This window comes from Myotis lucifugus, unplaced genomic scaffold, assembly GCF_000147115.1.
Source record: "Myotis lucifugus unplaced genomic scaffold, Myoluc2.0 scaffold_8, whole genome shotgun sequence".
In the NCBI taxonomy this organism is placed as follows: Eukaryota; Metazoa; Chordata; class Mammalia; order Chiroptera; family Vespertilionidae; genus Myotis; species Myotis lucifugus.
In genome coordinates, this window is record NW_005871056.1 from 5,030,612 (window position 1) to 5,102,700 (window position 72,089).

The 72,089-nt window shown below is 40.6% G+C and overlaps 1 protein-coding gene across 1 annotated transcript; it reads left to right on the top strand.

Moving 5' to 3' along the window:
- Positions 1-11,690: 11,690 nt before the first annotated feature.
- On the top strand, positions 11,691-55,504 carry ACPP (acid phosphatase, prostate). Its single transcript, XM_006083701.3, is given in 12 exon segments — positions 11,691-11,897; positions 21,034-21,129; positions 24,641-24,727; positions 25,468-25,540; positions 25,543-25,619; positions 30,403-30,501; positions 32,168-32,260; positions 33,884-34,016; positions 38,277-38,359; positions 40,877-40,980; positions 42,886-43,055; positions 52,002-55,504. Coding segments are annotated over 12 exon segments (1,248 nt in total). The 5' UTR covers positions 11,691-11,783; the 3' UTR covers positions 52,121-55,504.
- Positions 55,505-72,089: the final 16,585 nt, after the last annotated feature.

Below are 72,089 nucleotides of genomic sequence, written 5' to 3' on the forward strand. Positions count from 1 at the left end.
TACCTAACATTTAGAATGTGTTTTTACTTAATTGTCTGAGGATAGCCTCAGACAATTAGTCTTGTTGGAGGTCTGGTAAATAATTGGCTCACCAACATCTGAGCTTAAAAGGGTTGAAAGAAAAAAAATATAATAACTATGTAAGAATTGAATACTTTACCATGTCAAAAATATCATCAACAAAATGTAAACAAATAACAAACTAGGAAAAATATTTGCAATACATAAAATAAAAAGTTAATATTTAAAGAGATCAAACAATCAATATGAAAAATACTTAAACCCTATTAAAAAAAAGGTAAATAGTATTAACAAACAATTAATCAAAGGAGAAATTGAAATGGCTGAGAAACCAGAAATTTAAAATAAAGCTTTTATACTTGCCAATAATTAAAGGAATACCTAATAAAACAATAGAATACTAATTTTTGGTATATCAAATTAGAGAGAGAGAGAGGGAGAGAGGAAAGAAGGGAAGGGAAGGGAAGGGAGAAATACTAAGATGTGGAAATTATATGCTTTCAACTGGGATTTTAAACATGGTCAGTGGTGATAAAAATTGAAAAAAGTTTTTTAAAAACAATTTGGCAATATTATAAAGAGCATTTAAACAATTCACTCTTGATTTAGTAGTTGCTGTTCTAAAATCTATCCTAAGAAAATAATCCAAAATTATATAAGATTTATAACATTATTCATTTCAGTGTAATTCAAAATAGGAAAAAGCAAAAAATATATACATGTTAAATACTACTAGGTGGCATCCCTTGGCCTGGCCTGTGGGAACCAGGGCAAAACCAGCTCTCCGACATCCCCCAGGGGTTCCGGATTGTGACAGGGCGCAGGCCAGGTCAAGGGACCGCACTGGTGCAGATCAGGGCCAGGAAGGGACTGCAGGAGGGCTCCAGGCGTGTCCGACCCATCTTGCCCAGTCCCCATCGGCCAGACCCCAGCAGCAAGCTAACCTACTGGTTGAAGCATCTGCCCCCTGGTGGTCAGTGTGTGTCATAGTGGCTGGTCGAACAGTCAACCAATCAGTTGGACACTTAGCATATTAAGCTTTTATTATATAGGATAAGAAAAGCAGTTGTTAACATAATTTTTAAAATATAGGATGTCCCAAAAAATGTATACACATACATTTTTTGATAGCTCAAGTGATGTTGCTTTTCAAATTAAACCCATTGGAATGAATAATTATTCAAAGTGTGTATACATTTTGGGGGGGCACCCGGTATATATAATATCTTAAGCAAATATCCAGAAAAAGAAAGTAGAAATACAAAAAAATTGTATGATTTTTGGAATTTGGGACATTTTCATAGAACTTTGTGCTTCTAATCATGAACAAATGAATATGCATGTATATATTTCATTGATCCTAAGATATCCATTTCTACATTTTGAAATTTGGATCTACCTAAAATCAATGAGGACTTAAGGGAAATACTATTCATTTATGATATTGTTATCATATTATTTTCTTTATAGTTTATTGTTTTTATAAATCCATAATGAGTGGATTTTACTGTTCTAATTATATTTATTTTATTTTTTTATTAAAAATTTTTAATGTTAACATTATTGCAGGTGTCCCCCCACCTCCCCTCCCTTGGCCTTCACCAAACTATTGTCTGTGTCCATGGGGCATGCATATATATTTTTTATTTTATTTATTTTTTATTTTTTAGCTAATCCCTTCACTTTCTTTATTCAGTCACTCCCACCCTACCCTCCAAATCAGGATCTCTGGGACCAGTGTCCAGGATTCAGATTTTTGTTGTTGTGGCTAACCAGCATCACAGGTGATTCTTTCAGAACAACCCTAAGCCCTAACCTACCTGTCTTACAGAAAACCGGAGAAGAACCAAGCAACGCTTAGAGAGTTGGAGTTACACTTATTATTATTATTATTATTATTATTATTACGCGTGGGCCCAGAGGAAAATGTCTCTCAAATTCTGGGCGAAGTCACACAGGAAGTTTCCTGTATTTATACCATTTTACCCTCTTTGTCTCCCAAATATGGGGTTTTCCGGTCCCCTTTGCAAGTTCTTAAAGATCCCCGATGGGGCTTTGAGACCTCGACCAAAGGCTTGGCCTGGTGCCAGCACTGATAACTTCGTCTGGGAAGGTTTAATTGCCTCTTTGAAATGGGACTTGTCTTATTTTCCTTATTATTTAAGCAAGCAAGCATTTACAGAAGCCAGAAATAGCAGGGTTAAAATTTCAAACAGTAGGGGTTTTTGTTGTTGTTGTTGTTTTTAAAATATATTTTATTGATTTTTTTACAGAGAGGAGGGGAGAGGGATAGAGAGTTAGAAACATCGATCAGCTGCCTCCTGCACACTTCCTACTGGGGATGTGCCCTCAACTAAGGTACATACCCTTGACCAGAATCGAACCTGGGACCCTTCAGTCCACAGGCTGATGCTCCATCCACTGAGCCAAACCGGTTAGGGCTCAAACAGCAGTTTTTATATAAGAGGGATGCTTCATCTTCTGTTCCCTCGTTCCCCTGTTGTCCAAGTTATAAGTTGTATGTTTGGTTGGTTAGTTAGTTTTATGGGGAATACATTCTCTATAGTCTACATTTGTCTTGATGCTAAGAATGGGCCTAGAGACATCTGGAATTCTAACAATGTAACCATTGAAGCCATGGATCAAGTTGTAGAAGGTAGGAGTTCATCTGGCTGTTTTTTATAGGATGTGGGTTGTTTTGATGATGGACTGTCTCAAAATGAGAGTAAGTTCAGAATATACATTGTACTGTGAAGAAAAGGCTCAGTCATGTAATAATTGGGGAGACTATGCCACATCAATAAGAGAGAGGAACATCGAATTGTTGCCTCCTGTATGTGCCCAACTGGGGATTGAACCCACAACCTAGGCATGTGCCCTGACTGGGAATCATACCTGTGACCTTTGGGTGCATGGGACAATGTTCCAACCAACTGAGCCACATGGGCTAGGGCAAGTATGCCACTTTGATAGAGAAAAAATATATACATGAAAATGGTCACTATATGAAAATAATGGTACAGTTCACAATGAAGATCCAGTTATCATTCATTTTTATACGGCAAATATTATAGCATGTAAATACATAAGGCAACTTAAAAATGCCATGAGAAGTGGGCAGAAATAGAATTACAGTAGGAAACATTAGCTTGCCTTTCAAAATTAATAAAAAACAAAGTGCCCTATCACCAAAAAATTTTGAAACCCTCTCTCAATTTGGTCAAGAAAAAAATTCAAATAAATAGTAACTAACTTACAAAATAATAATATAATCACAATGCATAAGAAACTGAGTAATCTCTAAAGCCATGATGAAAACTCATAACTTTAAGCTTTTTTATTTTGACCAAGAAAGAAAGCAAAAGTGAACCAAATGACACAACATGAAAAAAAAAATAAGAATAAAGCAGAAAGCTATGAATTAGGAGGTGGGGGAGAAAAAACAGAGACAAAGCTATAAATACACCTGAGATTTGAACCTTGAACCAACAACAAATAAATGGTTCACTGGCTCATATAATTTTTAAACAAACTTACATGTGAGAAAAAACTACACTTACACATAAATATAAAGGGAACTTAAAATATTCTAAGAAAGCTGGATGAAATGGATTATTTTAATATAAATTTTCAAACTCATATAAAATATAAATTAAGTATTAATATAAATGACAAACACAGTAAAAGAAATGGAGTAAAAACAAGGAGACTAAAAACCACAGAGAAAATTGTCAAACAGCTCCCCTTTGAGAACTATACAATGCTGACAATTTCACAGGGATAGCAATCAACTTCTGTCAAACTTACAAGGAACAAGGTTTCACATGTTATTAAAATAGTTCCTGCCCTAACCGGTTTTGCTCAGTGGATAGAGCATCAGCCTGCGGACTCAAGGGTCCTGGGTTCGATTCTGGTCAAGGGCATGTACCTTGGTTGCGGGCACATCCCCAGTGGGGAGTGTGCAGGAGGCAGCTGATCGTTGTTTCTCTCTCATCAATGTTTCTAACTCTCTATCCCTCTCCCTTCCTCTCTGTAAAAAAAAAAAAAAATCAATAAAATATATTTTTTTAAAAAGGGAATTAATTAGCAGAGATTTTAAAAAAAAAAAAAAAAAAAGTTCCCAAGCATGAAAGCAAAAGAGGGCATTCAAACAGTATTTACAGAGCCAGGGTAACACTGACACCCAAATCTGAAAAAGATAACAGAAAAATACAGACCAATATTTTATGAATCCTATTTAAAAAGCAAAAATAAAATGATAGAAATGGAACACAGTTGCACATGGAAAGAAAAATGCAAAAGGAATGATTGCAGAAATTTAAAGGTCCACATACTAAAAGATCAAAGGAGTTAAAATAATTTTTCCACAGATGTTAAAAATCTGTAGAATTTTCAATATCTATTCAATATATTTTTCTTAATTTTTAGAGATTCTTAATAAAGCAGGATTTTTTAAATTCTATAAATGGAGATGGTGAAGAAATGTGTGTTTGAATATGTGTGTGTGTTAAGTAAAACATCCAGCTTCCTGCCTAACAGTAAAACATTAGAAGTAGTTCCTTTAAAGTCATAAATGGGCTATAAGTGCCCCTATATCACAACTATGATTTAAATTTATGTTTTAAGTACTCACAATTAAAATCAGAAAAGAGAAATAAGAAGGAAAAAAACCCCACACAACTGGAAATGTACTCTTAACAAACTTGTGCTGAATGAAAGATAAATGAGCAAACAATGAAAGTAAAGGAATGTGGAACTGTTATAGCCAAGACCTCAAGTGGGCCCTTGGCGCTGCCTGGTCATTGCACTATACGTCCATGGCGTATACTACCCAAGACATGTATTTCCCAACCCCTTGCTCCCGAAGCCTTTAAGACATTCTCCGCCTTCCTTGCTTTCACTCATCATATAAACTCAATACTTAACACTCACAAACACAGAGCGGGGAAAACCCACATCTTCTTCCTCAACTTCTCCATCTATTTCCCCATTTTCAGCTCCTTTTCATGCAAAATTGTTCCAAAGAGTCCTTGGTGGCTGTTAGTTCTGTGTCCTCATTTCTCATTCCCTTCTCAGTCAGTTCTGAGTGTACTTCCATCTTCCCCACTCCACGGGCACTGCTCCTATTAGAGTCAACGCCACCTCACCTTGCCCAATCCACTGGCCACTGCTTCTGTCCTCACCCTTCTTGTGCAAATACTCAGGGCTTTTGAAACAGTTGACTTCTTTCTCCATGAAATACTCTCTACCAGCTCCCATGACACTACTCTTCTGTTCCCTTTCAAGTCCTCATCAACACCCTTCCAGGTCCCTCCTGGTTGCACTCTAAAGGTTGGTATGCCACAGTGCTCTGTTCTTGGTCCTTTTCTGTTTACTTTTAAAAAACAACATTATTGAGGTACATATACTTACATATCATAACATTCATTTTAAGTGTACAATTCAATGATGTTTGGTAAATATACAGAGTTGTCCCAGCAAGATCCCTCTTGCTTATTTATAGCTCATTCTGGTATCCACACCCAGCCTAGGTAACTTCTGGTCAACTTTCTCTATGTATAGATTGGCTTTTCCTTTTCTCTTTTGATACATATTCTGTATGTGTTGTCATATAAGCCTGAGGCATTATATACTATCTCTATGTCCAGGATAACCACATTTATGTCAATAGTCTCAGTCTTTCTTCCAGACTCCAGATTCACATATCCACTAGCCATTCAACATCTCTACTTAGATTGAAATGTTGCTTGTTTACTCCCCTTGGTATAGAGACTAAGAGCATGATCTGCAGCAAGACATCCAGGATTTGAATCTTGGCTTGTCATTTATTGGCCATGTGACCTTACCTTAAGCAAGTAACTTACTCTTTCTGTGCTTTAATTTCCTCATCTATAAAACAAAGTTTAATTAGAATACCTATTGCATGGTATTATAGCTATATTATAGGTATTGCAGAATTCCTCTATACCTAAATAGTGACAGCCATTTTGAAACCATAAATAGGGCTAATCTAAATGAGAGAGATGGTGAAAGAAGTAACCAGGATCTTGGTGATGTCTTTGAGCCCCTAAATTAACCAAATCTGGAATATTCTACCACTGTTATATGAAAACACAGATGGTTCTTCTGCACCTCATGGCCAAAAGCATTCTGATAGTGACCTTGGTAACAGCACAACCATTCATCCAATTCTCAAGCCCAGCGCCTGGGAGTGCTCCTTGATTCCCACTCCCCCTCACATCTCCTATCCAAGACTGATCAGCTCTTCCATCCATCCTCTTTTTTCCACCTCCCCTTGGTCCACCTTGATCCAAGCTATTTGTGCCAATGCTATAACCCCCTGGCTGTTCTCCTTGCTCCCTCATTTGCTTCTCTGAAATTCTCTCTGGACAAGTAGCCATAGTGATTTTTAACACATACCCCTCCCTTGATTAAAATTCCTCATTTGTCTCCCCACTGCATTTAGAATAAATCCAGGCTCCTCACCAAGCAAACAAGACCCTGTGTGATTTGACAGCTTTTCACCCCTCTGACTACATCTCCTCTCACCATGTTCACAAATCTCCAGCAGAGGAAAAACAAGAAAATCACCTGCTGATTATGAGTTAAGTCAACCCACCAACCTCCACAGGGAGAGCTCAGCTCCATGGGCTGGGTTTTACACACACAACAGGAACATATTGTCCAGTGATGCAGGGCAGGGCCTCTGGGATCATACACCCTTGGTTCAAATCTTAGCTGTGTGACCATGGGAAAGTTGCTTAACCTCTTTGTGCCTCAATTCTTTTCATCTATAAAATAGGGATCATAATGTTTTTACAAAAATGTTGTAGAGTAGTTGCCAGATTTAGCAAATGAAAATACAAGATGCCCAAATATTGCATGGAACATACTTACACTAAGAAATTATTTGTGCCCTGGTTGGGTGGTTCAGTTGGTTGAAGTGCTATGCACCAAAAGGTTGCAGGTTTGATCCCTGGTCAGGGCACAAATGGGAGGCAACTAAACAATGTTGTGAGCTCTCTTTCTCTCTCTCACTCACACACATACACACACATCAATTAAAATAATTAATTAATGAATTAATGTAAAACAATGTCATTATTAAATATCAAAATTTTAAATAAAGACAGGATCAGTATTACTGTTTTTTCCTTTCACTTCATGCTCCATTAAGGCTTGGCAGGACACTGATCCTGATCTTATCTGAATCTCCTGAACTGGAATTTCTGGGAGTGAGGCCCAGGAATCTGTATTTCATTAAGCTTCCCAAGTGACTCTTACATGTGTTATAGTTAGAGAAATACTGGAAAGATCATCTCAGTTATAGCTTACTTTGATACTTTCCAATGACATAGTGATTGGTGATATGAGGGGATGTTTATTTAAATATTAAACAATAGTCATTTTATGCAAGGGCAGATAGAAGTACACACACACACACACACACACACACACACACAGTGATTGGTTTAGGGCAGTGGTCAGCAAACTGCGGCTCGAGAGCCACATGCAGCTCTTTGGCCCCTTGAGTGTGGCTCTTCCACAAAATACTATGTGCGGGTGTGCACATACAGTTCGATTGAAACTTCGTGGCCCATGCGCAGAAGTAGGTTTTCGGCCTGGGCGAGTCTATTTTGAAGAAGTGGCGTTAAAAGAAGTAGGGGGTGTCAGTCAGTTCAGTTGGTCAGTCGGGCGACAGGAGGGGCGGTGCAGGCGGGCTGCGGGATACGCAGCGCAGGGGAGGTACATTGTTTTGAGGTACGTTCGCTGTGGTCTACCCCTTCCAACTCTCCCATCCACACTCATCTATCTGAAACAAGTATACAAGATGAGTGTGAATGGGAGAGTTGGAAGGGGTCGACCTCAGCGAACGTACCTCAATCAGATTGAGGAAGTTTTTAGCAAAGGCCAGCTTAGGAGTACCCTAATTAAGTTAATAACAATGTACCTACCTATATAGTTTAAGTTTAAAAAATTTGGCTCTCAAGAGAAATTTCAATCGTTGTACTGTTGATATTTGGCTCTGTTGACTAATGAGTTTGCCAACCAATGGTTTTGGGGAAAAGAACTTTTACTCTAAACTTGCCTTATATTAAATTTGCCTCAAAGCAGCTAACATAGCAACAAGGTTCTGAAGCCATAATTCGCCTTTATATTGACTGTTAATCAATCAATATTATTGAGTGCCCAAAGTCCATATGGCACTGAAAGCCAAATAATACAATTGTGAAGATGTAGCAAGTCAGAGAGTTCAAACATAGGCTTTCTACCTGGTGAACAGCCAATATACCTGTTAATGGGTTTCAACTCCAACCCAGTCTCTTGCTATCAGAGGCATACTTAGTACTTTTATAGCCTTCCATCTACCAAAAATCATGAATTTTTTTCCTCATAAGTATTTGTTCATTGTCGTAATTCTGTGTTATACCACCCAGGTCTCCCTTTATGAGCTGAAGGAGTAATTCACCCCAGTTCTTGGGAACTTGTCTGATATCACTCAGCTGTCAACTCCTTTGAGAAGTGTCCTGGCAGAAGGGAGCCACCTTACACAGAGTCAAACTCCCTGCCAGGAGCAACCTGCACCCAATGACTGGCGAATGTCGGAGTAAAACGTCCTGTCCCTTCACCCCAATTCAGAACAACTCCACAGGCCGTCCCAGCTGTAGAACTCTAGCAGGATCAGCAGGATTTCCTTCTTCTCAACCCTGCTCATTTCTCCTCCCCTTACCTTTGCTGATCCTGAGAACACTCCCTAATAAATTTCGCACATGCAAATCTCCATCTGGGTGTTTGCTTTCCGAAGAACACAGCCTGTTCCACTTATGGGACTTCCTAACACATACTAATTAGAGGTTGAACATATGACGAAAGAAATATCACAAGGAACCTACAACCAAGATTACTTTATCCAGCAAAGCTATCATTCAGAATTGAAGGTCAGATAAAGAGCTTCACAAATAAGAAAAAGCTAAAGGAGTCCATCACCACCAAACCAGTATTATATGAAATGCTGAAAGGTATCCTTTAAGACGAGGAAGAAGAAGAAAAAGGTAAAGATACAAATTTTGAACAACAAATACACATCTATCAACAAGTGAATCTGAAAATCAAGTGAATAATCTGATGAACAGAATGAACTGGTGATTATAATAGAATCAGGGGCATAGAAAGGGAGTGGACTGACTATTCTTGGGGGGGAAAAGGGTGGGGGGGATGCGGGAAGAGACTGGACAAAAATCGTGCACCTATGGATGAGGACAGTGGGTGGGGTGGGAACTGGGGGGAGGGGAGTTATAGGGGGGAAAAAAGAGGAACAAATGTAATAATCTGAATAATAAATATTTAATAAAAAAAAATATATCACAAGGAAACTAAGGTGATTCAGCCAGTAAGTTCTGCTAATCCTTGACAATAAAATGATTGACAACCTTCATTGGGACGTCAAGGAAGAGATCTCAGTATTTTTTCAAGTTTCACTTTCAATGCTATCATATCCATATGTTTATTCCAGATGACTCTTTAAGTCTTTACAAAGGCCTTGTGCGTTCAAGATTCAAAAGACCAAAGGAGATTCTAAAACAGGTTTTCTCTGAGTTGAGGTTCTTCAAACCCTACTTCATGGTGTGCAGATCTGCATTTATAACCTTCTCCTCCCCTTACAATTTGATAATCAAAGTAGGAGTTTGGATGGGGACTGAGACAGAATTATAAACTACCCACTTATTCCAACTTGAATTAAGTTTGGATTGAGATGTGTTCAATTCAAGCAGCTTTTTGTTGTTCTTTCTATAAGAAGTTATTGCTGTTGTTGTTCTTACTTGAAGGGCTAAAAGGAGCCCAGAGGAGGTGACAGAGGTAGTAGGGTTTGGGTTAGAAGGAGGGCTTATCTAACTTAGCACAACCTAACACAGGTAGGTTACAGAACCAGTGTATCAGGAGGCACTAAAACTGTAGTCAGAACAGTATCAGGCATCAATTTAAGGGTGAGACAGGGCAGAAGACCAGAGAACAAGGAGCAGGGCTGATCCTTGAGAAAATAAGACATTGAGCAGAATTAGGTGTCCCGCACAATGTAAGGCCCGTGGTTCAGAACTAAGCCTGTGAACAGTAAGCAGATACTGGCGCTTCCTTTCCAAGGTTGCTTGGCCCACACAGCAGGATCAGTGTGGCAACTTCAGCTTTGCCCTGGACCACCTTTTTTCCCTGCGCCCATCTCCTCAAAATCTCACCCATTAGAAATGACAGTGGAGACTGGCAGGTGGAGAATGTGATGGCAAAGAGAGGCTCACAAGTCCCCTTAAATGTCTAACCCTAACCACACATGCTTTCACGTTTCACATACATTTCCTCGCACAGAAGAACAGCTCTCCCACACACTGCATTCTGGGGCATCCTTGATCACATCACTACAGCACCCTCCCCATCACAGGTAAGCACCGTGTGCTGGGGAACAGGTTGTGGGAAAAGCATTGCTCTCCTCTGTTAGTGGGGTGGAAGCATCAGGGACAAGAGCTCTGCTTGAAAATCCCATTTTAGCCTATGATTGGAGCTGACAGGATCAGAGAAATGGAAGCTAAGTTTCCTTAGTCCAGATTATCCTCTTCCATAGCTTCCCTGATGAGATCATGGCTGGAGAGGTCAGCGTATGACTCACCCAGAATGTCAGGCTCATGGCCAAAGTTGGTGATGGACAGTAAAGAGTCGTGAGTTAGTTTGTTGTTGTTGTTGGGCTGTGTCATGTTAGGAAATAAACTTTTAACCCTAATTTTGAAATATCACAGGTGAGCCCCATATATCTTACCGTGTAAGTATAAAATTGCTCTTGCTCTTCTGCAATTTAAGAATACCTCTACAGGCTACATGAGAGTTTTAGTAAAGGGAGTCACGTGTAGCCTGGGTAAGAGACCCAAAATATGCCAGTACCTGTGTTACCGGTGAGACGAGGAGATCTCGGTTCTTGTCTTTTTGAAAGAAAGATTCCAATCAAGAGACCAAGTATAGAAAAGCAAGCAAGAATGTATTGACCACAGCAAAAATATACTGAGGACAGTGAAACAAGAAAGGGCATAGAAGAAGCAACAGGAGAGCCCAGGCTGGGCTGCTTTGGCTCACTGGGAAGTCAGAGAAAAGGGGGCTTTGGCGACAGGTTCAGGGGGCTCTGGGACGAGCTACCACTGCCAGTTTCTCCTCACGCCTGGTGGCCAGGACAGCAAGCTTTCACCTTAACTTCTTGCTACCGCTTTCCCTCTTCTACTTGTCCTGGAATTTTCCTAGTTTCTTACTATCCTATTACATCACCAGTTTCTTCCATAGTTCACCCCTTAGAACTCTGGACTCCCAAAAGATGAGTCGTGACTGGCCCAAGGCTTCCAAAGCCCGGGTAAATCCCTTTCCCAAGTGACAGCCACAACGCAAACGCTGGATCACACCCCATCGAAAGGAAAGATAAAGCTAAACTCAAAAACAAAACAAAAAAAATGACTGCGAATTTGCTCTGCCACCTTGAGCCACAGCATGCCCTTCCCTGAGTCTCCTTCCAACTGAAATCCAGAAGATTGCGATCTCTAACACCTGCCCCCAAAATTAATCTGACCGTGCCAAACCCCGCCCCAAGCTACCTGGAGGTTTTACAAGTTAAGAGTCTGGCTCCTCCCAGCTCCTCCTTCTCTTTTAATTCTTGATTAAATAGCTTCCCCTTTAATGGCTTTTGCAGGGGAAGTTGCACCTCCTAGGTCCTGCCAGCAGCAGCTCTCCCCAGCATGACAGCTGCCCGGTGCCTGGTGGCCAGGGCAGCCAGCCTTAGCTTCTTGCTCCTGCTTTCCTTCTGGCCGGACCCAGGTGTGGGAGCTAAGGAGCTGAAGTTTGTGACGCTGGTGAGTACTCTTTTCTCACTGCTTTTCTCTCAAAACTGTGACCAGCAGGGTCTGAACATCGAGTGTCAGGTTTCTGGTTACCCGTCTGTTACCTTGGGAGACCAAACTGGGAGAGTGAATAATCAGGTTTCGCAAGTTCCTGGGAGTGAAGTTTTAACGTGTGCTGATGCAAAGGTGTTTGGTTTGGGTATTTTTGCCTTTGCCCATGTTCCTCCTTTATCCACTTTCTTCACAACTGCCTCGAATGCAGACTCCTTTTGACAGCCAATCCAGCCAGGAGAAGAAGCCACAGCTGGCGCTGTTTAGTACCAGGGGCTGAACTAGCTTCGTTCCATTTCATGATGATTTGTTTGCAAACCCCCAAAAAACCCAGTCATTTCTGAGTGAAGAAACCCTTCTGTTTATCAGTAAATTTACAAACAGTGTTTGAAACGGAAAAATGAAACTAAATTCAAGCGTACTAGGATGACTTCCTGATACATCGATTTGGCTGACCACTGAAATCATGTTTTTCCCCACCCATATGTGTGACAAGTTATGAGAAAAGGTGGCGGGGGGAGGGGGGTAGAGGCTGCCTAATGCATGATGTTAGGGAAAGAAAATATACTGTTGGCACTGTTTTAAAAATAGAAAGAGTTTGCAAAGTAAAGGGGATTTACCACTTTACATAGGAGTTCTGGAATTAATCCTTCTGTTGGTTTCTGTTTGTGTCTGATTTTCTCTGTATCTCTGTTTCTCTTTGATCTGTTTCTGCCTCTGACCCTTTCCTTGTCTTTCAAAGGTTCTCTCCCTCTCTTTCTCTCTCACATTTTTCCTTTGCTCGTGAAAGTATGCTGATAAATATGTAGATTTTTCTCTCTGTAAGAATGTTCATGATTTATTTTCAGAATGTTCTTAAAAATTAAACATGAAGTTCCTATTTTGTCAGCTTAAGTGTAGTCAAAACTCCTTTTCCTTCTACAAAAAAAAATTTCATAACCATGAGTTTATGCAAGTCATGATTCTTAGTCTAGTAAATCTTTACTAGGTCATGAGTCAACAATGAGAGAGAGAGAGAGAGGAGAACCAGAGAAATATACCATCAATTTATTTACAGACGATTCACCAGCTGTCAGGCTTCTGTGCTGAAAAAGCTGTGTAATATTGTGCACTACCATGGGAAGTTAGACTTTCAGTTACAGAGGGAAATCCATGCGAGTTAGACTTTTAGTTCTGTGCATTGGTTCCTTTGCCAACATGTGCATTGAGCAAGGGTGGGAACTGCAGAAATTGCCCTGCAATGCTGTAAACCTGTGATAAGCCAGTTCAGTAGTGAACCTCTCTGAGATATTACAGTCAACCATCAGTGAACTGCCTGTGTTTGGGTCTCCTCTGTGTTTTACTACAGCCCAGGCCAACTTCCCTTGACTACCAAACTCTCCTCCACTCTTAGTTAACATAAGTTTAGGGAATCCCATTTAAGTCTTCCCTAAGAAAAACCTTACAGAGGTAGTTCACTGGCAGCCAAAAACAATGAACAATTCTCACACAAAGCCAATGTTAACAATTTCTCCTACCACAGCTTTCTTCCATGAATGGTAGATGAAAGGCAACTTAATATACCTTTCTTGGCCCTTACAAAACAACTTCTGTCCAAGGACTTAAGCCAGAAGATATTACCTTCATCTTTCTATGGATTATAGCAAATGTTTGACTATAAATGATTCCATTATATACCCAGGAAAATCCGTAGAAAATTATCAGGAGAACCAGAACGAAAGAAAGGTGCCTCTGATTAAAGAGATAATATTAATGACAATAACCCATAGTTAATTGAGTGCTTACTAGGTGCCAGGCACTGTTCTGAGAGTTCAAAATGGATTATTTCACATAATCCTCCCAACCACCCTATAAAGTAGTGTTGCCAGGAGAGCACAGGATGTCCCGTGAAATTTTAATGTCAGATAAACAGCAAATAATTTTTTAGTGTTAGTAGGTTCCATGCGATATTTGGGCATCTGGCAACCACCCTATAAGGTTTTTTATGATCCCTATTTTATAGATGAAAAAAGTTGAGACACAAAGAGGTTAAGCAACTTGCCCATGGTCACACAGCTAAGATTTGGACTCAGGCTGTATGATCCCAGAGGCCATGCCCTGTGTCACTGGACAATATGTTCCTGTTATGTGCATAAAACCCAGCACCTGGAGCTGAGATCAGCCTGTGAAGGTTTGGAGTGTTGTCTTAACTTATAATCCACAGGTGGTTTTCTCCCTTTTCTTCTGTGATCCAAAATAAATAAATCTCCCCCAACTCAGAAAAGCTGTTCTTGGCAGGAAGAACAGGAGACTGGCCTTGGTCCTTGTTCTGTCTCATAAGCAGGGTCACCACATGATCCTCTAAAACAGGTTCACCAAAGTGTGCCCCATAGAAAACTAGTTGGACTAGCTGTTGATAGACCTTGCTTGGTGAAGTGGGTTTCAATAGTAAAATCAGCTTTGGGAATTGAACATGCTTTAAATTGTGTTTAAAGGTCTCTTAAATGCAGACTCCCATTATACTGTAGCTTTCAAAGAAAGGATTTTGTAAATTGTATTTCCTAAATTTTGACTACAGAATCTACCTCCTTTTTTCCAGAGAGTATGCCGTAGGAAACCCTTAGAGAATTGCTATTTTTAAATTGAGGATAAGTATGTTGAATCCTAATGTACCCGCTTCAATAATTATCACTCATGGGCAATCTTGTTTCATCCGTATGCTCACACACTCCTACTGTAATCCTGTACATCATTATTCCATCCATAAATAGGGAGATGCCTTTTGAAAGCATTCTCTCTCCCCAAACAAGGGGAAAACCACTAGTTCAGGTGATCTCAGACAGAGATAAAAACTCCTCATTCCACCAAGGTTTTACAAAGAAAGAGATGATGAGTCACCTCAGCCTGCACATCAAAGGGTTGAGGGTTTGATACCCGGCCCCAGTCAGGTGGAGTGTGAGAGACAACCAATCAATGTGTCTCTCTCACATCCACGTCTCTGTCTGTCTCTCTTTCTGCCTGCTCTCTCCTTCTCCCCCCTCCCTACCACTCTCTCTAAAAATCAATGGAAAAATATCCTTGGGTGAGGATTAACAACAAAAATGAGAGTCACAGTATAAGCTCCTATTCTTTATCATTAACCTTGCAAAATTCTTACTCTGGCCATAGAATATCCTGGAAGAAAATAGCCTCTAAATCTTAAGCACAGTATCTCTACACTGGGATGAGTAACTTCCACACTGTGGTTGGGCAAATTCAAATGAGGCTGGCCATCATGCTTTTCTAGGGACCTCAGACCTTCAGGGTTCTTCCTCACTCCTCCGGGAAAGGAAACATTGGCAAGTTACTCCTCAGGTGGGCAGCCCAATACTGTTCTAAATTCTCTAGTGCTATGTGCCAAAATCAAAGTGGAAAGAAAGCCATACCTAGGAGAACGTTAAACTTTCATTGATTCAAGTTCCAGAATCACTTACCAGATATGAGACCGACAGGCCACTGAATCCAGCTGAGTCTCAAGTTTTCCCCAAACTTAAAGTTGGGGAGAATGACCATAACTATACTTTCTACTTCACAGAGTTGTCTTTAGGTTCAAATGGCATGACATCCATATGAAAGAGTAACCACATTATAAATGTGAAGTCATCAGCTGAAACAGAAGCTTCCCAACCTTTTGGGTAAAATCTAGCTGATCCTTAATTATTCTTGTTTAAAATTGTGGTAAAATGCACAGAACATAAAATTCTTCCCATCTTAACCATTTTAAGTGTGCAGTTCGGTGGCATTAGGTGTATTCATATTGCGGTGCTACTATTAAAACCATCCAACTCCAGAACTCTTTTCATCTTTCTTTTTTAAACACAAAAGCAATTGATTTAATTATCACAAATATTCTTCCAGGGAAGGCACTTGTCTAAGATAATGTATTTTTAGACAATTACAAATAAATAATACCTCTCTTGATACACAGTTGTTTTGCTATAAAATTTGGAGGGACATATTGATAATATATCTATTTGCTCTGAATTATAAAGCTTGGATAAATGTTATATCTTTTTCATTGAATATATTACTTCTTACCTCAGTTTTTTGTTTGTTTGTTTCTGTGGAATTAATTCTTTTATTTTTTCAAAAAATCTTTATTGTTGAAAGGATTACATATGTCCCAACTTTTTTCATCTTGAAAACAGAAACTCCATACCCTTTATACAGCAACTCCCCATTCTCCCCTCCCCTCAGCCCCTGGCAACCACCATCCTACTTTCTGACTATGAATCTGACTACTCTATATATTTCATATAAGTGAAATCATACAGTATTTGTCCTTTTGTGAATTACTTACCTTACTTAGCATGATGTCCTCAAGGTTCTAGATAATCCTTTATTATTTTTGAGCTTATAAACTTAATAAAATACAAATTGTACTTTCTAGTTTATAAAATTAATAAGGAAACTTCCTAGTTAAGCACATGTGTAGCTGAAAGGGATCCAATAAAAGGGTATATAAGGTACTAGATCATTATCTACACTATAACCTTAGACTACCTAGAACCTTAGACTAACTACGTCACCTCTTTGTACTCAAGTCTTACCCACTATGAATTATAATTCATTTTCTCTTGGAGGTGGCACATCTGCAGTATGGTTTGAGGAAGGAAAAAGCAGGAGGGGAGAACAGAGAGAGAATGCTACCACAGTTCAGGAAAAGCACAGTAAAGACCTGAGTTGGAAAATAAAGGATGAACTTCTTTAAAAAAAAAATGTGAAGGCAGAATCCCTATGGGTTGAATAATAAGGAAAAAAAGAGAAACCAAAATGACTCTGAGTTTTCAGTTTTTGGTTGCTGGAAAGATGATGATGTCATGGAGGTGGGCTATATACAAGGCATTAAACATTTGAAAGTCTTAAAAATTAATATGAACTATAAACACCGAAGAAACTTACCATACTGTGTACTACACAGCACACTGTAGCATCGTGTTTAAATGTGCAGACCACCTGAGTTTGATTACAGCTCGACCCCTTACTAGCTGTGTGGCTTTTGATGAGTAACTTAACCTTTCTGTGCCTCCGTTTCATCATCAGTAAAATGGGATAATAGTACTTCATGGAGTTGTTGTGAGACTTCATTGAGTTAATACTTAGAAGTACTTATAAGCCTATCTGGTAAATGCCCCAAACATTGTAACTATTATTAACATACATACACTTACATAATACATACAATTATCCCATGTGTGCTTTTTGTAACATTCATAACCAGTTAATTAAAATGCCAGGATTTGTTTTTCTTTTCTATTCTTTCTGTTCTAAAAAGGATAAAGTATTTACATGTCTTTTTTTCTTTTAAGTTTGTTCATTTTTCTTCCCAGCTTTGGGTCCCTGGCCCAATAAAAACTAGAAAAAATAAAAATTTAAAATGTGACTCAAGAGTTAAACAGAATTTATTCACTCCAACCACGGTTTGACTTACTGATCCATTGACTTACTGGTCCTTTCCTTCATAACTTTTCTCTAGAATAAGACTGGCGACTGCCCTTTTATTTGCTTTCATCTTAATTGTTCATGTTTGAACAATACCTTAGAACACAGGCAGGAACTTCTCAAGGCCTATAACTGTTATCTTCTGCTTCTATCAAAGTAAGAATCGCAGCTACCATATTGTGAGCATCCACTAGATGCCAGGCTGTTATGTTTGTATTTTGAATCCCCCAAATGACCCAGCAAGGGGTGTAATATTATCTTGGTATTAAAGAGGAACTGGAACTTCTTTGGGACATACTGGGTGCTGGGGACTCCAGTTGTAACTGCCCAGAGCCACGCCTACAGATTGGTTGGCATCTAAAAGAGGGACCAGGAGAACTCTCTATTGGCAAACAAAACCAGGGCTCCGGCCTCCACTCACAAACAACCCTCCAGGGTCTCTCCTGGGCTCAGTGGCTCCCTAGGCCTACATGTCCTTCAAAGGCATCTCGCTGGGCAGAGCGCAGGGCATCTTGCTGTGTGGGAGCATATGTGTGCTGTGTGCCAGCACTGTGTTGGGGATATAGCGGTGCCCATGACAGCAAGGATTCTACTGCCAAGGAATTTAGGGGGAGAAGAGATGCCAGATACACATACACACAAAACACAAGAAAATAGGGACCAAAAATAGAGCCGGGGGATGAGAGAGATGGAGCAGGAATTACTTTGTAACCTGTGGTCAAGGGAGGCCTCTCCTCAGAGGGTGCCTTTCCCAGGACAGATGTGAATTAGCGACCGTGTGTGTGTGTGTGTGTGTGTGTGTGTGTGTGTATGTGTGTGTGTGTGTCCATCCCAGGGGAAGAAGTAGAAACAGGCCATTTGAGGCAGATAGGACATCAACACTCTGAGGCTGGAACAAATTTATTATATCAGATGGATGGGCCAGCAGGAGGGCTTGGTGACTAACCATGTTTAGCAAAAATGTAAGGTGAGAACATTATGGTGGGCAAGGCCAGATCAGGTATGATCTTGTGAGCCAGAGTAAGGAAATTATAATTTTATGCAAAGAGCAATAGGAAATGATATAATGTCTGAAATTATATGATGTCTGAGAGTAGGCAGGGGCTCACTATAACAATCTCTACTTTTGTATATCTTTACGATTTTCTGCCAAATAAACTTAAACAGAATGAGAGGATTCTAAGCAACCAAGTAACACATTCTGATTGACTTTTTTTTTAAAGCACTTGAGGTCTGCCTGGCTGCGGTGGCTCAGTGGTTGAGCGTGGACTTATGAACCAGGAGTCATGGTTCGATTCCCAGTCAGGGCACATGCCTTTTTGGTTGTCACAAGTGGGGAATGCTACTGTCATCTAGTGGGCAAAGGCTAAGGATGCTGCTAAACATCCTATAAGGCATAGGACAGCTCCTCACAAGGAATTACCCAACCCAAATGTCAACAGTACTGAAGCTGAGAAACCGGGGAAATGAAACAATGTGGAGCTTATAATCTATTGAAACCATATAACAACTCTAGTTACTCAGATCTGGGAAAGTGTTTTGCATGTACTATTTTGGGAAGTAAAAGTCTGAAGTGTGTTTCTATTGTGAAAAGAGAAGCACTAATGTTTAGCCTCAATAATCTCTGGTCATAACCAAGTCACTCTTGGTGACAAATAACTGTAGGTGCTCATCGGAGAATATGTGGCCCTTCTTCCTGCCATGACATACCAACCAGTGAGGCTCAGTAGTTGAGCATCAACCCATGAACCATTGCACCATGAGGGCACCATTTATTACAGTAATTCCTTACCTGACCCAGACGGTTTCTTAAGACCCACTGCACCATTAGCCCTGTCTTTGCTGTAGCCTGTTCTAATGAGATTTTAGTTTAGGGAAGCGATTTTCTACCTTTCTCATCTCATGGCACACATAAACTAATTACTAAAATTCTGCGGCACATGCCAATCTGATTTTTAAAAAATAGGTATACTTTTGATTCATTCACACCAAACAGCTATTGTTGTGTTGGCTGTTGTCATTTTTTTTTTTTTACAATCTAAGGGAAAAGAGGTCAGTGTCCCTGACTAAATAGCCAGGTATTGCATGTTTTAAAATTTCTTGAGCACACCTGTTGAAAATTGCTGGTTTAGGGACCAGAAGATCAGTTTTCTTCAGACACCAGAGACACAACCAAAGTCTTAGAATCCTCCCTCACTGCCTCAAAGATGGCTAAAGCTTTATACTCTTTCTTATTCAGTGTCTACTGAGCTCTTTTACAGAATTTCAAAAGAACAGCCTCCTGGCTTTCTTTCCAGTGGAGCACATTAGCCAGGTAGTATAAGTGAAAAGTGCAATTAAATGTGTGTGCTGGCATCAATGTAGACTTCATCTTGTTATTGTTGTTGTTGTTGTTCTTCTTCTTCCTCCTCCTCCTCCTCCTCCTTCTCCTCCTTCTTCTGGTTAATCCTCACCCAAGGATATTTTCCCATTGATTTTTAGAGAGAGTGGAGGGGGATAGAGAGAAACATCAATGTGAAAGAGACACATCAATTGGTTTGCCTCCCGCATGAGCCCTAACCAGGGTCAGGAATCAAGCCTGCAGCTGAGGTATGTGCCCTTGACTGGAGTTGAACCCAGGACCTTTCAGCTCGAGGGCCGACGCTCTATCCACTGAGCCAAACAGGATGGAGCCATCTTGTACTTCTTGAGTGTTTTTCTTTCCCTATCTTTTGCTTATAAAATAACTTTGTGTTTGGCTTGGCATACTGCTCAGAAAACATATTATAATCAAGGTTTCAAAAGTTCAGGCTGCACCCCGAAGAGTAAAATGGGCACTCAAAATAGCATGACATACCAACCAGTGAGGCTCAGTAGTTGAGCATCAACCCATGAACCAGAAGGTCACAGTTCGATCTCTGGTCAGGGCACATGTCTGAGTTATGGGGTGTGCAGGAGGCAACGGATCAATGATTCTCATCATTGATGTTTCTATCCCTCTCTCCCTCTCCCTTCCTCTCTCTGAAATCAATTTAAAAAAATAGCATGACATGTGTACACATCCAAAGTACGTCCTTAAAGTATAGAGAATTCGCTCTTCTCATCTCCCCGCCACAATTCCTTTACCTCCAACCTCCTAAAAACTAAAGAATCATTGATGCAAAATAGTTGCAATTTCTATGAAGCATTTTATTATAGGCAAAAAATGTTGACACCATTGTTACTGTTACCACAATTAAGGGAAGACTACTTCTCATCAGAGTGCATCTGCAGTAAAGATCACTTACTGAGCTTTGTGTTCCTTCCCGTCCTGTCCGATGCACAAACCAGTTTCCATGTGCGGATGGTCTGCCTCCTAATGGCTAATCATTTGTTACTTGCTTTACCTAAAACACAGGAAAAGTGTTAGTGATTTTAGAACAGTGGTTCTTAACCTACGATTTACCTGGGAAGGTTTTTAAAATCCTGATGCCCTGGCCATATCCCAAATTCATAAAACAAAATCACTAGGGGTTGCTCAGAATATTTTTAACTCCCCAAGTGATGGTATGAGCAGCCAAGATTGAGAACCAGTGGTTTAGAAAAACATCTATTATGATGAGTAGAGGCCAAATACCAAAATGAAATTTGTAACATTACTGTCTTAATCTATTTTCAGGTTTTTAGGCATGGAGACCGGAGTCCCATTGAAACCTTTCCTAATGATCCCATTAAAGAAACCTCCTGGCCACAAGGATTTGGCCAACTCAGTCAGGTTGGTTGGATTTTTAGCTAAAGTTGATGATAAGTCTCAAGGGAAACTAAACATTGTGGGGTTTGTAATCCATTGAAACCATAAAACCACTTTAGTTACTCAGATCTGGAAAAATATTTTGCACAATTACCTGGGATCTAAAAAGTCTCAAATGTGTTTCGATTGTGGAACAAGAGGAACTAATGGTTAGCCTTGTTAATTTCTGGTCATGTCCAAGTCAGCCTTAGTGACTAATAACTGCACAAAAGTGTACAGAATTTCCTGTTTCGATTTTTAAAAATATATTTTTATTTATTTCAGAGAGGAAGGGAGAGGGAGAGAATCATTGATGAGAGAGAATCATTGATCAGCTGCCTCCTGCATGCCCCCTATAACCCATAACCCCGGCATGTGCCCTTGACTGAGATAGAACCTGGGACCCTTCAGTCTGCAGGCTGACACTCTATCCACTGAGCCAAATCAGCTAGGACTTGATCTTTTTTAATTGTGTGTTTTATTAAAGCATAAGAGATGTGCATGAACAACAGAAAAATGCAGGAGTTTAGTGATGCTGAAATGAGTGAAAAGATACTTATAAGCCAGCCCTTGAGATTCTCAGGCTCCACCTGAGAAAGTAATCTTGTAATCAATAAGCTGAATTCACAGGGTTGGGAAAACATTCCTCTGGAAGTGCTGATACCAAATTTGATTTCTTTTTAAAAATATATATATTTTATTGATTTTTTTACAGAGTGGAAGGGAGAGGGAGAGGGAGTTAGAAACATTGATGAGAGAGAAACATCGATCAGCCACCTCCTGCACACCCCGCACTGGGGTGTGTCCGCAACCAAGATATATACCCTTGCTGGAATCGAACCTGGGACCCTTCAGTCCACAGGCTGATGCTCTATCCACTGAGCCAAACTGGCTAGGGCCCAAATTTGATTTCTTATCAGCTAGATATGTTGGGTTTAAGCCTTCCTTTTAAGGGGTCACTTACACACAGGAAGTCCTACTTCCTACAGAGCGCCGAAGGAGAAGGTGAACTGGGAAACAAAGGCAAACATGGTCTCTGCTCCATGCTCTAGTGCCCCCCACCCTGCACTTGTAAGAGTGGATGGCTCTTCTGTTTGGAGCCATAAGGCCAGGTGCATTGCTTCTGTCCTGATCAATGCACTGTTTAAATATATTAAAAAGATGTTCAAGAATGTTTAGAGTTGGATATCTGCAACACTAATGGGTCTTAATTAGTGTTTTGGCCAAACATTGGAATTATTGGAAGAGCTTTAAAAAGTTTTTTTTGTTGTTGTTGTTGTTAATCCTCACCCAAAGATAGATATTCTTTCCATTGAGTTTTAGAGAAAGTGGAAGGGATGCTGGGAAGGAGGGAGGGAAGGAGGGAGAGAGAGAGAGAGGGAGAGAGAGACGTGAGACAGACTCACCAACTGGTTGCCTCCCACATGAGCTCCAACAGGGCCTGGGATCTTACCGGCAACCCAGGTACATGCTCTTGACCTAGAATCAAACCCATGACCCTTCAGTGAGCAGGCCAATGTTCCATCCACAGAGCCACACCAGCCAGGGCACAGCTTTCAAAAATATTGATGTCTGCCTGAGAGATTCTTGAATTGGTGCCAAGTGTGGCCTGGATATAGGATTTTTAGAAGCGCCTTGGTTGATCAGTTAATTCAAATGTGCAGCCAGAGCTGAAAATTACTGCCCTAATTCAACTACACTGTTTAATAGAGGAGGAAACTCAGAGAGGTTGTTTGAGGCCAGCATCTTCTGGCTCCCAGGTCAGACCTCTTCCCACCACAGCCTACCCAGCTTGTAGCTTCTTGAATAAGAGGTGTTACAATAATTCAGGGCTGCTTCTCAATAACTGTGGTTCTATTTAGACTCCGGTTCCCTTGCTGTGCTTTCAGTAAGGCTAAAAGATTCTTGCAGACCGTGGTATCTGTATTTTTCATCTGAGACTTTCTTGACTAACCATCAGATTCTCCTGTAGGGGTGTTTCTCAAGCGTTCAAGTGCAAATGAATCATGTAGAGATCCTGTCAAAATGCAGATTCTAATTCAGCAGGTCTGACATGGGACCTGGGATTCTGCATTTCTAACAAACTTCCTGGTGATGCCAATGGTGTTGGTACATAGACCCTCGTGAAGCAGCAAAAGTTCTAGAGTTCAAATCTTGTCCTTGACCAGGTACTTCCAAACTACATAAGGACAAGTGATGGCCTTATAGATCAGTGGTTCTCAAAGTGTGGTCCCTGGCACCTGGGAACTTGATGGAACTAAATTCTTTGGCCCCACCCACTGAACCAGAAACTCTGGGGTGGAAGCCTGGGAATCTTTGTTTGAATGAGTTCTCCATATGATTCTGTGCAAGATAACGTGTGAAAACCACCGCTCTATAGAAGATGATTGTTTCATCAGAAGTCAGTTTTAAGTTAGGACAATGATTGGACCCAAAATACCAGCTTATTCAGCTACCCAGATCATCCAGTAAACTCACAAACCTCAAATTACACATTGCTCCTATTACCTTCTTCCCCATTCTAGAGGGGTGGTGATGATCGTGGTGGCCAGGAGTGACAAGCAAATGAGCGTGTGGGGCCAAGCAGAAGCCGCGGTGACCACATCCTCTTTGACTCCTGAAGCTCTGGTGAAGCTCTGGGTTAACGACAGACCTGAACGCAGTGCTTCTCAAAGCATGGTGCTCTACTACATGGGTCTGAATCACTCGAGGCAGTTGTTAAAATGCAGATTCCAGGACTACACCCAGGATTTAATGAGCAGGAATCTTGGGGGGAAATGCTGAGGAATCTGCATTTCAACAAGCACCCCTAGATACATTTTGCTTCTGATGCACAGATAGGCTTAGGGGATCATTGAGCTAAAGTAATGCTTCTCAGTGATTACTGGCTGTCACAGTCTTAGTGAGCTTGTTAAAAACCGATTCCTGAGCTCATCCTCAAACTAGGTGGGACCCAGGAATTTGGTTTCTAACATACTCCGAAATGATGCTAACACTGATGATCCACAGACCATACTTTGAGTAACAGGCTCCAGTTTTTCATGTACCACGCATAAATAAACTGTACAAATAATAAAACATTGCACCCAGAGGTTGATGTGATCTTCAGATTCATCAAATCCAACCTCTTAATGGTTGAATTTCTTCCACCAACCCCCTACCTAAGTGGTCAACCAGCCCTTTGAATGTTCTGCCAACAAAGATGACCATTGAATGCTCTACCACACCAGGGATGAATCATTTATGTAGATCAGATTCATCACCAATTATTAACTGTACAAGGCTCTATGTTAAGTGGTGATGAAGGTAAAGAGTTTTCTCAGGGAGTCATGACTAAAAACTACAGCTTTTTTTTCTTGTTGTCATTTAAAAATGTATTGTTGTGGAACTATTAAAGTACACTATTATTCACTCATTTAATGAGGAGAGATGAGGTGCATAGGTAAGAGTCACAGAACTTACTTTCAGTAATTTGTGCTTTTATTTTTTCCCCTAGTTGGGCATGGAGCAGCATTATGAACTTGGAGAGTATATAAGGAAAAGATATGGAAAATTCTTGAATGAGTCCTATAAACATCAACAGGCAAGTTGGGGAGCTAGAAGTGGGAACCTTGTCCCTCTGAAAGAATTTAACATAATGTTGCATTTCTCAAAGTGCTTTGCCTATTTCCCAACAGATAATCTTGCTTAGAAATGTATTCCTCTTTCTAAAAATATTTTATTCCTAAAACATTATGAATATGAGTGAGCTAAAATGTTAAGAACAACTACGGTAAATAGTTTAGCTTGGCAAGTAAAGACACGTAGCCTCCACTTAATTGGTCTCTTTTGTCAATTCAACTACAGTGGGGCCTTGACTTACGAGTTTAATTCGTTCCGTGACGGAGCTCATAACTCAAATTACTCGTATGTCAAATCATTAAAGTGAACGAGTGAGACACGTGATGCTGGGCTGATGTTGTGGCGTTCACTGTGACGTTCGCTGCGCCAACTAGCGGTGGGGTATCTGAAGCTGGCTCATAACCCGAATTTTAGCTCGAAACTCAAAGCAAAAAATCGGCCGAGATATGGCTCGTATCTCGAAAAACTCGTTAGTCGGGACACTCGTAAGTCAAAGCCCCACTGTATTGGCATAGCAGGTTGCTTTATAGCATGGCATGCTCATAATACTGTCTCTTCCATAACAGATCTTATGATCATGATGCTATCACAATGTTTGCTAATATTTTGGTGTGGATATCCTGTCCTTTCTCAGGTACTAGCTGTACAGGAAAAACCCACAGTTCCTCTCAGCTGGATTCTACTTTGATTTTCCCACTCTAGGTTTATGTTCGCAGCACAGACATTGACCGGACGTTGATGAGTGCCATGACAAACCTTGCAGCCCTGTTTCCCCCCAAGGTATTAGCCTCTGGAATCCCAACCTGCCCTGGCAGCCCATCCCAGTGCACACAGTCCCTCTTGTGGAAGATCGGGTCAGTATTCTGGGAAAACCAGCAGATTCTATTGGGCCTGGAAGGCGGGAGGCAGGTTGCTCAATACTTGTGGGTTTAGGAGTCTGGACTCTTCTTGGGCTGTGCAGCCTTAATTCTTTCCTAAATAAAAGTGCAAAGGACAATGTAGGACATAGAAAGCCCAAGGCAAGAGAGAGTAGGAACAGAATGTCTCTTTAGATCTTTATCATCTATTTTGTTTTGCCACTCTTTCAACTTTTGGCAATTTGTCCCTATCTATCTACGCACACATACACACACACACACACACACACACACACACACCTCCCAGTGTTTAATTCTTTGGTGCCCCACACAGGTTCTCCTCCATCACAGAATATCCTAAGACCTCTTTACCCCATGAAAAATCCCCATTTCTAGGTAGGAAAAAAAGAATTGAATTGAATATATGATTGGAACGCAACACTTTTTATGTGTCATTATATTTACTTTTGAATGGACAATATTATTGTTCTCCTTTGATAGCCAGGGAAATAAGTGCTTAGAGAAGTTAAACAAAATGGACCCAAAGCCACACAACTGGTAAGCATCACTGCTGGAACCAGGCAATTCCAGAACAATTTTCTTCTCTGGAAACTAGTGCTTCTCAAATTTAGCTACATATTAGAATCACCTGACAATTTCGTAAAACTCCTAATGCCCAGGGGACTCTCCATAACAAATTAGCATCTCTGAGGTTGGAACCCAGGCATCGGTATTTTTTAAGTCTCATCTGAGGATATGTTTTTATTGATATTAGAGAGAGGGGAAGGGAGAGAGTGAGAGAGAAACATCAATGTGATAGAGAAGCATTGACCGGTTGCCTCCCATATGGTCCCCACCAGGGATCAAACCCACAACCTTTCTGGTGTATGGGATGACACTCCAACCAACTGAGCCACACCAGCAGGGCCAGACAGCAGTGTTTTTAAAATAATCTCTCTAGATGACTCTAGAGACAGCCAAGTCTGAGAACTAGTGCTGTAAGGCAAGCTGCTTTGAGAGAAACTCAAGTTTATTTACACTGGGTAGGACTGATCAATAATTCTTTAACCTTTTCGGAGGAATTGCTATTTTTTAATAGTAATAAATCTAACTCATCTCCCAGGTGTAGAATCTAAGACTATATGAAGGAAATAGTTTAGGACAGTGGTCGGCAAACTCATTAGTCAACAGAGCCAAATATCAACAGTACAACGATTGAAATTTCTTTTGAGAGCCAAATTTTTTAAACTTAAACTATATAGGTAGGAACATTGTTATTAACTTAATTAGGGTACTCCTAAGGCTTAGGAAGAGCCACACTCAAGGGGCCAAAGAGCCGCATGTGGCTCGCGAGCCGCAGTTTGCCCACCACGGGTTTAGGACAAGGAATCCTTCTAATCCCTCTTCAGTCACAGTAAAAGCATGACCATCTCATCTCTCTATGAGCTCAGCATGACCACTGGACCCTGACTGTAGCCCAGACAACTCTGGGGTAGGTTGCTATCCTCTTGGCCCTGCCAGTGCTCCTGGAAATGTGATTCAATTGCTACATCTGGTGACTTAAGAATTTTTCCCAACCCTGTCAACCTCACTCTAGGTAAATCTATTCCAGACAATTTTTCTACTGTTTCCTGAAAAGTCAGGATTATTTATTTATGCCTCTTTCCATCACATAATCAGGAGTGAGGTATTATGACTATCAGTATTCTTAGGAGTTTGTGAATATATTCTTCCAAAAAGAAAAAAAAGTCACTTTCAACACAGCCTTTGCTGCTTAAAGAGTGGACAACAACACTAAATTTAGCCAAGGTAGACCAAGGTAGCTGTTAAATCCTTAATCCGGAAAGGTAGTAATTAAATTAAATGGTAAAGAGAATACAGGTCCTTTTAGAAGAGGAAGAGAAAAACGGGGAGAGTGAGGGAGAGGAAGAGAGAAACAAGTAAGATTACCTATCTATGGCTTCCAGCTCCCTGCTCTCTCAGATAAAAACAGTCCTCTAATATCAACTAAGAAATCTAATGAAATCAAGCAATACAAAGTTATCCCCAGAGCTGTGCTAAGTGCCGTAGAGAAATATGATGCCAGGTTTCTTCATTAATTTATGGATCCATTTGATGAAAAAGATTCACGTGTGAAATGTGTAGCATACAATGCAAGATGGTGAGCAGTGATTTCAAATACAAGCTGTACATGCTGAAGGAAGTCAGAGAATGAGATGTACGTGGAGCTACCAAAGGGCAGTCAGTCAGTCATTCAGGTCTTTGTGGAGAGAGTGAGAACTTGAACCAGACCTTGGAGGAGGGGTAGGAAAGAGAGGAAGGCAGCCAGAAGGCAGTGAGTGAATAAACAGAGTGCTTGCCCTTCTGTGTTCCGAGTTCATATTTAGAAAGAATGAAGCTGTCTTGGGTACAGATCAGAGAATCCAAATTTAATAGCCAGAAGGAATCATGAGGCTGAATGGCAGTGTCTTATAAAAGGAAGGCTAGATTTAAAGTTGGGAAAAACCTAGGTCTGAGAGCCAATTACTTCAGACACTTGACCATGAGTAACCTCCCAGCACCTCAGTTTCCTTTTCTGTATTTTGAGAACAACAGTCGCCCCCTAACTCCTTCCTAGGGATTTGAGAAAAATAAGTTAGTTAAGAAATGGAAAAGACTTTGTAAACTGCAAAATTTTTGGCAGATGTTTAGGTATTATCCTATATGATAAAAGCATAGTATGCAAATAGTCCCCTCGACTGGGAGTTCGACCAGGGGGTGGGGCCGGTCGGGGGAAGGGAGGGAGGCCCTGGCCGGCAGCTGGCAGATGCTAGTGACCCTACCAGTGCACGAATTGCATGCACTGGGTCTCTAGTTCTATATATTTTCAGCCTGGTTCTTTCAATATGTGGGATGAGGAAACAAGTCTAGAAAGGTGAAATAATTCATTAAAGCCTAGACCTTTAAATGAACAGTCTTGTGCTTTTTCCCTCAATAATGTCATTTCTAACTATGGAAAAATTTGAAAGCCATGCAATGAAATTTGACATAAAACAGTAGATATAAAAGTATACTTTTTTTTCAGAATATCAACTGTAATTGAAAAATTAAAATTAAAAAAATTTTAAAGTATACCTTCTTCAATACCATACATGGATGATGAGTAGTGCTTTGAGGCATTTGTCTGACAGTGACTTAGAAGGAAAAGATACTTGAGCCTCTGACATGGTTGAAGCAATTCAGAAATAAGGAAATGAGGGCTTGAAATTAGATGGCAAAGACGTTAGGGGAAGGAAAGACAGGTAAGACAAGTGACACACAGACTCAGAAATGACAGGAAGCAACTTATATAAAAAAGTGTTTTCTCAGTGGCTATTAATATGCCAGGCCCAGTTCCAGGCATTGATGACACATGCGTGAACAGGATAGTCAAGATCTGGTTGTCCTCGAGTCTATATTTTATAGGATATAGATAAGAAATAAAGAAATAAAATAATTTCAGATGGTGATGAGCTCCTTGAGGGAAATAAAACAAGGCAATGTGGTGGCTGGGCAGGATGGTTAGAAAATCCAGGGTGGGAGTCAGTGGGGGAGTGTCTCAAGCAGGAAACAGTCTGCAGAGACCTCAAGCCTGTGTGTCCAAGGGACGTCCCAGGCCACAGTGTTGCTGGAGAGGAGTGAGTGAGGAGGGCAGTGGGATGCAGGGCCGAGCAGTCACTAGAGACCAACTGTGAGTTTAGGTTTTGTTCCAAGTAAGATGGAAAGCCAATGAGGATTATAAAGCACAGGACGGCATGATCTGACTGAGGCTGTAAAGGGATTCATGTTTACACAAATCAAACAAAAAGGATTTGTGGGGCTGCTTGTGGAGACGGCATGGGAAGGTAGGAAGGGTGGACACCGACCTATCCAACAGGAAGCTCTCAGTGGTTGAAACACAGGTTTGGGTGGCTCGGACGGGAAAGGGACAAGGAAGATCGGGAAAAGGGGTCTCTTCTGGAAATATTTTGAAATCAGCAAGCAAAAGGGATGAGCTCATGAAGCAGGATGATCATCTTGCCTTAGGCAACAGTAGAGAGATGGCAAAGAGGAAACGGTTCAAAATGAAGAAGTTGAGCTCAGCTTTGTACATGTTACATTTGGGGAAGAAGAGAACCATCCAAGTAGTGATATCTACCAAGGGCTAGAAATTCAGGACTAGCCACAAGGGGAAAACAAGAGCAACAAAATAAAGGCGGGAGTCACCAACCTGTAGAGTATGGTTAAAGCTACAACCGCTTGTTGGGTTTAAACTTATTTTTGCATGGTCACTTTGTCCTCACAATAGGTCTTTAAATATATTTTTCTATTGATTTAATATTTTAACAACAGTCTGCAAATTTGCAAGAATTAAGTCAATGAATGGTTGAATGGTTTACTTGATCTCTCAAGATTCTTTCCCGAACCTGTAATTCATTTCTCTGTACTCATGTGCACCTAGTCAGGAGGGAAGCAAGAGATTGGTTATTATTTCACATGGAAAAACCAGGAAGTGTGAATATTTACCAATAGCACAATTCTCTGTAGGCAAGTTCATGAAAGGAAAAAAAAATGATTTCCAGTTCTGGGTGCATATTCTACTTTTAAGACCAGCAGATCCCTTACCTCTTCCCCCTCAATTTTAGGATTTCCATTCAGCTCAAAACACATTTGAATCTCTTATGAATGTCTCTTTGCACCTAATGTTTAAAATATGGTTGCAGCTTCCTTAGCAAAGTTCTTCTGACTAACAAAGGTTTTATGATTTTTCTTTTGTCCTCAGTTGCTATTCCTGCCTTTCAAGAACTGCCCTCGTTTTCAAGAACTAGAGAGGGAGACTTTGAAATCGGAGGAATTCCAGAAGAGGCTGCAGCCTTACAAGGTTACAAATGGTGTCTTTTCATGTGTGCATGAGTATGAGGGCCAAGTCCAAGGGCGGAGCTGCAGCTTCTTGAAAGTGTGGGTGGAACGGGCCTGCAGTGGCTGGTCTAGGCCAGTGGTCAGCAAACTGCGGCTCACGAGCCACATGCGGCTCTTTGGCCCCTTGAGTGTGGCTCTTCCTAAGCCTTAGGAGTACCCTAATTAAGTTAATAACAATGTACCTACCTCTATAGTTTAAGTTTAAAAAATTTGGCTCTCAAAAGAAATTTCAGTCGTTGTACTGTTGATATTTGGCTCTGTTGACTAGTGAGTTTGCCGACCACTGGTAGGCAATCGGTGAGGCTGTTTAATGAAGGTCAGTCATTATTTCCTCTTCCCCATGGCTGTGCTGGGACCACAGGCAGAAAGAAGCCAGTCCCTTTGGAATCTTATACCCATGTCCCTGAGCGGAACCAGGTGAAAGTGTGTGGCTGGATCAGCATAAATGCAAGTCTAAGATGATCTGCATTATTTTGAGGCTGAGGGGCTGGGCCTACTATATACAAAGGATAGGTTTGTGTGTGTGTGTGTGTGTGTGTGTGTGTGTGTTTTAATGTTTCTACTTTGTGAAATGCCCCTTTTCAAGACTATGCAAAAGGTAAATTATGTTCCAAAATGCTTCCCAGAAATTGCTGCCAGTTTCATCGAGCAGATAGCTGAGTGCTGGTCTCATTAAGTGGCAATCTAAGAATAATACAGCATGTAGAGAATGTTTGCATCTCATCCAAATTTCACACTTACGGCCAGACACCAGGTCCTGGTTCTGCTGTGTTGTCCTGGGGTCCTTTGACCTGGGGCATGCTTTCCCTTCTCACCTTGGCCACTGATTTATAAGTGAGTTATACGTAACCTACTTCCAAAAAGAATTTTGATGCAGTGCGCTTCAGTCTGCTTCCAGGACAAACAAGAGCACGTGGCGGTAAGCCAGCCTTTGCTCAAACTTTGAATGCAGTAATGAGAAATGATGAATTAGTATTTGTAAAAAAAAAAAACATTAGATATGTTTTAATTGATTTTTTAGAGAGAGAAAGGGAGAGGGATAAAGAGATAGAAACATTGATCAGCTGCTTCCTGCACACCCCCACTGGGGATCAAGCCCTAACCAGGGCATGTGCCCTGACTGGTAATTGAACCTCTTGGTTCATGGGTCGATGCTCAACCACTGAGACACTCTGGCTGGGTTGGCATTATAGCCAGTAATACTGGCACACATTTCTGTAAAGAATAACAGTTCCGCCCTAGCTGGTTTGGCTCAATGGATAGAGCGTCGGCCTGCGGACTGAGGGGTCCTGGGTTCGATTCCAGCCAGGGGCACATGCCTGGGTTGCGGGCTCGATCCCCAGTGGGGGCGTGCAGGAGGCAGCCGGTCGATGATTCTCTCTCATCATTAATGTTACTCTCTCCCCCTCTCCTTTCCTCTCTGAAATCAATAAAATATATTTAAAAAAAAAAAAAAGAAGAAGAACAGTTCCCAGCAGGGGTAATCTAGTCAGTAGAGGCCCGGGATACTACTAAACATCCTATAATATGTGGGGCAGCCCCCCACAACAGGAAGTTATCCAGCCCAAAATATCCACAATGACGTGAAACCTGGTGTAGAAATGTCTTTCCCTCTCCATGTGTTTCAGGATTTTATGGAAACGTTGCCAAAATTGTCAGGATACCATGGCAAGGACCTTTTCGGAATTTGGAGTAAAGTCTACGACCCTTTATTTTGTGAGGTAAAAGAAAAAATATATTAAAAATGAGCTTGAAATCTGGTTTTGATTTATGCCTACTTTGAAATAGATGAATACATTTTCTTTTGCTTTTTTTTTTTTTTTGCAGGTGTATTACTTATACTTTCTTTGATATTGAAACATAATTCAGGCCTTCTTTATATTAACTAGAACATCCTAACTTCTTCTCACCATTATTTATGTTTTCACCCTTTAGAAAATTGCAAACAAAATGGCTTTTCTTCTGTGCCTTTTCGCTTATTTTTCAGCCACTCAGAAATGTTGGGCTCCTGTCATGGATTTTAATGAAAAACACAATGTTATTGTACAGTAAGATAAAAAAAAAAATCTGATTTCTGGATATAAAACAAGCAAACCAACTTTAAGCCACTATTGAAAATGGTTTATCAGGAAAGGATCTCTTCCTTGCCATGTAATGCATACAAAATAACCTTTGAAGCTAAATTAACTATACTGAGTTTTTCAAGGACACGTGATGCTGCTCACTCACGTGCTCCACCTGCTGGCCAAAAGGAATACTCTACAATCCTGGTTTCCCAACCAGTTCACGGAATCCTGGGGGGAAAGTCTGACAAAACTCATGTCCACTCCTCATTCTGCGGTCCTCGTGAGTGTCTGCGGGGCAGCAATCGCTTTCATAGTTCCATCGCAATAACAGGTGACACCGTTTGCCCCCCTCCCAAGCACACGCTACGTTCCCAATATTCTTACTTTTTCATCAGCACCTGTTTCACGGAAGCTATGTCAGTCTATTTATTAACACTCTTCAATGGAGACAAGAGCCCACATTTTGGTTCCGGTCTTGATTTTTTTCTTTCTTCCTTATTACAGTTTGATCTGAGTTATTCGATAATGTGATCATGGTGTGTGGTTCTTTTTCACCTCTTTCTCTCTTGTTTCCTCACTTCTCACTTTTCTTTGGTGTCTCTCTCTTCTCTCTCTCTCTCTTTCTCTCTCTCTCTCTCTCTCTCTCTCTCTCTCTCTTTCTCTCTCTTTCTCTCCTGCCTTTGAAATTTAGGCAAGCTTAATTAACTTTCATGGCAGATAATAAATATTGGCACAGCATCTCTGCCTGCCCTGCTGTATAATTCAGTCATCAATTTACCAAATGCCTACTGTGCGCAAGGTGGAGGCTTTCCTCAAGAGGCAGTGAACTGGAAGCTGGTGGGAGTAGGAGTATATTATCGAAGGCTCTAGAAATATCTTACCTTCCCATCCATCCTTTTAGGCTGCCATTCAGCTTTTAAGGAAACATCATCTAACCCTATTGGCTTGGTCTTCCCCCAAGGTTAATAAAAATATTTCTAAACCTCTCATAAGAGAATAAGGTATATTCTTGCTCTACCACACCCTTACTCTGAAAAATACGAATTATCCTTTGACCCAGAGTTAAGCCCAAAGCTATGGACTTGGTAAGAGGGGGCAGATTAGTTTCTGTGATTTTTTTCTTCTGAAAATCAATGCCACTATTTATCACAGAGTAAAGTTTTCCTAGAAGGAAACACAGGACACGAAAGGCTGGACCCAGTAGTTCTATGGGGTGAAAGAACAAAGAAGGCACTCAGGAATAAAAATACACCTCTCTTCCCTTTTTCTTTCCTGCAGAGTGTTCACAATTTCACGTTACCCTCCTGGGCCACAAGGGACACCATGACTAAGTTGAAAGAATTGTCAGAATTGTCCCTCCTGTCCCTGTATGGAATTCACAAGCAGAAAGAGAAATCTAGACTACAGGGGGGTAAGTACATTTTTAAAAATGAGAGGAGCAAATTGAATTTGTGGTTGCATGATACAGGTCTAAGTCCTGGTTCCACCACTAATCAGCCATGCGACTTTGGAAAAATCACTTGATCACTCTTGTACCTACCAGTTTTCCCTGATGCAAAACCAGGATAATAATGATATCCACTTCATAGGTCATAAAGATTAAAATGCACGAAAATATTCAAAAGGCTTAGGACAAACACTACCTGGTACATAATATGCTGAGGATAAATGTTATGCGTTAGTATAATTCTTAGTATTACCTACTCTGGGCCTTAGTTCTCCCATCTGGAAAATGAAGGCTTTGGGCTAAAGCTAAATGATACTTTTCATCCTCTTCAGATCAAAGAATCAAGGATTTTGTATCTGAGCCCCGTGAAAATCAATGTGTCCAGTGGCCTAGAGGATGAATTTTTCAAGTGGGGGGTATGACAAAAGTGGCCTGTTTTCCCGAAACCCTTGGCGGTAGCTATTTCGAAAGTTAATCAAACATATTTTGCAGACTGATGATAGCCTTTAGAATAATACCTATTGCAATTGGCAAGCTTATGACTCAGCTTAAATTTTTCCATTGGTGTTACCAAGTGTTTATTTCTCAGTGATGCTTCTCCTCAGCTATGGCCCTTCGTAGCATGAGACATCTTATCATAATGAAGGTAACCCAGACAAGAGGATGCCAAGCCCTTATAACCAGGACAGGTGGGTGGAAGAAATAAGCCAGGACCAGGCAGGATGGAGATAGACACTGAGGCTTCTGAGGGCATCAGGTAGGAGGTCCAAGACACCAAAGGGTGTGTCAGGTTCAGGTGTTGTTAATATAGACATTAAAACTAAGGAAGAAGAGCAAGAGAAGGTCCATGATGTCAGGCTGACATAACAATGAAGCAATCCTACGCCATAGGAGACGGTTCAAGTCACATACTCTACACAGTTTGAGGAAAACAGTACAATCACAGCAGGACTCCATCCATGGCCAGACTCTATTTTCATGGGGTCAGGACAAGTTCAGCAGAATCCCAGAAGAATACAGAGAAGCAAAGCATCCTGGTGGTTGGACCACACTGGGAGGAAGTTCGCTTGGGACTGCATAGCTAGAGAAAGAATGCAAATCGCCAGCCAGAAGAGGAGTCAATTGTAGCTACCAAAAAAGAGTGATGGAAGCTATAACCAGAAGAGCAGCTAATGAGGCATGTACTCCATATGAGGCGTACAAAGTAGCTTGTGGCAAATGCTTGGGACAGTGGTCATTAGTGATGTGAGGAAGTTGCAGGCCTACTGTCACAGAAGTCTTGATTGCATGGCACAGAGGCAGACATGGTAGAAATATACAAGTTCTTACTCCATGCTAAGGGTATGGGCAGCAAGATCCAGCCTTTTGGGAAGGGAGAGCATCCAGAGATGAGTCTTTGATAGGATCTGGTATATTGGAGGAAATTAGCAGGTAGGATACAGACTGTGTGTAAAGGACAGAGCCCAGGAAACAGCTTCATCCTATGCACTAAATAATGAAATGATGCAGAGGGTGAAAGTTGGGCCTCATTGGCTATATAAGCACCAGGCCTCATACATGGGCCCCCAGGTGCCAGCATTATGACTTAATACCAAGTCCCATTAGATGGTGGAGGCAGGACTCTTGATTTCTTTCTTCCAACCTAGTCATGGGCTCAGGAGTTCAGCCCCTTGCCACTGAAAATGCAGTTCAAGGACCAGCAACATCACCTATCATGGGGCTAGCAATGCAAAACCTCAGGCCCTACCTCAAACCAGCTGAATCAGAATCTGCATTTTCTGGAGGAAGTCCGGTGCTGTTGATAAGCCAGGAAATTGTTTCCTGAGTGATACCTGCCAAAACACTAGCTCAGCCTATTGTTCTGATCTGGCTAGGCAAGGGAGACTTGTCAGCTGAGTGCTTGTTGAATGATGAAGTGACTGGACGCCACCCTGCAGAGAAAACAGGTGTTGTCTGGGTGACAGAGTCACATGGGAACATCAGGACGTTGAGCAGCAGCTTCGGACCTCTTCCAAAACTTTGTGTCCTATCAGTTGGTTTCTGGGGTGACACTGGTGGGTAATATACGCCCTCAACTCACCTGCTACACACACACACACACACACACACACACACACACACACACCAAGAAAATCCTTACAGTTCGCTTAGAAATATATGGCTGGTCATACTCATATTGATGGAAATCTCTGTGTGCTCTAGATCAGGGGTTGGCAAACCACACCCTGTAGTCCAAATCCAGCCCACTGACTATTTTTTGGTAAATAAAATGTTATTGAAACCCAGCCACACTCGTTCTCCGGTCATGCCTATGGCTGCCTTTGTGCTTCCACCCAAGAGTGAACAGCTGCGACAGACCCTATGGCCCACAAGGCCTAAAACATCTACTGTCTGGCCCTTTTCAGAAAAAAAGTGTGCCAGTCCGTGCTGTGGCCCAAGAGTGAGGGAAGTGGCGTTTATGTCTTTCAACCAATGGCATTTTGTCTAGTTTATGCAGATTCAATAAATGACGCAATGGGGAACTCAGCAGCTAGCTTATATTGCAGCATGGTCTAATGACTAAGAGCAAGGGTTGTGAAGTAGGACATGCTGGGTTCAGAGAAGCTCAGCCTGTCTGCTCAGAGTTGTGTAATCTTGGACAGGTCTCTGGACCTCCCTGAGTCTGTTTCCCCTCCTATAAGACATCATTACTAGATACCAGAACCTGGGGATATTTGTGATAGTTCCCCCTAGTTTCTCCGAAGACCAGGTGTACAATCACTCCCGGCCAAGAGCTAATAGCATTCCATTATCAGCGCTGAAGCCTGCTGCAAAGGCACCTGCTAACAAGGGACAAGTTGATAGAAGATGGCTGTCATGACTCACAGAAACTTGGCTTCAGAGTTTAGTACTGAGGTGGCATGAAGATCAAACTGAAGTTCTTAAGGGCTCCCTGAAGGCAACCTTCCCTGGGACAGAAAGATGTAGGCCTGTTGGAGATGTAGTATCCAGCTGCTTCCATTTTGTTTTTGTTTTTGATTTTTTAAATATGTTTTTATTGATTTCAGAGAGAGGAAGGGAGAGAGGGAGAGAAATAGAGACATCTGTGGTAAGAGAGAATCATTGATTGGCTGCCTCTTGCACGCCCCCCACTAGGGATCAAGCCCGAAATGTGGGCCTGTGCCCTGGCCAGAATCGACCCTGGGTCAATGTTCAGCCACACTGGCCTGGCCAGCTTCTTCCATTTTTAATCAAAAAAGTCCCAGCATCTACAGAAAGCAGGTCACCTCCCCCCATCCCATAATTATCCTTTATTGTGCTTATTGGTATACAGACCAATAAAGTATCTTCTGACTATTTTATGAGCTTTCTGAGGACAGGAAATGTGTGATTCACCTAGCAAAGCATCTGGCCCATTGAAGCTGCTCAGTATGTGTCTATTAACATCAATGTCCTGCTCATTCCAAAAAAAAAAAAAGCAAAAACTGCTCATTCTTAAGACAAGCGAGCACATGTGTAATAGAGTAGAGAGACCACCAACAGAGACACAAGGGTCTTCAGGTGATGATGGCGGAATCCCTGAGGCAACATGCTCCCCAAACAGCACCTGGCACCACAAGGGACCCTCAGCCTTCAGCGTCTGAAAACAGGATGGAGACCGAGTTGTGCATCGCCTTTCACCACCGCGGGAGCCACAACTACCAGATATGAAGGGCAGAATCTCTCAGCTATGAAGACACATGAAGCTAAAGATGCTGCATGCCCCCCTAATAGTGACACCCAGGAAACCTACAGAAATGGTCCGCAGGAATCAGTCCATGAACTGGACAGACGACCAGAGAACTGCTTTCTCCCATGGTCTCCAACAGGCCTGACTGCCAGAGAGTGGAAGCAAGAGAGGCGAAGACAGAGAAGTACACACCATGTGGTCACTTCGGGACTGCCCTGGAGGGGAGCATTGGCTAACAACTGTCTGGGAAAAAGCCGTCTGAAATACCTTCCACGTTGCTCAGCCTCCTAACTTACACAGTCAATTGCACAAGTCAGAATTCAGTAAAATAATGCACGTAAATCACATGGCTAGCCCACGGCAGATGCTCAACCGAAATGAGTTCTTTTCCTCTCTTCTTAAGTCTTGAGAATCATGACAGAGAGAATCACTAAGTATGAATTAACTGAAAGCTTATTAACTAAAATAGAAGCCCATGTTTGGTCCAGCTCCACAGTTGCTCTATCTTCTTTTAGGTGTCCTGGTCGGTGAAATCCTCAATCATATGAAGACAGCAACTCAACCATGGAACCACAGAAAACTTATCATGTATTCTGCAGTAAGTATTTTTGTCTCCACTCAACCTCCACTTGTTCAGGTGTGTCATCTCTTGAAGGTGGGGCCCTCATTTTTTAAAAAATATTTTTTATTGCTTTTTAGAGAGAGAGGAAAGGAGAGGGAGAGAGAAACATCCATGTGAGAGTGAAACATCCAGCTGCCTCCTGCACACCCCCTAACTGGGGATCAAACCCACAATCCAGGCATGTGCCCTGATCAGGGAGCAAAGGGACAACCATTCAGTGCACAGGACCATGCCCCAACCAACTGAAAAGTCAGTTGCACAGGTTTCCCTTAGTTTCTAATCTGGTTTCCAGTTCTAACTGGTGTGATTCTGGGACGTCACACATCTATAACACCAGCCAGGGCAGGGCCTTATCTTGATCATCACTTCCTTATTACCCAGTAGGTGGTAAACACCTGTTCAAAGCTTTTAAAATTAAATACATAATTCTGGCATTTGAGGAATTTGCCATCTAACACTGACCACATGAGTCTATACAGAAACACCATACAGAACAGTATAGAAATGCCATCAAGCCAGTGCTTTGGTGCCTCGAAGACAAGCACTCACTTTTCCAAACCAGGGCATCAACAGGAGAGGAGAAGCTGAGTGCAGGACTTGGTGATGGACTGGAATGTGGGTGGAAGGCAATGATGTGGAAGGAAAAGGCAATGTTTCAAACCTCGATAACTGGGAGGAAGATGGAACCATTAACAGAAGTAGTCTTAGGCCAGATGAATGTACCAATTAGACAACTGGGTTTGAAATTCCAGGGGGTGGGGCATCCAAGTTGAAAACTCCAGATGGTAAATGGACAGGTAGAAGAGGGAAAGGGAAAGAGTTGAAACTTGAAGTGAGAGCTGCATTTGGGTACAGAAAGAAAAGAGAGAGATCTGGGAGAAGACTTCCTCCTTGGAGCAGGAGAGACAGGGGAAGAGACACAGGTGGAAGAGACACAGGTGGAGGGGAGTTTGCAGGGACTATGCCCTGAAATGCCCATCCATGGAGTCTGGGACGAGCAGGGAAACTGGACACAGTATGCTGACTCAGTCTTCCACCCACCGTCTCCATGACAGAGGATCTTGCAAATGTGGTGTGGCTAGAGAAAGCCACGCTTTCATTCTGCACACAGATGGAAGAGGTGATTGAAGATACAGGGAACTCTGCTTATCATCAGGGGTTCTAGATGGCATAGACCAGAGAAAGTGCTCTGTAGTGCTCCCTGGAGAGAGGCAGGCCTGGAAAGTCAGTTGCACAAGTTTCCCTAGCTTTTAATCTGGTTTCCAGTCCTAACTTGTGTGATTTCTGGGACATCACATATCTATAATCCATTTCTTTCTCTAGTAAACCAGTTCTAACCCCTTTTTGAATATGTCTACACTGCAATATAGCTTAGGCAAACAAATGTTATACCCACTTGGCAGATATGGAAGTTGAAGATTTCATAGAATTAGATAGCTAATCAGTGACAAAACCAGTCCCCTATGCCTCTCAGCCATTCTGGGATAAACATTGAACAATTTTTTTATCTTTTTTAAAAAATATATTTTATTGATTTTAGAGAGGAAGGGAGAGGGAGAGAGTGACAGAAACATCAATAATGAGAATCACTGATTAGCTGCCTCCTGCACGGCCCCTACTGGGATCGAGCCCGTAACACAGGCATGTGCCCTTGGCCAGAATTGAACCTGAGACCCTTCAGTCTGCAGGCCAACACTCTATCCATTGAGCCAAACCAACTAGGGCAGAACAATTATTTTTTAAAATATATCTTTTTATTGTTCTCTGAGATGGAGGGAGAGAAAAAGAAAGATATAAAAATCAATGATGAGAGAGAATCATTGATCAGCTGCCTCTGACACACCCCACACTGGGAATCAAGCCCACAACCCAGGCATGTGCCCTCACTAGGAATCTAACCATGACCTCCTGGTTCATAGGTTGACGCTCAACCATTAAGCCATGCTGGCTGGGCTGAACAATTATTTTTAAGCTATACACTCTACTTCCTTATATTTTGTTCTCCTTAAACATTTATGACCTCATATATTCCTCTCCAATTTTAAAACCCCAGATCATTCTATACACAAAAATAATCTAGCATTAATATGTTCCAAAGTATTTTAAAATTTTAATGAAAATGACACAAGCTAAAAGAGAGATGCCTCTGGGAAAAGGCATGGGGGAAAAATCAGAAGACTTGGCTTAAATGTACTTCCTTTCTTTGGGGGATTATGTGACAGTAAGTGAGCTACTTAATTTTTCTTGGGTCTGTTTCTTCATCTTTTAATTGGACGTAGTGATGTGTATGCAAATCTGACTGCCTAGCACACAGCAGATGCTCAACCAAAATTAGTTCTTCTCCTCTCTACTTCTAAAGTCACTAGGGGCATGGGGAATTTAATTGAATCACAAACCATCATGGTGCTTTACAAATGCTGAATATATACCTATTGAATATAAATCTGAAACCGAGGTAAAGATTAAAAAGTGATTTATTTCCAATCTCTGCAGCATGACACTACTGTAAGTGGCCTACAGATGGCGCTAGATGTTTTCAATGGAATCCTTCCTCCCTATGCTTCCTGCCACTTAATGGAATTGTACCTTGAGAAGGGGTAAGTGTCTAAAGAGGTGCTTTTCAAAATTAATATCATTGGACCTGAAGTTTTTTTAATTATTATTTATATTGTTAGATTAACTGTATTCTTAAGATATTTAATTTTCAGTTAGGTACATAAACTTAAAAATCATATACTACATTAAATAATTCACTAAGTTAAAAATATTGTGAGCCATGCACATTTTATCAAACAATTATATCCAAACTTCTGTATGCATCTTAACTTGTCTTCACCACTAGAGCCAATTGTGAATCCCCTAAAACTGTTTACCAGCTATATTAACTAATGAGAGTAATTTTGGCTGCTGTAGAAATGAACCTTGAATTCTCAGAGGCTTACTTAATTCAATGGAGATTTATTTCTCAATCATTCATCTGACAGTTCAATGTAGATGTTCCTAGTCAGTAGGAGCCACAGGGTGATTCAGGGACCCAGGGTTCCATCTTTTGGACCTACAGTTTTTAAGAGTGCTGGGCTCATCTGCAGGCAGCTTGCAGAAAGGATCAAGAGGGTGGAGAAAGCAACCTGCTTATGAACCACCTCAGCCAGAAGGGGAACCTATCACTTCTACTTATATTCTACTGGCTAAAATTAGTCACTTGGTCCAACTGAGGTGCAAGGGGGTCTGGGAAATGTAGTCACTCCTCAGCTTTAACTCCGTTCTATGGAAAGAGAATCACAAATGTTGAATGACTTTGGGTCATCTTTGCCATATCATCTTTTTTTAAAAACTATTTTTTAAATATGTTTTTATTGATTTTAGAGAAAGGAAAAGAGAGGGATAGAGAGAGGAAAGTATTGATTGGCTGCCTCCTGTATGTATTCTGATGGGGACTGGACCCAATAACTGGGCATTTGCCCCAACTAGGAATTGAACCAGTGACCTTTCGTTGCACGGGACGAAGCTCAAGCAACTGAGTCAAACCGAACAGGACTGCCATATCATCTTCAGATAAAAATGCTGTCACTGGAAAAGTTGTCCCCAATAAAAGTACTCATTCCCATAATATTAGGGACGTTTTTAAAAACTTATAAGTGATTACATATTTGTTTATATGGCTTTTTAAAGTAATGTTTAAAGGCTTGTTTATAACAACATCCAAATGTGCAATTGTGAGGTTATTATACCCTGCTCCCAAAGAAAAAAGAAATCACTAAATCCTATTTGAATTTCTCTCCGGCCTCTTTGGCAAATGACTTTCACAAGCACTTCATACTAGCTCTACTGAGATTGGTTTAGGACAATGCACCTTCCCCAAAAAGTACACTGTTTTTTGAAAACAAATATGGAGAGAATCCTCTTTAATATGAGAGAATGTAAGGATTTGAATATAAATCCTCACTTTGTCTTTCTGAGGTATAATTTTGATAAAGTCTTTGCTGTGTTCAAACACATATGTTATGTATTATTCAGTTCCATGTTTATGACCTGGTTAAGGAGAGGGGAGATGGATTCATTCATTCAGAGGAAAGACTGAAAAATACTGAGGGATGAAAAGAGGGAAAAGGAAGGAGCAAATGAGAAGCATAGGAGAAAAAAAATAGGAGAAAGGAACCCCTATATCCCACCCCAATACTTACTCAAAGGCTCATCAAATCACCCCCAACTCCTCCAACCACGGCCTTTCAGCTTCTTCTCTGATCAAGTATTCTGTTCTCCACCTCCTATGCCCCTGGTCATCTAACAAACCAACCCCCTCTCCCCATTTCCACCCTCTTGATCTGGCCCACCTCCACTATCTTCCCATTCTTACCCCTAAATTAGTTAAAATCTACCTATTCCCATACATTTTTCTACTAGTCCCTCAGTTGGTGGGTTACAGGCTAAGTAGAAAGAAATTCATGGCAGTTCAACAATACAAAACTAACAGAGCTCTCTCCTCTACCTTCCTCCACCAGGGAGTACTTCGTGGAGATGTACTATCGGAATGAGACTCACCATGAGCCATATCCCCTCACGCTGCCAGGCTGCACCCCCAGCTGCCCACTGACGAAGTTTGCTGAGCTGGTTGCCCCTGTGATCCCCGAAGACTGGTCCACGGAGTGTAGAATCACGAGCAAACATCAAGGTACTAAGGACATTGGGGATTAGGGTGCACGCAGAGCCCTGCAGAAAGGGCAGAATGCCCTTCCTTAGGGTGGACGGTGCTTTGAGAATATAACATGACCATTATCCCCCAGATTTAAAAGAAACAGGTTTTTGGTGATAATCATATGTTTCAGGGACCCCAATTTCAGGCAACTCCTACCTCTCTACCTGCCCTTGCCCCCACTTGCCATAAACCTTGACTTGATTTATCTCAGTGTTAATATAAAAGGGCATCAATGCCTACATATAACCAGAGATAAGACTTCGATCAAAATTCCTGGAGCTCCCATGAGCTACATGATTGACCACATAGGACCTTTTGTTGTTTAAAGATTTCAAGATTTTATTTAAGCAGAATTAAATGAGGCTGTTCTTTAAGTGTCTGAAGTGGAAAAGGTTTCAAACAAATCTCGGTGACAGCAAAGACGGGAAGACTTTAATCCTAGGCTAATGGGCAAAGAACCAACTTACCCATTACTTCCAGCCTTCTCACAAGAAGCAAAGAAATGAGCTACAGTAGAGAGATCTGGAGAAGTAATCTACACCAGGAAACTGATCCTATCCTTCAATGTTTCTGTAAAAACGTATTGGGTGGCAGAGCTGAAAAATAAATACTCTTTGTATCCTTTGGCACGGGAAAATTCATGTTACTTTTGATGAAACCAAAAGCAATCTTGCCACCAAACTTTGCTGTACATAATGCATATGTATATGTATATATATATCATAGCAAATAAGTAATTTGATGAGAACAAGATACTCAGGCCCAGCACATCGAGATGAGAGCCCTGCAGAGTGGAGTTGCTCTCGAAGCTCCAAGGTAAGACATGATGCATGTGGAGTTGATATAAGAGAGGAAGTATGATGACGCAGTTTCAAACTGGAACAAAATTAGAAATTTCAGAATGTCCTGAATGCCTCCAAGATCTAAGCTTATTGGAATATTGAAAGTGTGGCTGTGATACCTGTTCTGATGACAAAAGCGATGTGTAAGGCTTTGGTCCTGGTTTCTGCAAAAAACCTAAGCACCCACAGGTCCTGCTGAAACTACTCACTTATATAAGAAGAAATCATGTTCAAATGATGACACTTTGGAGTCCTGTAGATTTGCCACGTGGTAGATGCAATGCATCTAGAGAACAGCGTGCTATGCCATGCTTACTGCTAAAGATGAAATGGTTTCTAGAGATGGTTTCTACTGGGCGCCAGAGTCTAGAGCTAGGCCGTTCCCCTCCCAGTTGGCCATGGGATGACTGACACAAGATATTGATTCACATACTTATTTGCATGATTTCTTTCCCAAGTAAATATGTGGCCTTGGGGATATCATCTAATTATTCTTTCTCCTCCATGCATGTAACTTTCCTCCAGAAGTGAGCTAAGTGTAAAATAGTGAATAAAGTCGTTGTTAGGAAGTTCAATAACCATTACATTTTGATAATGGATGATGAAAAGTGTGTGTTTAATTATAATAAAATTCCCGAAGGACAGATTTTAGGGACATTTTTTGTTTTGTGGCTTTATTTTAATGTAACAGGAGGAAAAATATATAAAGTAAAATTATTTGACTGGCTTACATTAACATTATTCATTGAAAATGTATTTAGTTTGGACTTTTTACTTCAGATAAAGGCGAAGCTGATGGATGGTCTGCATTGATCTATTTAGGATAAAACTTGCTAAGAAAACATCCTTGGGCAATTTATGATGTAGTAGGAATTAAAGAGATACTTATTACACAGAATAACTAGAGTTTATGTCTTATGACTACAAGGGTTGCTATGGGAACAAGAGCTACCTGGATTTCGAGGGAGGGAGGTAGTAAGGAATGTCAGGGAGGCTTCTTGCAGGAAGTGACAACTGACCCATCTGAAATCAGTGTGGATGGGGGTTTCTAATAAGGTGGTACAAGGTACTTGAAAGGCATATATCAAATGTCCTAGTGGCTGGAAGCTGGAATGGATAGGGGAGTTACTCCCCAGAAGATTCCTAAGGGGCCAATTCTAAAGAAATAAAATGTCATCGCCACAATACCCAGGATTCTATTTTGCTCTCTGCTATATCTGCCCTGGGCACCTAGAAGTGCCTATGCCTGGCATGGATTGGTGCTCAATGAACATTCGCTCAGTGAGTGTATGCAGTAGTTACCTTTCCTCCCTGAACCTACTCTTAGAATCCATCTTGACTGGCAGCAATACCAAGTAACCTGGGAGTGTTTTTTGACCCCACCCTCTCCTTCATCCTCCACAGCTAATCTGTCAACTCTTATCAAATCTACCTGTAGTATGTTTGTAAATATTTTCCTCAAAACGCCACTATCAACAATTCAAGATCCACATAGGATGAAATATAATTAAGCAGCAAAATATGTTAAGAAGAAGAAAACTCAGGGACTGGTGTGTTCAAGCAGATCAAGAGAGGAGCGTGTGCATTGCTCCCCAACTATGATTCAACGACTTCATTTTGGTGGTTTGAAGTTGGTCATGGTGTCACAGCTGGAGCATTTTCACCACAGAAATCAGCATATGCCACAGATCAGTGTGTTATTGGTTTTTTTATTTTTGTTTTATGAGATCCAGTTACCAGCACACAACTGGTTTTAGCACATAGAAAGCTTGTTAAGAGTCTATGACATGAGGTGGTCTCCAACAAAGTGAATTTAATATTTGAACTTCTTTAAGTAAAAAAGGTTTGCATTTGTTCTATAGGGCCTCAAACAGTGGTGGTAAGGGCAGCAGGGAAACATTTCAGAAAGACAGATTGTGTCTGTGTTAGGAAATTTCTGGGACTGGGAGTGTCCGTTGGGCTGGTGGTCACTTGCTTTGACGAGACACTGGAGAGCAAGGTGAAGCACCAAAGAGTGTAGGGGTTGAATGGCTCCTTAATAGGGCATCCAAATTTAGCAAATAAAAGTACAAGATGCCAAGATAAATATAATTAATACTTCTAGTAACTGAATTTTTATAAAATATATATATTTAAAAGGCCAAATTAAGGACATTTAGGCTGTTCTGAGAAGCCCAATGCAGGAAGCAGGACAATGTCACTAAATAAGGACATGTTCTAGATATACAGAATGCCTGGCAACCCTACTCCTGAGGGCATTTCTACCCATGAAATCCTACTCATACCTGCAGGCAGTGTTTTCAGCTAGTAGACCCAATTAATTTAATTCTCACATCAATTAAATTAACCAGAGCCTTTGCTGGAAAATTCATGATAAGTCTAAGTTCCATACTGTGTTACTTAAAAAAAAAATTCTTTTTTAGAAAATGCTTTATTAATTCCAAAATTTTACTAACACAATCAGATCTTCACTAGCACTCTCCAAACCCTTACCTCAATCTTCACTCCAGTTATTTCATGGGAAGGAGATTCACTGGTAGGCAGTTCCCGTGTCCCCTAATAATACTTGAGAAGTTGAGACTCTATAGCACATATACACATGCCTGAGAGTCAACCATAAGCCTTGAAGGCAGGATCCATACTTTTTTCCTCCTTGAATCTCCAGGCAGTCTACAATGCCTAGAATCTGGTACCTTCAACCAATATTTGCTAATCGAATAAATGTTCAGCCGTCCATACCTAGCCTGGCTTCCTCATGGCCGGACCCAGATGTCAGAAGCCTGCACTCAGTTGTTTAATAAATAGAGGAAAGCTATGAATGAGCCTCAAATGTGACTGCCCAATAAAGATGCAGTCATGGACTATATATACATATTCATAGATCAACATGTCTGTGTTATTTGACCTCTTATTTCAGCATAGTCACCTTGGTATTCTCTTATTCCCCCATTGCTGTTTAGAGACCTGTTCAATGATACCCATCCCAGCACTTTTCCTACCTCAGAAATTAGGCCATCTGATTGTAATATTTTTTTCCCATCCTTGTTGCCATTATCATCAGTTTTCCCAAGACATGTCTCATCATTCATAAGAAGACATTGGAAACTTGCTTTGGTATATACCAACTCACACCTCATTTCCACTTCTGCCCTCAATCTAAGCAATTTGGACAGTCCTAACAATGCCCCACCTCATATTCTGCCCACCATACCAATATCCAACCCTACATCAGATCAAACACACAGTTTCTCCATTCTGATCTGCTGAGTGAAGCTTAAGGCTGTTGTCACCATTTCAAACTATGAGTGTTGAAATTTCTATTCCAACCGCAGCTGGATCTTTCAACCCTGCTTGGTAAAGGTATTCACTCTTTTCCTGTTTTCTACAGAAAGGCATTGTGTTGTGTGTGTTTTTCTGAAATTTCTAATTCTATCTTTCTATCTTGGCTTTTTTAATTCTCATGATATGTCTAAGAAGACCAAGATAATCCATTGAAAGCCCTTTTAACTTCTGTCACTATCTCAAAATATCTCAGTAGCTTGAACCTGCCTTTACTGCTGTCCCTCTGAAAACATGTTCCTCCTTGAGTAACCTAATTCCTTTCCCTGTTCATATGGTCCCCAACACTTCAGTTTCCTTGGACCTCAATGAGTCTCTTAGCTTCATTTTGTTCCATAGAAGGCTCCATCCCTTCTACGATGAAAACAACCAAATCTTCTCATCAGAGAATGCCCTCCAGTGCCTGTTCTATCTCATTCTCTTCAATCTTAATTTTCTCAAAAGAGTAATTTGCACTCTCTAACTCTATTTCCTCATCTCCCTCTCCTGAACTATTCTGTAAAATGATCAACCTTCCTTCATGTTTTTAATCCGCACCCAAAGACATGTTTATTGATTTTTAGAGAGAAACATCAACTGGTTGCCTCCCATACACACCCCAATCCTTCATGTTTTTTGAAACTTCCTTTTTGAAAGCCATCAGTGCCTAATTCAGCAGCCTCTTTTCCTTCCCCTGACAACTTCACATATCCCCATTATGCAGAGAAAAATACCGAACCTCAGAAAATCACATGCCACAAGTGGTAGGGTCCGAATTCAAGCCTAACACTTTCCAACACCATATTTCTATTATATCAAAGTTCCTTTCCATCCCAAACTGTCTTGTGCACCATTTCCTTAGGGCAAATTCCAAAAAATGGGATTAGTGGGTCAAAGTACATTAATATTTAATAAGTGATAGATATTTATTGAATCCCTATCTATGTACTCAGTATGTCCCTGTGTAGCAGGCATTAAGTTTGCTGAGGAAACAGCAGCAATACAAGACAATTGTCTCCTGTGGCTTGTAGATCTGGGCAGGGAGGTGGGGAAGCAGGCAAGAGGACAGGGAGATAGAATTAAACAAGCCCTAACTGAGCCGGGCAGTTTTGGGAGTTTTTAAAACACAAATTGGGCCATGTCACTTCCATATGTGATAACTGTTTATTTCCATTTGCCCCACGGCAAAGCAGACCTTCCAAAACCTGGATCCCAACCTACATATCTGGTCTCACCTCACCATAACCTATACTCCAGTCACATGCAACTGCTTATTATTTTCCCAAACATACTCTTGAGCTATTCATTCTATCTCCTGGCAAAATCTTATTTACCACACAGGCCCGTTCAGATCTTATCATTTTCTCAGAAGACTTTCCAAACTCTTTCTCTTCCAAATAGAATACCTTGTGTCAATTGCAAGACAGACATATACTTTACAACTCTATTTTACTATGTATCACACTAACTCATAATTATCTATCTGATTATTCCACTGGTATTGAATCTCCTCAAGAGGAGGGATCATAGAACCCCAGAACCTAACACACAGCTGGTCTGGCATATGGTGTGTGCTCTCTGCATGCCTAGGGAGGCATGAAGGAAGGAAAGAGGAAACACCTATTTCATTGAACCACAATGACAACATAGCCAAAAAAATCACTGAAAATGATTTCTGCCCTGGCTCAGTGGTTGAGTGTCGACCTATGAACCAGGAGGTCACAGTTCAATTCCCAGTCAGAGCATATGCCCGGGTTGTGGGCTCAATCCCCAGTGGGTGGTGAGGAATCCTATCAAAGATTCTCATCATTGATGTTTCTATCTCTCTCTCCCTTTCCATTCCTCCCTGAAATCAATAAAAATATACTTAAAAAAATAATTTCCAAATACAGACAGTCATGGACATTATTTTTAAGAATCGCTGAAAGGTCCCAGGTTCGATTCCAGTCAAGGGCATGTACCTGGGTTGCGGGCACATCCCAGTAGGAGATGTGCAAGGAGGCAGCTGATCGATGTTTCTCTCTCATCGATGTTTCTAACTCTCTATCTCTCTCCCTTCCTCTCTGTAAAAAATCAATAAAATATATTTTAAAAAAAAGAAAGAAAATAATTTCCAAATACAGACAGTCATGGACATTATTTTTAAGAATCATTAGTCTCTGCCTTCCTCATTTCCATTTAGTCCTTTCCTTCCTTCCTCAATTCCATTTAGTCCCCTCCAACTTGACACTAACTCCATCCTCAATACTAATGGCACCCAACTCCCAGGTTCTAATTTTATTAATATTCACCTTCTCATGTTGCTAAGAGAATTCCTGACATCATGAGAAAAGCACTGGACTAATAGGAACCCAGAAATTCTAGATCATCGATTCATTCCACAAATATTTATTGAGCACTTGCTATGGGGCAGGTACTGTTGTAAGTGCATTAGATACATTCATGAACAAAAGAGACAAAACTGTCTGCCTTCGTGAAGCATACATTCTATTAGAGAGGGAAGAAGGATGGACAATAAGTAATGAACATGGTAAGAAAGTGAAGATCATTAACACCAGACTGGAAATGGATCTGGGGAGAGGACATATAGATTGCACCTTTGAATGAAACTCCTCCATGCGAAGATGAGATTTGAGAAAGAAGGTGATGCAGTGGCCTGATGCAGAGATATGTGAAAGGAGCATCCAGACAATGATAACAATATAGCAAAGGCTGTAAGGGGGAGTGTGCCTGGCATGTTTGAGGATGGACAAGAAGGCCTGTGCGGCCAAAAGAGTGGAAGGAGAGGGACAGGAGAGGAAATCCAAGAGGTTAAAAAGCCAGGTGATGAAGAGTCTCATCAACTGTTTTAATCAGGGCTTGGGCTTTCATTCCTGTGAGAGGAGCATTCACTGTAGACTTTAAGTAGAGCAGTACGCTGATTTGACTTGAAGTCATTTGGCTGCTGGGTTAAAAACAGACTGATTGTAGGGAAGAAAGGATAGAAGCTAAGGAGCAAGACAGGAGGGCATTGTAGTAATCCACCGCCCCGCACCCCCCCCCCCCCCCCCAATGATGGTGGCTCAAAGCAGGATAGTGGCAGAGAAGGGGAGAAATCATTGGGTTCCAGACAGTTTTTTATAGAAAGAACAGGATTTCCTGACTGGTTGGGTATAGGATGTGAGAGAAAGAGACAAGGAAGACTCCAAGAGTTTTGGAGTGAGACACTAGGAGAAGGAGGTTTCCATCAACTGAAGTGGGGAGGCTGCAGGAGGAACAGATTTGGCAGGATGTTGGGGGTAGGGGTGAGCAGAGGTTGGGAGTGCAGTTTTGGAGTGCGTACTAGATGTCCAAGGGCATATGTCGAGGACACTGTTGGATATATGAGTCTTGAGTTTGGGGAAGATTTAAATTTGGAAGTCATTAGTAAATAGATGGCTTTTAAAATTATACGACTGATAAGATCCTATGTATTCCAACCCAAATTCAAATATCTGCTTTAACTTAGCCAAATTATCTAATCTCTCCACTTCTCATTTTTATCATCTCTACAATGATAAAGTTAGGCTAAATAAGTGATTTTCAACTGGGTTCCGTGGAACACTCACTAACTAGGGTTCTATAGACAGAGCTTCCAGGATCAGAGATGTTTGCTCTCCCATTGCCTTTGCCAACACGCAATCCATATTTTTACAATGAAAGTCAGACATACATTTAGATATTTATGACATGCACACTATAGTTAACTAGGATGTATGTGTGGGTGGGGTTAGGATAACTTTCCAGGTGAAATAATGAAGAGCATCTCATTTAAAACGACCCCATATATCTGTATCATGCATGGTCAGCTGTCAAAGGGATATGTGTAAATAAAGGTACAGATTAACAGTAGTACACAGTTGCCCAGCTGGCATGGCTCAGTGGTTGAGCGTAGACCTATGAACCAGGAGGTCACGGTTCGATTCCCAGTCAGGGCATATGCCTGGGTTGCGGGCTCGATCCCCAGTGTGGGGCATGCAGGAGGCAGCCGATCAATGATTCTCTCTCATCATTGATGTTTCTATCTCTCTCTCTCCCTTCCTCTCTGAAATCTTTTTTTAAAAATGCTTGCCATAGTCAATCTGTGCTCAAGGTTTCCTCTCTAAAAGATATTTACCAAAAATCAAATGTGAGATGATATTCCATTTCTTTTAAATCCAACTAATGATTGAAGTTGAGTATTCAGAAATTCCTTTGACCCCGAGACCATGGACAATTAATAATTTTAATTGTAGAAAAATACATAAAGCTAGTCCTGGAAGAGGACTTTAGAAATACTTCAGTCAATTGCCCTCCCTTTACAGTGGAGGAGTTGAGGCACAAACGTCAAAAATCATACTGGAACTGGGACTTAGGTCATCTCCTGAGTCCTAGTCTATTGCTCTTTTTACCACACTATGCTGATTTCAAGGCTGCTTCAGAAATGCCACTGACATTTACAATTAAGGCAGAGCCCTGGCTGGTGTGGCTCAGTTGGTTGGGTGTCATCCTGTGCATCCATGGGTTGCAAGTTCGATTCCTAGTCAGGGCACATGACGGATTTGGGGGCTCAGTCCCCAGTAGGGGTATGTAGTAAGCAACGGATCGATGTTTGTATCTCTCTCCCCCTCTCCCTTCCTCTCTGTCTGAAATCAATAAAAACATGATTTTTTTTAAAGGCAGACATCAACACTGATTGATTAGTAATCTTCATATTTTTCTAATCCAATAATTTTACATTAATGTTCTTCCTATTTTCCCACAGTCCTAAGGCTCATCCTTGCCATTGCCTTTTGCCTGGTGTGTGGTATCCTAGTGGTGCTTCTATTTACCCTCGTCCGCCATGGGCCCTGCTGGCAGAGAGGCTCCTATCGGGACATCTGAACAGACAGCTGAAGAAGGGTGGACGTGCCAACCTTCTGTGAAGCAGCATCTCTCAGTGACACAGGATTGAAAGGACAGTTTCACCATGTGGGCGCAACCCTGCCCACACTCTTCCTACTGAGTCTGCCTAGAGCAGGAACTCACCGTGAGTGACCCAGGGACAGCTGCTGGACTGACTGATGAATGAACGCCCAGGTTGCTTGGTTCGGTCTCATCGCAGTGCAGGCTTCTCATTCAGCTAGGAAGAAGTTCTCTGCAAGAGACAGTTGTATTCTCTGGAACAGATGTCCAGACAGAAACAAGAAGTCAAACTCCAATCAACCTGTAGCCTGCAAAGATCGAAAGGTTACAAGGTGTGGCAAAGACATAGATTAAAGAGGCCTGGATAATGGAAAGCGGGGCGGGGGGGGGGGGATTAGATTAGCAGTAGAATTATATAGGATGATTCTTAAAAAAATAAGACCCAATCAGAAGGTTTAATAAATTTGGTTGTGTGGTGTGTTTTTTCCAGCCACTAAGTAGGTTTAATACAAATGCACACACACACACTCTGGAAAAGCAACTCCTACCCAGTGTTTGATAGCCAACACATACATACACATTTCTATATTGAAAATGCCTATATTTGATTATCAGAAACTGTAATATCAACTACTTTAGTTGTAGCTCAGATCATTTTCCCCATAATTTTTATAATGGGGAATAACTAGAAAATCTACGTATCCCTGGTTCTTTTTTTTTTTTTACCTCAACTATCAGAACTCGATATTTTTAAAGATCTGATTTCTTTATTTCATTTTAAAATTAAGAGATTTCGCTTTGATAAGGGCTATTCATAGCCATGGTGAAATGATAATGTATTTTAATTGCTGTAAATAAATCTGAATTTCTCAAGTGGTGAGGTAGATAGAAAAGTAGACTGAAGGATGATGACCGACTGCCTCAGCTCCGTGCCAGCTTTAGGCCAAGTTGGAACAAATGTTTTAAAATCTAAAACCTTGGCTTCATAATCTAGAAATGAAGAGTCCTGACTCTTCACAGAAGTCACATCTAGTTCTCATGCTCTATGAACAATGTGTTTTTTCATTTTGTACTCTGGATTGGTCATTGTCCAAGCAAACACTTCCACGAATGGTACCGTTGTAGTAAGCCTGAAATTTGTTCTTAACAATTATATTCTGCATTGAGCTTCACCCATCCAGTTGGTGGAAAATTTGATTTCCTTCATTGGTAGCATTCTTCACCTCCTCGGGTTCAACTAAAAGTCCCAGAGTGTACCTAGTGGAAAGAGTCAGGGGAGGGTCCAGTAGATTGCTGTCCACACTGGTCTCCAATCAGCTCACTTTCCATTCCCACGTGGTGCTCTAAAGGTAGGGCATGGGTGCCATGACTCCCAAGGCTGTGAACACACTTGGAGCTCATCAGCCTGGCATTGTCCAGTCTCCTACTGGGGTGTTACCTGCAGGCAGTGCTGGGATCTCCCACCAGCATAGAACCCGCTGCCCCCAGAACCCTACCCCATCTTTTAGTCTTAGTCTCAGAAACCTTCCTCTCCCCTTGGATTCCACAGCTTCCACTGTTAAACTCCAAACATTTACCTCTCATCCTCAATTTTTGCTTAATTCTCACTGAGCTAGGGCTATTGCAAACAAAAGCCTGAGAAGTTGTCTTCTCTTGCCTGGCACCTGCTGCTTTCTGTGGGAACACAGGAGGCACATAGCAAGAAATACAAGATTTGACTACATTCTCAGCTTGGGGAAAGGCAAAACATCTATAGCAGCAAGAAGAAAGAGCACATTTCTGTCTCCACAACGTAGCCAGCCATATCAGTAAGGAAGTCAGAATATCCTATGGTAATAAGTGACGAGACTTTAAAATAGAAGTATGAACAGAACCGCAAGTCATGGATTTTCTCACTCATTCAACCAGCATCTATGGAAGACCTACTGTTTGCTAATCTCTTATTAAGGTGTTTGGCCCCAACAACTATCTTATACAGGGTTGACAGAATGTGAAAGTAAAAGCTTCCACACCTTTTCTTCATATCTTTTCTTACCATAAGTGGCTAAAAGGACCTCTAGTTACTATTGTTCTGAGAGATTTTTAACATCCCTCTGTTCTCTTCCTCTACCATCTCTTGATTACTGTAAAGAAAGTTCTCACTCCCAACTTAGCTGTTACTTTTACCTTCCACAGAACTATGCTGTTGACCAATGCTGTCATTGTTTTTCATACTTCATGGCAGAACTCCCATGTGACAAATGAAAATTCAAAGTGACAAATGATCTATAGTGATAAAGCAAAGAGCACAAATGTACCGTAACATTCCTCAGGAAATAAGTTAATCATCCAATTTCCATAGGAAATTATCTCTACTGATAAAAGGGACTTTTTCAGATGGGTCAGGAAAGATGGGTCCAGTTGACATGATGATAAATATTGTATGAAAAACAATTGCTAGGGTTGAGATAAGCTCTGCTCTGAAATGTATTCCCCACATTTGAACCACTGGAAAGGTCTTTGAGCAGAATTAGAATATTGCAATAATTACTATATCAATGTAGGGACATTCCCTGCCATAAAAATGATCAGCAATGTATATGTAGGAAAGTTCTAAGGAAGAGTTGAGGTAGAATATTCCTAGCTAGAATGGTATTGCATAAAGAAAGTATTAAGAGAACATGATTACAAAAAGAATAATTGGAAGAGTACAAGCATTAGAGACAAACATTTTACTGGAAGTCATTCAAACAAGAAAACTTTTTAAAATTAAAACTGGCATTTTTTTCTCCTGATCACATTCCCTATTCTCTCAATGTTCTGTTTTCTGCCTTGTTCTAATATTGTTGGCATTGATTCTCTCTTCATAGCCAGGGGGGGATTTCTTGGTAAGTGAAAGCCCAACTGTTAGTTTTCTCTTTTAAAATTTTCTTTATAGAAACTCTATTTGAACAATAAGGGCTACATATATACAAAGAGTAATAGAAATATAAAGGGGTAATAGGAATATAATGCAAGCCACAAATACATATGGGATTTCAAATTTTCAAAAGGTAAAAATAATGAAATTAATTCTAATAATAAAATTTATTTAACCAGTGCATCTAAACTATCACTTCAATGTATAATCATTATTTTAAAAGTTTATTAATGAGATATTTTACAGGTTTTTATTTGAAATCTGATGAGTGTTGCACCCTCACGCACATCTCAATTTGGACCAAGTCTCAACAGCCACATGTGGCCAGTGGCTGCCATATTGGACAGTACCACTTTAGACCATTAGATGGCAATCCTTTGAAGCAGAGAGAATGTATTTGTTATAATTTGTAAAATCCACTTTCAGGTTATTGTGAAAAAATAAAAGTCAAATTTTTATGTCTACATCTTACTATTTTTGCATGTTTGCTGAATCAATAAAAGATTTTTCTGAAATTTTTTTTTTGTAAACTTGCCTTGCCTACTATACTTTAGAGAAAATATACTTTTTCTAAAACTACCCTAAACTAAATGGACTAGTTCCTTTTCTTATCAAATATTTTAAGAAAAAAAATGACATCATGCTTAGAAAATAAGTACTGCCAGATTTGGGGGGAAGGGTGTCTTTTAAAGTAATTTTAATACAATTACAAGTGATTGTATTCAAAACAAAAATAAGTGCAGATAATATAGAAGAGTATAAAATACAAAGTAAAAGATCTTCCTACCCACTTCCAATTATCGGAGGCAGTGCTGTCAACAACATCTGCTCTTTGTTCCCCTGTGAGTAGCATGAATTTTATGAACTACACTTATGCCTTTATTTTCTGAAATTTTACATCTTTCACTGCTCATATAACCCATTTTGCCCTCTTTCTTGTATTCTTTTTTAAATTTTATTGATGTAATTTTAAAAGGATACATGCGCACAAAATATGTCTATATTTTGTCCTCTTACCTGTCAATTGGCTAGATATAAAACTTTTCAGGTTGAAAATCACTTCCCTCTAGAATTTGAATGCAGTATTCTGTTGACATCTAGCATACAGGACTACTGATGACAAATCTGGTATCAGTCTGATTCTCATTCCAATGTAAGTAATCTGCTGTTGTCTGTTTTATTTTATTTTATGTATGAGTGTATATACGTATGTTCATGTGTATGTATTGCTGAATCTTTTAAGATATTCTTTTTAGTATTGAGGTTCTGGAATTTTGCTAGAACATATTTAGGCATAGGTATTTGTTTGTTTGTTTGTTTTGTCTAATCCTGTATGGCTTACATGTGTCTTTGAATCAAGAAAATTGTGTTCTGGAACTTGAATTTCCTGACTCTATCCTTTATGCCTCCATTTTTTCTCATATTTTCCAGCTTTTTATTTTATTTTTCTACCTCCTAAGAAATACCTTTTTCTAGAACACCATCTTGGTCTTTAGCAAATCTATTTTAATGTTTCCCCCAGGAATTCTTTCCTACCTATTGCTTCTTTTTCATAGCAGCCTTTTCATATCTTATGAATGCAATCTATTCTTGAATATCTTTAGGACACTATTAAGAATTTTTTCAAGTTCTCCTGTACTCTCTACATTTTCTCTGGGCTCAGTTGTTTGAATTTATTAACCTTGAACCTTTTCTTTCATGCCCTCATTTTTTCTCAAATTCATATGAATTATAATCCACAAATGAAGAACCTTGTGGGTTAATTGGAATGGCCAGTGTTTATTTCCCTTTTAGCTCTGTATATTTGTTTCCCTAAGAAACACCTTCTTGAATAACTGCTTTAAAATTCTCTTATGCTAATTATAATATCTTGGTCATCTCAGGACTGGTCTTAATTGTCTTTTCTCCTAAGTATGGGCTATGTTTTTCTGTTTCTTTGTATATAGAATAATTTTGGATTGTCTTAGACATTGTGAATGAGCTATTTTAAGACGGGATTTTATTGTGTTCCTCTAGAAATTTCGGTGTGTGTGTTTGTTTTTGTTTTTGTTTTTTTAAGCAGTCAGTTAAGTTGGCTGAACTCAAACTGCAAACTGTCTCCCCTGCAGAGGGCAGCAGCTCAAATCTCAGTTCAGTTCTTTTAACCTAAATTAGGCTGCTTGAAGCCTTCCCTGTGTATGGTTAGTTCAAGTTGTGGGGGTCAGCCACAGAGTTTGTATGTAGTTTTCCTGTCTGGCTTTCAATTTTGGGGGATTTTCTTCTCACTTTTAGAGGCTGTAGATGCCTTCAAACTCTGTCCTCTAGTACTTCAAACTAGTAAAACTATGGATTCCCATCCCCCCCCCCACACACACACACGTTAGCTACTTCATCCCCACTCTCTGCTGCGTCATGGCACAAACTTGAACATGCCTGCAGGCTAAGAGCCAGAAAAAATAAAAATCACCCTTTTATCCAATTGTTGAGTCCCCTCTAGTATCTGCCTGCTTTTGATCACTTCCAAGTATCTTCAATTAGATGTATTTTGCCCAGAGTTTATAGTTGTCCTCTGTGGAAGTAAGTCTCATAGGAGGCACATAACGATTATTGGAAGTAGATGCTCTCACTTGAATGGGAAGGGCTGATTTGAGGTTCTGTATAAGGGTGGATTATATAGCATCAGGTGCCCAGTGGTGTTTGTGGGCAGGAAGTGGTATGTCAGCTAGGGACACATCAAAAACTGAAGGGACTGTACTCTTGGCTGGAGTGAGTGTTTCTGTATATGTATCTTCTGAGTGGAGTGACCTTAACTTTTATAAAATTTCCCTTCATGTCTGTGATGTAATTCCTGCATTACCTCAACATCTGCTCTGTTTCTCCAGGGTACAGCAGCCACACCAGGCCTTCCTCTCCTTCTTCTTTTCCACATACTTGTGAGGTTGAGGAAAGACTCAACCACTAGTTTGCAGATATAGTCTGACACCTACTGTCCATAAATGGTCTTTGCATGCTTACTTTCATAGTTGAAAAATATGACTCAAAATACAAATTATATTTTAGTGTTTCCTATGAATGAAAGAAATAGCAAATCTGGGTTCTTTTACCCACAATCCAATGATCTGCCTCCTTCGTTCTAAACCTCATATCTAGCTAAAATGCACTATCACTATTTCCTTAATATTGGACCAGAACTTGAGCTTTCATTATATCAGTCAAACACTGGTGTTGTTTATTACCTATATACAGTTTGAGGTTCAATTAAGGCCTCCAGCTGTTGCCTGGGGGGAGAACACAACTTTTCCTCATCCAAATTTAAATTCTGTGGTCACAAATGCAGAAGAGAAGATAGAAAAAAGGTAGACCAAGACTTTGCAATTTCATTTCTCTTTTCCTAGAAACTATTGCCCCCCACATCTTCCCCAGGTTCCAACATTCAGATCTCAACTTAAATGTCACTTCCAAGAGAGCCTTTCTGCCCTCCCTACACCCTACCCTGTTTTATTTCTTCACAGCACTTATCTGTAACTGAAACGATTTGACTCATTTATTTTTCAAGGTGTCTACTGTCCTTCTCCCCCACACCACCCCTCGCCTCCTGCCAGAGGTAAGGGCCATTTCCTTGTTCACTGCTACATTCTCAATACTTAGAACAGGGCCTGATACATAATATTAGTTTAAAAATCTAATGGATACAATTATTTTGTGACATCAGTCACCTGCCTGCCTAGAGATTCTGTTTGGTTTGGTCTTAGAAAAGACTGCATCATGAATGCTCACCTCAAGCATCTCTGAACTACAGGGACCTTCTGAGTTGGCAGCACTGAGCTGGGAAGAATTTTATGAGCTCCCCATCCTGGGAGTCCTCAAGGGTATTTTTTTGTTGTTGTAATTGCTGAAGGAAAGTCCTATATAATAAAAGGCTAATATGCAAATTGTCACCTCAAAAGGGAGTTTGACCAGCGGGCGGGAATGGCTGGCCGGGGGTGGGGCCGTGGGCAGTTGGCCAGCCAACAGCCCACGGCCCCAACCCCGGGTAAGCCCCGACCCCGATCGGTCCCCAACCCCACCCTAATTAAGGGTGGGGCTGACAAGCCAACTGTTCCCCCATGCTGCCCCTCTCCACAGCCACTCCATCTGAGCCTGGGGGCGGGCCAGCCAGTCCCCACCCATGCACGAATTCGTGCACCAGGCCTCTAGCATTTATATAAATATGTTGGATTAATGGCAAATTTGATATTCTGAGATATAATAGGAATATTAATATGATCGTCAGAAACTTGGAATCTGATCCCCAGATTCAGAGGAACTCTGGAAGTAATTATTCCCAGAATTTCAGTTATAGGAAAGATGGAGTATGCACACTCCACACCTTCTCTCCTAATGAATATAATCATGACCCCTGGACAGAATGCATGGGGAAACAGAATACTTCTTAGTCTGAAAAGAAAATAACAATAGGTAGATTGGAAAAGAACATCAGAATTTTGAATACCACCAAACTCAAATATATAAATACTAACCATAATGTATATGATCTGAACATACTCATTTAAAAACAAGAATTATCAGAATGGATAAGAAAATATAACCCAACTTTATGCCATCTACAAGAAACTCAGTTCAAATATGATGTACATCGACGAAAAGTAAAATGAGAGAAAAGTATATAGGAGAGTATATATCCCATATCAAGCAAGTATCACATCATTCATCTGTACATTCATCAAATTTGTTGAAAATGTAATAGGCTTAAGACATTATGCTGAACACTTCAAGGTACTAACTCATCGTCCTAAGAGCCATATTTAAGAATTAATTATATTAATCAGGAGAATAGATAATGGTACCTGGATCAGAGGGATAGGTAGAAACGGGGAAAAACACACCCTATAATCCAAATCTTGAGGTAGCTTTTGATCCATAAAGCAAAGTTTCCACCCATTCACCAAGATTTCCAAGCAAAGTAGTTGGTGGAAATAAAATGGGAAGAGCAAAAACAATTGAATAAAGGATATAATATCTTTTATTGGGGTGTATACCCTTCTTTTAAATAAGCACAATTAACAAAACCAAAGTAGAATATACACTAATCCACTATCGTCGCCTGGAAAGTAATATTCTAATTGGGAAAGAAGTTAAGACAAGGTTAGACATTCTAACTGTTGGGGGGGCGGGGGAGGAGAGGGTATTACATGTATTTTCTATTCTATTTTTGGTTAAACCTAATCTTTTCTTTAATGTAGCAGTGTTTTTTTTATCTTTTCTACCCATCCCATGCTGATCCAGGGACCGTCATCTGGTTTTCTGACTAATATCATGCACTTTTAAATGTGTCTTTCAAGATTATGAGTTAGTTCCTCAAAATGTGCAGAACATAAAATCATGCCTTAAACTTAGTAGATTTTCAATAATATTTGATGAATGAATGCATAAATGAATATGATATTTATTTGATGTGATACATGCTTCCTTCCCTATTGGGATTTGTAGATTCCAGCAACATTAAGTAATATATTGCTACAATCCTGGAAGAAGAGTAGAAAACATTTCCAGAGTACTTATTACATGCCATACACTGTTCTAAGTACTTCATGAATATAAACTGGCTTATAATTTCAATCAAACATGAAAGATATTATTACTAGCCATGCTTTTCAGATGAGGAAGTGGAAGCATAGAGAGGTTTGATCACTTGCCAGACCCAAAAGACTGAATATTAAATGATTCCATTTATATGGAATGCTAGAAAGAACAAATCCATAGAGACAGAAAGCAAATCAGAAGTTGCCCGAGACTGGAGTAAGAACAGTGTTATCAGAGCAGTGCTTAGAAAAAGTAAGTACTCAATAAGGATCAGCTGCTGATATTATGTAGGATTTTTTGCCGGAAAGGTATACAACTGAACCTAAGCAATGCCCATCATGAACTTACTGTCCTCCATTGAACTTGATACTTCTCAACCCATATCATGCTCTTTTTCAATGCAACTGAATATAATCTTCTTTCTTATGTGACTTTAAATTTGTTTCCAACAGTGGTTATTTATATTAAATTTCTCAGGATTCTTTTATGCTGTTGGAAATTCTTTGATCTTTAAAATGTTTTGAAGTACTTTCTTGCTTTTGGAGAGAGTTAAAAGGAAAAAAAAAACCCCACCATCTTCATTTCTGGAGATAAAAACTATAAAATAAAAGGAATGCGAAATGATCAAGTGAGGTAGCGGAGTCCAACTCCAAGTAGCCTGAAGATCTGGGATAAAACATGACTAGAGGCTATTGCCATTAAAAGGATAAGAAATTTAGGTCACAAGATTGAAACTAAAGGAATCAACACCAGAATTGGGGGTAGCTATTCTCAGGAAATCTTTCCAGACATTACTCATGTGTTTATGTACTTTATTTTTGTTACATGAGGCATATAGAATATAGAATAATAAATTACACATATTAGACATCTTGCATATACATATTACAAAATACAACTGTAGAAATACTCTAAACAATAAGGAAGGCTACAATTCACTGCAGAATAAGAAATAAACAACTATAGCAAATTGAATTTTAAAAAGTCAAGAGATATTCTTGCACATTATGTGAATGATCTGTAGCCAAGGATGTTCATTCCAGCCTTGTTTGTAAAAGTAAAAGATTGGAAAGAACCTAAATGTCAACAAAAATGTCTTCTAATAGGAGAAAAGTCTAAGTACATTTCATCTATACAATGAAATAATTTTCAGCCTTCATAAGAATGAGGCAAATTATACAGACCAATTTCAAAGATATATTGTTCATAAGAAATGTAAGATATTGAACTAGGCAATTATAGTTTACTACCACTTATGTAAAAATCAACTATATATACAAACATGTATATATACGTATATGGTGTATATGGATATATGCATGTGTGTATATATGTGTGTATGTACATATATACACAAATATATCCATCATTCATATATATTGTGTATGCATATAAGGTATTCTGAATAATGGAACAGTTGATGCTTTCTAAGTCTCATTCTTGTAACATCAAAGAGTAGCTGGGATTAAAAAAACACAAAGAAAATTTTAAGTGCTTTCAGTTTTCAGTGTTATTTTTTAGGGGTCTGAATTTAGCCTTACTGGTACTTCAATGAAACAAATTATAACTCCAATATTAGTACTAATATTTGCAGCAGCATTTGCTGAGCTATTGCTATGTCCCAGGTACTTTTTCATGCACTTTGGAAGTGCACAGAAATCCTCCCAAAAACGCTATAAAATACATATTACTTTTGTTCATTTTAAGATGAGGTAGCTGAGGCACAGAGAGACTAAGTCACTTGCCTAACTCTCTCCCTCTCTTAAGTGAAGTGGGGATGGTGACTGTGTTCTTCAGTCATCAAGGACAACAGACAGCCAGTACCATTTTTATCATCAAAGTTCTTGTCTTAAATCAGCAGGACCCCTGCCAGGATACATTTCTTGGTCACACTGAATACAGCATTTGATATGCCTGCCTCACCCTACCTCAGACAGCTTTACTGAGAATTGGGAGGTGAACATTTGTGAAATGTGTTAACATCTCAAGGGAAAATGAAACGCATTCTATGATTCTAAAATACATAAGGCAGACAAGGTCTTACAATCTCAATACAGGTGATATTACCATTTACGTGTCTGGTATTTGTAAAACAAGAAAAATCCCTTTTCTATTTGGAACTCATGCATTTTTAGGAAAGCTAGTTCCCTTTCTAAATTAAATCTAGAGAAACCTCCAATTGAGGGAAAATTGCAGAAGAAATTCCTGAGAGGTCCTGGGCACAAAAGAGACAACAAGGAGTGACTAAAGAAACAGGAAAAGATGCAAACAATTATAGCTCCTACTGACAACCAACAATCTCTCTCTCTCTTCCTCTCTCCCTCTCTCCCTCCCTCTCTCTCTATTCTATCTCTATCTCTGTCTCTATCTCTCCAAGCCAAACTGTTTCATAGCCCCGCTACTTTCTTTTTTTATTATTATTAATCCTCACTCAAGGATATTTTTTTCCATTGATTTTTAGTGTGGAAGAGAGAGGGAGAGAGAGAAAAAACATTGATGTGAGAGAGACACATCATATGTTGCCTCCCACATGCGCCCAGACTGGTGCTGGGGATCGAGCCTGCAACTGAGGTAGGTGCCTTGACTGGAATCAAACCCTGGAACCTTCAGTTCTCAGGCCAATGCTCCAACCACTGAGCCAAACTGGCTAAGGCTCATAGCCCTCTACTTTTAATAAGGACAGGGCTGGCTCAGAACAGGCATAATTCTGAAAATTATAAAATATCATAATGCTGATATGTCTTTTTATGGGAGATTATCAAAACATTTTACCTAAAGAAAAGAAATGAACAACCTCCTTATTCTGAGCAAACGTCTTGCCGAGAGTATTGGAGGTTTTGCCCTTTGTTTTTGGACTCAGACTCCCTCTCCTGTAAAAGCTGGGCTTGTGAAATATGCAGCATGGTTATTTTAGCAAACCATAAGCAAGAAAATGGTAGACTATGTTGTGAGAGGGCATTGGGACTTGCTCTTTGAAGGCCTTTCTCAGCACAGTCAGCTCTGAACTGTGAGCCAGAACACTGCAGGAAGGTCCCAAGGCATAAACATCTTTCCTCTCTAAAATAGTGTGGCTCATGAAGAGAGTTGTAGTGAGCAGAACAGAGTCAGAAGTGAAGAGCTGGGATAAAGACATTTATTGTATCTATTGATTTTTATGAATTCTGCTGTTAAGCCTTTACTCAGAGAGATGGGCCATGTTTTTAGACTGGCTACTTAAAACTTCATGATGCCTGAAAAGGGAGAACACCCCCCCCCCTTTTTTTGCAATAGAAATAGAAATGTCAGCAAAAGGTATTGGTTTGTTTTCTTTGTTCTTTTTATCAGCAAAGCCAGTGTGTGGCTATTGTTTGCTGGCCTAACAAAAATGAAATCAAGGCTTTCACCCAACAGCCTTCTATTCTTTTGCCAAGTGCTGAATCAACAGTCCAGCTTCTGCAACAGCTTGCTTTAATGATCCGAGACAGCTTCTGTTGGAGTCTTGCACAGAGTCACAGAGGAAAGGGGAGTTACAGAAATCAGAAAGGTACAGAAACTGACTTGGCACTTTGAAGACTATTTGGGCTGGTGTCAAATCAGTTCCTCAGGGAGGCACGACGGGAATTATTTATTCGCTTCCTACTTCATGTTTTGCAGTTATTTCATTTGTTATCATATAAATTGATGCTTTATAAAATCCTCATCCTTCCCATTCAGCAGAATGCATTTGGCCATTCTCAATACATCCTTTTACTACCTTCATAACCTCTTTGGGAATTTTGACTTGTTGGTTCTTAAGACTGTGGTGACTCTGCCTAACAAGTATAGTCAGGGTTTCAAATTAGATAAGCAGCCCCCAATCCAGAGACTTGTTGGGGTCTGGGGGTGGTACATGGTTCACTCTGGCCCTTTAAATGGCAGAACTGAAGTTCAGCTCTCACAGTCCAAGCTGCTAGAAGCTTGAGTGAGCCCCCAGGACTATGAGTTAACAGTGGTGATTCATCATAACCGTTAAGGCATTCTGAGCTGGAGGGAATCAAACTTCCTTTGGGACATTCAAGTCACCACCCATCCTGTCTAGTTTGTGGCACTGGATCTGCCATCTTCCAGGAAACCTGCAGTGGGAGAGATGTTCGAGATCACAGTCACAAAGGGACAGCAGCAAGGAATGGCCGGTTGCCTTTTTCAACAAAAGCCACTCTAACAGTCTGAGTGCTTTTGTGATAAATATTGGGTGAGTAATGAATGGACTATGTATGAGGCCTCTTTAACCCTGTTGATGGGTGAATGCCTTTTGGTCATCTTTTATATAAAAGACTCCTTGAGTAAAGTTGAGGAAGTGATAAAAAATGAAACAAAAAGCTGGAGAGAGAGAGAGAGAGAGAGAGAGAGAGAGAGAGAGAGAGAGAGAGAGAGAGAGATATCAATTAAACATGTCTGAGATAAAGCCAGTTATTTTATTTGGGTCATCTCCACTGTTAACTGCCCATGTGTAATATATCTGTCTGCTCTCACTTAAAATATTGGGAGATTTTTCCCAATGTTGAGCTGGCTTTCCCCCATTTTCCAAGATATCTTTTACCAAATGAAGGAACAGGTGAAGTTAAGGAGTGAAACCAAGGAAAGAGTCACCAGCTTCCAGGACCTGATTTCTTAATCTTCTGATACCATATAGACTTGGACTCTGGGAAGAAGTCAACTGATAATGTAATAAATTAAACACTAAGAGACATACACTTTACTTTTATGAAAAGAAAAGTTTGCCCTGGCCAGTGTGGCTCAGTTGGTTGGAGCGTGCTGTCCCGTGTACCACAAGGCTGAGGGTTCCATTCCGGTCAGGGCACAAGCCTAGGTTTCAGGTTTGATCAGGTTTGATCAGGTTTGATCCCTGGTCGGGTCAAGTAAGGGAGGCAACCAATCGATATATGACCTTTCTACTCTCCACCCTACGCAGTTTAATTTCAGTTGATTTTGTATTATTTTGCAGTTTCACTTCCCCCTTGTGCTTTATTTGATTTCATAGAAACAGGGTATTTACTTTCCATTTCTGTTACTCATGATGTAGGCCACAAATGGGCTGGAAATGAGGGAGAATGCAGATGAGGCTAAGTCATCTTTCTGATATTTAAAATTACAGACACATGGTATTTTTGGAGGAGTTTATCTCTAGGTCAAATTTTAATAAAAAGATAATCAGTATTATAAAGTTGATGTTGATAAGAAAAAAACACAGGTTGTAGGCCTTCCATGTTATTTCATGAAAATGCACTGAAAACAAAGTGAGTTAAATTATTTGTTTTTCCTTCACTTAAAAATCTCAATATAAATTTTTAGTAGAAGTATAACCAGAAGTGACTCCTGAATGATCAAGGAAAGATGAAATCATGGCTATTAGAGCTTGTGGGTTAAGTGAAATATAAGTGGTTTAGACCAGGGACTTTGAAATCCAAGAGACCTGGTTTGAATGGTTCTGTGGCTTTCTAGTGATAAGACACTGGAAAAGATGAATACTTTCTCGAAAGCCTTGGTTTCCTCACCTCTAAAATGGGATAATAACAGTGCGTTCCTTTAAGGGTTATGATGAAAATTAAATGAGACAATACATTGAAGTCCATACACAAAGTAATAGCACATAAAATAATTTCTCAATAAATGATAGATATAAGACAGGATGATACATGACATATTTCTTTGAAAACTGGTCTGAAATTAACCAGAATTTTGGATTAACTAGAATTTCTTTTCCTTGGCCATTTGAGATAGTTTAGAAAAACTTAATACTTTTTTTTTTGGAAAGTGCTAAATAGTGATTTCCTGCATATTGCTTGTTTCCGAACTAAGGCACCATGGAGCCACAGTCTATTTTAATTTCTTATTATATTATTCATCAGGGACATTTTGCAAAACCTGGGCTTATTCATGTTTTTATTTTTTAAATATATCTTATTGATTTCAGAGAGGAAGGGAGATGGAGAGGGAGAGGAGAAACATCAATGATGAGAGAATCATTGATCAGCTGCCTCCTGCACGCCCCCTACTGGGGACTGAGCCCGCAACCCTGGGCATGTGCCCTTGACCGGAATTGAACCCGGGACCCTTCAGTCCGCAGGCCGATACTCTATCCATTGAGCCAAACTGGCTAGGGCTGGGCTTATTCATGTTTTAAAACGAATTTGTTTGCTGACAGATTTTAATTCAGGAATAGAAACTACTTCATTTTAATATTTGTAGATAATCTTAAACTGTCTGTTTAACATATATAGAAAAAATGACACCTTTTGCCTAGCTGGTGTGGCTCAGTGGTTGAGCATCGACCTATGAAGCAGGAGGTCACAATTCAATTCCAGGTCAGGACACATGCAGGGTTGCTGGCTCCATCCCCAGTAAGGGATGTGCAAGAGGCAGCCAATCAATGATTCTCTCTCATCATTAATGTGTCTATCTCTCTCTCCCTCTCCCTTACTCTCTGAAATCAATAAAAATATATTTTAAAAAATGACACCATTTGGGCATGAACTATATTACAAGTTTTCATGAGTATTCAGATATGGTTGTCAAGAATGAACACTGAACTTCCTGCCTCTTGGTAATAACAGATAGTCTAAAACTCTGTTTACTTTGCCATGGTTGTTAGTCCAAGGAAACTCAAGCACAAGGATTAAATAAACCTGCTGGAGACGCTGAGATTAACTATAGCAAAAAAGCAAGTTATTGAGTGCTTAGTAGGCAGGTGCTCCAAGAGGTTATATTATTTAATTCTCACTACTGTCTCTCAAGGGAAATATAAATAGTTTACAGATGAGGAAATTATGGTGCAAAGAGGTTAAGGGACTTGACTATGATCCTTTTACCACCTTATATTTCCTTCAAGGGCTGATGATTAAAAAATGTCTGAATGTAATAATTTCATAGCAGATGGGAAATCTTATTCACTTAAAAATCCTTTTTGGGGAAAAATATGTAACATTCTAAATTTTTCTCAACTCTGGTAATACTGGAAGTGTTTGGATTAACCAGTAACAACATTTGAATTGGAAAATCCTTAACAATTTATCTATTGCTAAAAGAGAATTACAGGGGTTAATTTTAATGAGAAAAAGGACACAGAAAGGCCTTTTCCTTAATCAGTTAATACCTCAGTAATGGTTTTAAATTGTTAAACCACCGAACAGGTATTTCATTTTCTCTCTTGACCCAATTCTGAAAATATGGTCAGAACTTGATAATCTTCTATAATTAAATGAAAGCATGTTTTTGTTAGTTTTGACTTAAAGTATTATAAGTCCAAAATCCTTTATATATGAACAGCATTATACTTTAACAAAGACATTTTCATTAATAATAATGAAATTTATTAATAATAAATTTAGTTTCTGGGATAGGATTAAGTGCGCAGAGGAAACCAGAATATTATTTATTTATTTTTAAACATGAAAACTATATATGGGTAGATACTTATGTCTATATGTCAAGGAATCCTCATATCATTTTTTGCCAGATGTTGCTGATAATTTTAAGTCTATACAATATATGAGTTGGGTATAGAGGAACACAAAAATACTAAATATATGTGTTGAGATAAACTTGGAGAAAAACAAAAAACAACCATGTAAGAAATTAAAATGAGGTCCAGGAGAGATTCCGTGGGATCTTCAAGCTTGCCAACTCAATGGAAAAGTGTTTTCTGACACTGTGTATCTGCAATAAGACTTTCTGTAGCAAACTGTCTGCCAGAAACATCCTGGGAGCCACATATAAAATTCCACATTTTCTAGTAGCTACATTTTAAAATATATTTTTACTGATTTCAGAGAGGAAGGGAGAGGGAGAGAGATAGAAATATCAGTGATGAAAGAGAATCATTAACTGGCTGCCACCTGCATGGCCCCCCCTCCCCACCCCCCGCAACTGGCGATTGAGAGAGCCCTGACTGGGAATAGAACCATGATCTCCTGTTTCATAGGTCAACGCTCAACCACTGAGCAACACCGGCCGGCCAGGCTAGTAGCTACATTTTCAAAAAGAAATACGTGAAATTGATTTTAACAATGTATTTTATTTAATCAAACATATATCCAAATATTATTTCAACATGTAGTCAATATAAAAGTTGTTTTTTGTTTTTTTAAAAAATATATTTTATTGATTTTTACAGAGAGGAAGGGAGAGGGATAGAGAGTTAGAAACATCGATCAGCTGCCTCTGATGTGCCCGAAACCAAGGTACATGCCCTTGACTGGAATCAAACCTGGGACCTTTCAGTCCGCAGGCCGACACTCTATCCACTGAGCCAAACCGGTTAGGGCAATATAAAAATTGTTAATGCGATGTTTTATATTTTTCCATATTAAATCTAGTGTTACTTTAACTTTATTTCAAGTATTCAGTAGCCATATGTGTTAGTGGCTACTGCACTGGAAACAGTTCAAATCTTGCTGAATTGTGTAGAGTTCTTAGGGATTTATTTAGGATCTGGGTATTGATGTAATTAGGCAGACAATTTAACAGCAATATGGAGTTCAATAAGTTTGATTGTCTTGTGGGTTCCTAAAATCCTAAGCCTCTTCTGCCTGTATACTAACTTATGCCACTGATAAAAGCTACTGATACTTAAAAGGCTGTGAAATATTATAAGCATACTAGAGGCCCAGTGCACGAATTCGTGCATGGGTGGGGTCCCTCGGGGTGGCCTGTGGGAATTGAGCCCCAGCTTGTGCCCCCAGGCTCATAGCCCCAGGTCATGCCCCCAGCCTCGCAGACCTGCAGCCCAGCCTGGCACCCTGCCTTGGCCTGGCACCGCCCCCTCACCTGCTCCACCATCCTGCCTATGGGGCGATCGGTCAGGGCTGGGCCCCCTGCCTGGCTCCTTCAGTGCCTGGGAGCCGGCCACTGCTGGTCACCATCTTTGAGGCTATCAGCTGGGTGATCAGGCCCCGGTTGGCCCCCATTTGCACCTGCCTTGGCCTGGTGCTGCCCGCTCACCTGCTCCACCATTCCGCTGCAGTCCCGCTCTCAGAGCCCATCGGGGTCGGCAGCGCCTCCACTGCTGCCTGCTGCCAGCGCCACGTCTCCAATGCCTGCCATGTTCTGCGCCACCCCCTGGTGGTCAGTGCACGTCATAGCGAGTGGTCGAATTCCTGGTCAAACCACCACCTGAGGGGACAATTTGCATATTAGGCTTTTATTATATAGGATATCACATAATTTGGAAGGACATCTTCTGTGTCGTTCCCCTTTCTTGATTGTAAATTTGATAGTGTGTGCTATGAAAGTGTCAGAAAAGCTAAGGCAAACTTGGATTTTGAATAGAAAGATAAATCCAGAAAGAGAAGTTTGAGAGGGGGGGGTGTGAGGGACATGGGACTGATTTAACAGAAGAGGGAAAGAAGACACAAGTCCTCCTATCCTTCCTGTCTCTTGTTTAATTTTACTGTTTTAGGAACAACACTACAAACTTGTGCAAATCTAATTAATGGCAACCAGGGGATTTGTGAAAAATCTTGAAACCACATCCTATAAGCTACAGTTGAAAGCACTAGGAATATGGCTTTTGGGCTTTTGGAGATGAGAAGCTGTGGCTGGGGTAGTGAGAAGGACAGGAAAAGGGACAGGATAATTAGCTGTATTGGCAAATACTTAAAAGGATGTCACATAGAGGAAGAAAAAACAAACAAAAAAACTATTCATGAAAGAGAGGGCAAACTGAATACAAAGAGTGGTTTCTAAAACTGCAAAATGGGAAAAAAAAATGTCTGGGGAGGCAGGGAATTTTCTACTACAGGAGATGGGCAGGAAGGGGCAATTCATGTTGCCTAAGGCTTCTCCCAACTCCCATCGTCAATTTTACTTGTGCCCGATATTGAACAGAGAGGCGGTGTGGAGGTTTAACACTTGGAGTGCGGGTGAATTTCCCGCCAAAATATAAGATGGCTCTGTCTTTTGGTTTTGTTCCATCCACCAAAAGGGTGGATTACAAACAAATATTTGGTAATACGCAGTTACAATCGGCCCGAGTTTACACGTTTCCCGCACTCCACCGCAAATCTATATGAACCGAGTTAAAGATGGCTCCCGCGGAGTACGCGCAATTCACGCGAGCCGACGTAACTCGTTTCCCGCACTCCAAGTTAATAGTTCACCGGCCTTGATGTTACAAGTCCTGTGACTAAATCTCTTCTCAACCTCTAGGAGTTGGGTCGTCTTGGGCAAGTCTCTTGGACTCTCTGGGTCTGCTTCATCTGTAACAGAAATAACGCACCTCACACCTACCTCTGGAATTATTGGAACGCTTTGCAACCTGTAAGATAAACACAGGTGTCTGTTTCCAGGGGATAAGCCGAGAAGACCTCTTAATTCAGCCCTCCTGTTTCTTTTTTCTTCTTCCTTCCTACTCTATTTCTGGTTTTGTCTTCCCACACCCAGCTATTCCTGGTACCACTCCTTAGATGCACCTTATCTTAGGGCTGCAGTACAGGAAAGTCTAATGTAAATGCGGTGTTTTACTACCCCAAGGCAGGGCAAGGTCAATAAAGTCAAGAAGCAAAGTCTGTAAGAACTACTGTCTACACTTTTCATCCTGCAGTCGCCATCTCTGAAATACGAGCCAACCACTGCAAGGGATTCCAAAGAAATTACAACTTCGGGATTGCTCTGCAGTGTATTAAACCACTATCAGAGACCTTTAACCCCCACTAAACTAATGTATCCGTGCAAGCCGTTCTAGACGATCATAGTTTGAAGTCTGCAGCAGAATCACCTATTTTTGAACTATCCTCTTTAGAGTTCACCTGATAGTGGAGGCTGAACTTCTTTAATTAAACCTTTACCGACAGGTTAACACACGATATCCTCTTATTTTTCTAACCTGACTCTCCCCCCCTCCCCGCCATATGTTCAGGGAGATGGTATCAAGGGCACAGACTCTGGAGTCAGATTGCTTGTTTTCAAACACCAAGTCCCACTACTGTGGGGAAGGACATCATTTTACCTGCAAAAACGAGGATAACTCCGCTATGACAGAGTTGAAGATTAAGTAAGCTCTCGACACGTGACCAGCACGCAATAAATGGAGCTATCCGTGTATCTTTCTGGCCCTGCCACCAGTAAAAGGCCGAAGGCATCTCCCAAGCTTTGGTTTTGGCGACTGCCCAGGTCAACCGACATTTAAATTCTTCTCTACAGCTGTCCCGGGAGTCTCAACAGCAAGTGAACCTGCCGGCTCGCAATCCGGCCAGACAGGTTGGTAGTCGGCTGAGGCTTCGGACTGCCTCCGGGATACTCCGGGGCATTTGAAGTCAAGGTCTCGGCTGGAGAAATGCTTGAAAACAGGGCGTCAAAGAACTAAAGAGCGCAGCACCCTGGGCTGGTGCAGCTACAGCCCTGGGGAACCAGAGCCACATGCGGAGGGGCGTGGCCCTCCTTCCGCGCGTGCGTGCCCAGGGGCGTGTCCTTCCCAGCACGCGCCGCGGGGCGGGGCCCTTCTCGCGCTGCGTGGACTCAAGGACACCACAT